The following is a 72,089-nucleotide window of genomic DNA, read 5'->3' as shown; positions in this document are numbered from 1 at the left end:
CCATACCTGGACAGGTCCTCATTAAATATCAGAACACTGGGGACAAGGAGTAGCTCGTTGTCGGGAACAGGTAGGGTGGACAATAGCCAGAAACCCAGTGAAGATGTTTAAAATAAAGCAACAATTAAGCCAAGTTATACAGGAAAGTGGGGGGGGGGGGGGCGGGAGGGAGGAGACTGGGAGAAAATGCAGATGGGAGAGAAAAGGAACAAGCAGAGACCTGGGGGTCCCTGGAAAGGCGGGGGCGGGGAGTGTGTGCCTGGGGGGCACCCCACAAGACAGGGAGAAGGGGACTGAGGAGAGACACCAGCGATAACGGCAGATATGGCGGAAGTTCATGGGTGATGCCCCAAGAGAAGGAAGGGTGTTGCTCAGGGTGAAGACGGCTGGGCAGGCCGAGGGCTGGAACCTGGCACGTGCCCCAGGAGCTTGCACATGGTCTACCCCAGCAGCGCCCTTGGTCTGCTGTGTGCCGGCTGGGCAGGAGGAGGAGGGAGGAATGGCATTGCCAGTGAGCAGGGCAGAGCCAGCTCTAGTCCTGGGACCATGATCCCCTCCCCCCGGGGCCTGCCAGCGACCAGGGTGTCAGGGGACCCTACGGATGCAGGCACTGAGGACCCATAGTCCAGTACTCATTACTAGTGATCACGAAGATGCTTGAGCCCACTGCGTTCCGGTCCCCGAATGATCAGAGTCCATGCAGGGGACTGTGACCGGGCTTCTGGTCCTCGGGACCACAGAAGACAACGACTCTGCACAAGCTGTTCCTCTTTCGTCTTTGCAAAATAGGGTCCCGTCCTACTAGACAAGGGGGCGAGGGCCGCCTCGAGTAGTCACACGAGAATGCTGTGCCTCCCTTACCGGGCTGTGCAAACCTGGGGAGGTCCACAGCATTACAACGGGTGATTGGGGCGGGGATGGCGCCCACCAGATTAGACCTTGACCCACAGACGTTACCAAGGTTGCACCATCAACCTCCACTCCCCCAGTGTCTGCTTGGACAGGCCTCTCAAAGCTTGGGAAAAGACTAGAAGATAGTCTGTCACCCGAGCACCCAGAGCCCCCCAGGGTGTCCCCAGGCCCTGCAGAATTTCCCTGGTCTGCACGGTGAGCCTCGGGGTCAGGCTGTGCCAGAGCCCACAGGTGGTGCAGCCACAGAACCCAGGTCCTCAAGGAAGACATGCTGTCTTCAGAGGGAAGCCTAGGGAGCCTGCCGTGAGGTCTCCCTTCCAGAAATCCCACAGGTCTTGGGAGCCCCCATGTGCGTCTTCTCTCTCTGGGCATCACATGTGGTGAAAAGCTGGTCTGTGGACAGCGAAGGGGGCTGCCAGCACCGGCAGCCAACCAGCACCCGTGCCTGCACGCCCGGACATCCCCCACCCTTGTCACTTTTTCAGCACGACTGCTGTTCCCACCGAATGGCCCTCCAACCTCCACGCTCGGTGTTGCTCCCACAACACGGGCAGATGAAGAGGCCCAGAAAGTAAGAGGCCTGAGGTTTGGAAGCTAGTGGTGATGTGCCTGAGTTCTGACCCCAGGTTCCTGGGCTCCCGGGCCTGTGCCCTGGGGAGCACCCCTTCTGCCAAGAAACCCCTCACAAGGAAAACCAACCAGGGGTTGGGGGGGGAGGTGCACTACTGACCAGTTACCTCCTCCACAGCTGAATCCTTCCCCTCACCCGGCTGCGCCTGCAGCTTTGCCTCCCCACACCACGCAGGCGGGTGCACATGCGGACACATCCATGGAGGAACACGTTTTCCACTGGGTCCTGAGAGTGGATGTGATGTTTTCCTGGTCTCTATCGCCTGACACAGAATGTCAGCTGTGCATGTTTCCATGCATTTTGCAAAGTGTCAGGATCACACTTGTCAGAATTTGAGCTCCCCGGGGGGCTGCGGGTGATCTCATAACCCATCCTGTGCTAGTCCAGTAAAGAAAAAATCAGCTGTGTCCGTCAACGTCTCTCTGATGCAAAGACCAGTGAGGGGCCCCAGCCAATGACAACCAAGCTCATGGTCACAGTCCCTGGGTGGAAAGGATCCACCTGCTTTAGGTCAAACCTTTGTGCCCTCAACAGAGACACCTGTGGCCAGCAAATTAGCTCTCCACAGTGCCCCATGGTCTATGCAGTTATGTTCACAGTTGTGTTCTGTACGTTGACTCTGATGAGCCATCAGTTAAAATACGAAACAAGCATGTGCGTAATGCACACACGCGCACAGACACAACACATCCCTGGGTGGTAACCACTGTTCTAACTACCTGATCATAGACATAAGATGAGTTACCAGTGCTGGTAAGAAAATGCAACTAACCTTTCCGGCCTGTGAAGTGCAGGTTTTCAAAATTAATCAAGAGTTGTGTTGGTTTCTTCTCCCCGGCCTCTACTGTCTCACACCCTTGCACACAGGCACACCCATGCACGTGCTCTCGCACAAGAAAGGAGCAACCGTGTTTCTAACCCGACCCAGGGCGGCTCCCGGTGTCAGGCTCGAACACGTGGCTGCCTTGCTCACTGGTAACCTCCACGTGGACCGCACTTCACAGCCTCCAGAATTCCCCTCCTCCAACAGCCTCTGGTCGGACACCTGTGCGGGCCTAGTGTGGATTCGCTTCCTATTCACAGGGGATGAGTTGGTGTTTAAAAACAAACAAAAACAAACAAACAAACGAACAAAAAACAGCACGAGCGGAACAATTCCAGGTCCAGATCCCAGCTCTACTCCCACAAGCTGTGAGACTTCACACGAACTATGCGACATCTTCGGGCCATAATTTCCTCTAATAAGTGGGAGGATATAGGACACCCCAGAGGACTGTGGCAAAGGCTTTACCGAAAGCATCCAGCAGAAACAGAGGCAAATATTTTTACCAAGAAAGAAAAGGGCCAAAGAAGGTGACCCAAAGCCGTGCCTCTGACACAGGGACGCACCTGTGGCTGGCAGGTGAGCTCCCAGAGCCCCTCCCCCAGCTTTCAAGCCTGGGAACTCCAGACCTCCCTTCCTGGACCACCTGGGGCAGTCTCTTTCTCTCTCTCTCTCTCTCTCTCTCCCTCCCTCTCTTTCGGCAAGCCCCCTGGGGCACCTCACCTGGCTAGACTCCCAGGGCCCGTGCTGTGCCCGTAACTCTGGATTCACAGCCCCTGGGTCACAGCGAGTGGTCAAGGCTGGAAGGAAGGAAGAGCAGGAACAACACAACCAAGATGTGTCAGCCACAGAGAGGGGCCTGGTTTCCTGGCAAGTGAGACTCAAGCAAACAAAGACAGTGACCTCTTCGTTTGAGATCCACAGGCACAGAGACTTCTCTTAGCTGGCTGTCTCACTATTCTCTCTGTTAGTGCCAAGAAATGACTCACCTCATCTATAATGTTCCCTATACAACTGAACTAACTTCCTTGTTATCAAACCTGCGGCAAAAGGGAGTGAATTGTCTGCGTCTACTCAGATAATTCCTGCTTCCTTGTCCTGACCTAGAGTCAGCATCCTTCCCATCTGGAAGGGGTCTCCGGCAGCAAACGACCGCCCACTTCGCATTTTGCAGGTGATAAAAGAAAGGTCCAGGAGGTTCACAACCTTTTTTTATTCTCATGGGCCCTAATTTGTCTTTAAATTTTTTTTTCTTTCTGTTTTCTCTCATCACCAGTTTTACCACTTTTTTAAGATTTTTTTTATTTCTTCTCAGCGTAACAGTATTCATTGTTTTTTCACCACACCCAGTGCTCCATGCAATCCGTGCCCTCCATAATACCCACCACCTGGTTCCCCCAACCTCCCACCCCCCGCCCTTTCAAAACCCTCAGGTTGTTTTTGAGAGATTATGGACTCTGAAAAACAAAAGATTTTATTTTATTATGTAATCTCTACTTCCAATGTGAGGCTCAAAGTCATGACCCTGAGATCAAGCGTTGCGCAATCTTCCCACTGACCATCCAGGTGCCGCTACCACGTGCTTTTAAAACATAGGGAGAAAATCTTGGCATAATATATCTGAAATACTCATAATATTTTTTAAATGTCAAGCCAACTCCACTTAAGTAATGCTAGAATTTGCCACAAGTCTAGCTGGGACCCCTCTCTCTCTCATCACCAAAGATGCCCAGCACACTTACTGTGTGCCAGCCACTGTGTTGGGCACAATGGGACATGGTCCGCATTATCAAGCCCTGCCCAAGTTAGAAGGGGAACAACCATGGATACAAATAATCACCAGACAGATGTGTAAATGAAATACAGCTAAAATATTTCTTAAGCATTTATTTCAACTCATGCAATAATGAAAAGAATGTGCCAGGTACACTGGTAACGCATGGGAAGGAGTGAAAGCCTTGGCTTGAGGAAATTAAGAAACTCGTCCTAAAGGAGAAGCTGTTTCCGTGGCCACTAATGGGACAAGTTCTCCAGGCAGATGAAGAGACGGATGGAACCGAGAGCTGGTGCCGGAGTCCAGAGGACTGAAACACGGTGAGTGAAAAACGTGGTTGGTGAGAAGCAGGGAGGTGGTGAGCAGTGAGGCAAGGAGAGGCAAATGAAGGACCTTTCTGCCAAACGTGAGCCTGGACACCAGCCACCGCAGGGTTCGACAAGGGCATAACAGGGACGTGTTTTATGTTAGAACACTCTGTCCAACAGTTCAAGGAGCATGGGAGAAGCATGAGAACACAAGCTGGGACCCGAGTCTTCCAACGGAGAGACGATGAGGGACAGGATTGGGACAGCAGCAGCGGGGAAGGTGTAAGTGCCTTGAAGACGGAGGGGCTAAGGAGGTAGAACTTATACAACGGTCATGAAGGACCCAAGGTTTCTGGGTTGGGGACCTGGTGAGCGATCTGGTGAATGGTGCGGGCGTGTGCTGGCAGTGTTCAGCAGGAGAAGCTGATCTGAGCAGACGCAAGATAAACTGTGCTTTTGTGAGTCCGGGGTGGAAATGCAGGTGCAGATACACAGGCTTGAACGTGGGAGCGTGGCACTGAATAGAGCTCCGGAGGCAGAGCCCGCAGGTCTATAAAAATGGAGATGGGAGACCTTTCTGGGCTGGGTCCTAACCTTCCTCTAGGGTTGGACACCCTGTGGCATGGCAGAGAGGTGAGGGGCAGAAGAAAGAGATGTCAGGGGTGTTTTCCCAGATAAAAGATGCCTCTATTTTAATTACTGGTCCCGGGCTCTAGCTTTGGCTGGGAGGCAGCCCAACGATCACTCAGGTGTTAGTCTCCTAGTATCTAACCAGCTTGCACACATTTGTGCACAGGTGAAATGATTCCCAGGTTACATTAAATGTGTAAGTAGGTGGGTGGCTGTTTTCCCCACAAACTCTGTCTCCTGCTCGGTTTCACAATAGCCTTCCCCCTAATTATACTCAGCTAACCTTCCCCAAACACACGAGATGTACGTGAATACTAAGCGCACGTACGGGAATCCCGGCGTGGACAGTTAGAGGTTGGAGCCTGTGACAGAGAAATCCCAGAGTAGAAGACCATATGGGCTCAGAGAATAATAATCATCCAAAACCTATAGGAAAGTGGCATGAAAAGGTTGACACCAAGTGGGCTGATCTGTGACAACGTCCCTAATCCCTAATCCTGTAGGAACGACGCAGAGCAGACGTAGCTGGGACATAGCTGGGAAGAAGGGATCAGAGAAACACACAAGGCAACGATGACTCACCACGAGGCGTGAAAGTCGTGGGGGTACGTACAGGGTGTACAGGCATGAAAATCAGGTTTAATTAAAACAAATTCATCCTCGTACTTTACAAAACATCCAGATCAGACCTATCAGGCTATGTGGGATGGCGCGGCTCACGCCGATGGAGCGCGCAGAACGTCTTCTGAACATGCCCAAATGAGTCAGTCGGGTCTGTCAGAATAACCCTCTGTCACAGCGGCCGTGTGGAAACCAAAGGCATTTCTAGAAAATCCACCAAAGATACTGATCATTTTTTGGCCAAGAAGGAGCAGAATCGGACATGCCCCGCGTAGGGGTTCACCATGGTGAGGAGCCAGACAGGGAGAGCAGGACCGAGAGGCAGCGCAGGGAAGCGAGAAGTACAATCCATTCATGGGATTCCCTGAGTCACTCAGCCTGACCAAGTGGCGGGGAAAATCTCAGTTGTACTTAATCGGGAGCTTCCTAGTGAATGGGGAGCTTTAAAATGTTTTCAAGCAATTAACAGATCAAAAGTGAAAAATCACATGAATCCATCTATAGGAGGTAGAAAGTCATTTGACAACAATTCTATATCCAATGTCCACTCCTGATGCCACTGTTCCCAAAAGCCCTGAGGCAAGGCCGGGGAAGGAGGTGAAGCCAGAGCACACAGGACCTCACAGACGGGGCGGGGAGTCTTACAGTTGGTGGGAATCCCGCCCACGGCTGGGGACAGGTGACGACGGAGCCAGGCTTTTACTGAGGAGCAATCATGCTGGTGAGGTCTCGTGTCTCTTCCCAAACGTCAGCATTTAGAGAAAGTAACCCTGCAACATCTCCGTCACTGTTACGGTTTCATGGCATTCCGGTGCGTCGGGCAACGGCGCTGATGAAGATAAGAGGTAGCACGTTTGGAGAGGGAAGGTCAACTCACCGTTATTTGTAACTGGTTACCGGAGGCGCTTGAAGAAATCATCGGGAGAGCAAGTATAAATGACCCAAGAAGTCAGCAGGGGGACATCCTCTGCCCCCGATTTCTCTTCTTCCCCTTCCCCTTCCTGAACAATTCTGTCCTCCGGCCATGAGACGGGACCAGACAGGAACTCAGCCAAGGCCAAGGGCAGCATTGTGCTGGACCGGATCTTCGTGTCACACCCGGACGTGCGAGGAGAGTGTCCACACAAGGGAATCGTGAAGGCAATGAGGGGGGAAAGTTCCTCAGATGGTGGAGAGGTATGCACAGCCGGCCGGGTTTCTCAGATCAGAGAAGAGAGTGAGAAAGGAAACATCTAGAATGAACCCTGGAACAGTGGATTAGAACAGTAGTGTTGGTATGACCTCCTGGTTTTGAATAGATAAATACCCAAAAAATCACAGATGTGAACGCATTCCTATGCACAGGTATGTCTCGGTCTTTCTACATAGGGAGACACAGAGAGAGACATCCAGACTGAGATATTTGTCCAAAGATACAGAAGCGACCTCAAAGGAGCTCACGGTTGCCCAATCTGGGACGATCTAAGCTTCAAAATACACAGTGGCTGTCATGTGTCACAGCCTGTGAAGAAGAGGACAGCCAGAGCCCAGGTTCATAGAGCTGAACAAGCGAATCAGGGCACTTTTGCAGAGGAAAAGAATAGACCCAAGTCCCTTGCTGCTCAGAAGGGGTGAAAGTGAAGCTTCACAGTGGAGAAATTGGAAGACACTGCCTGATAGAGCGACTGAGCGGTCAAGGTGGCCACGGTCGGAAACAGGACAAATCCCGCTCTCGGCCCATCCGTTGAGATGCATTAAGGAAAACTCAGCCCCACGTCCAGGAGGTTCCTCCCGAGGGGCCAGAGCCTGGGTCTGTCTAACCATGAGGACACATCAGAACAACTTCGAATCAAGAGAGCTTCTACAGAATAACTTGGCCATAATCTGTAAAAACAACCAAGATGGTGCCAGTCTTTCAGAGACTGACGAGCTGCTTCAGACCGAAGGGCGCCGAGGACAGGGGTCACGGGCGGCTCCGGACCGGATCCTTTGTTACTAAGGACGCTGTTAGAACTCCTGGCAAAGCGCGGTGGGGTTTGGGGGCTGGGTGGTAGCAAGGGACCCGTGACCGGTCTGATTTGGATGCTTGTGCAGCGTTCGTGGAGGAGCCTGTCCTGCTTGTAGGAAGTGCACGTTGAAGCACTCACTCAGGGTCACGGCTCCTGAAGAGAACAAGGCCGCTCTGCTGTACCTGCGACTTTTCTGTAAGTCTGAGATCATGTCAAGATTTAAAGAGCAGTTTATAAAAATACAAATATCCATAGGGTTCACCATAGACAAGAAACTAGTCTAAAAAAATTAATGGGAAAAAAATTCCACTTATAAAGTTAGAGGAAACGGGCAGGATCTATAATGAAGAGGAGTGAGAACTACTCCTTAAAAGAAAACATATATCTATTGTGTCTTTTCAATGTTTACAAATTACATTTTCTTTTTATTCAAGAATAAATTTTAAAAATTGCAGCTGCAAAGAAAGCCCACTGAAGGAAACAGGATCCGAACAAGAGTGTTCCGTGGGCCTTAGGAAAGCTGCCCTAAAGAAATCTCTTCTCAACAAAGGGGAAAGGCTGAGGCATGGACCCCGGTGTTAAACCTGAAGGCTCCTGCACGAGGAAGGAGGGACGGCTCCTCGCTGCCTCATGGACATGTCAAGATGATTCAGCTCAACCCAGCCCACGAGAAATGGCTCACTCCCTTCCAGAAGCCTCTATGACCCTTTGGATGGCTTCCATGAAGCCACTTGCTTAATGGCTCGTGTAACGCATTCTTATCTCCTGCAAAGACTGTAAATTCCTTAGGGGCTAGAAAAACTCACTCTTGCCTACCAGCCATCGAAGGGGGGTTGCTTTGCGCACAGTGGACACGAGACTGTGTGATGGGAAACTCCTTATTTCCTCTTCTCTTTCTCTCTCTCTCTCTCTCTCTCTCTTTCTCCAGCCATACTCAGACCAGATTGTTAACAGCGACTCATCCGTTAAGAACCAAGCTGAGTGGCAAGGGCGTAAAACACTAGTAATTGACTGCCTCTAGTTTTAAGAAGAGGACTGGGAAGTTTAAATCATCGGACCTGCGTTCTGAACACCATGGCTGTACCAAGCATTTCCAAAGATGATTTGGCATTAATTATTGGCGTGCAGGCAGCCCCAACATTATTTCTTGATTCATTTCATTATTTTACGTCTTTCCCTATCCGATCTAGACCGGTGCGATTTCACAGTGGAAGGGGAGAGGTGAACTGAACGCACCCACTGCACTTAACATTAAACACGGTTAAGTATACAATAGCAGGTGGTGCCTGCCAGTGCGCCGATCGAGGCAGAGATGGACAGGGGGACTAAGTCCAGCCTCCTGGGCTCTGAGGGGATGAAAAGCTATGCTCCGTGTCAGTGGAGACCTTAAAGAATGGCTTAAAAAGAAACAAACAAACAAACAATCAAGTAAGTACCGGCCAAGCACATACAGATTGAGAATGAGACGTGAAAACTTTCAAGCACACAGACGTGGTCTTTGAAAGCAGAGCGAGCTTTCCATTCCGCGTGGCAGGCGGAGCACACGCTGCTCCTCTCACTGATGGAGCCGCGGGGAAACAAGGACCCTCCCTGCCCCTGAGGACCGACCGCGTGCCAGGAGGGACAGGGGCTCCCGCTGAGTCCTCCCAGCTCCTCGCAGCCAGCAGCCGCCCTGCCGGGGGCAACCCAAGCACGGACCTTCCTTCCCATCTGTCCTCCCGGTGCCTCTCCTCCCGCCTCGCCCTGCGGGATCCACCGCGCAGGTGTGTTCCGGCCTCAGCCACGAACGAACGTCAAGTCGTCTGTTGACAACCCACTCTGAGCTCCTTCCTGGAGGGAAAACAGGAATGAAGACTTGATCGTTCTCTTGAAATGTTCTGCAATCTAGCTGGGGAACCAAGGTTCAGAGGCACAACCCAGGAGCTGGCCTGGAAGGGGCTGGGAGCAGGGCTGCTCCGTCAGAGCTGTGACGGGACAAACCGGACAAACCACCGTGGTGACGCATTCCAGAGCACAGAGCCGGAGGGAGACGCTCCTTGATCCAAAGGGATTTGCTTCAATGTATCATTTTTCACCAAGAGCCCACCATAATTCTGGCATCACAGGACCGCTGTCACCAAGACAGCTGTCAAATACGGTCCAGACCCCCAATTTTGCTACCTTTTCAACTCACAGTAGGAAATGAATTTTACAACAGACCAAATACACACATGTCACTAAATAACACTTCCCCAGTCTGCTGAACTTGCTCTGAGCCTCTTGCCTTCCCCTCTGCTCCTCCTCCCCACTGTCCTCCCCTCTCCTCCCCACCACCCCCCCCACGCCGGCTCCCCTCCTCCCCTCCTACCCACTCATCCTCTCCTCGCCTTCTCCCCCATTCCATTCAGTTTTTAGAAATCTGGTTGGGACTCACTAAAAATAGATGTCATGACTCACAAATAGGTTACTACCCACCATCTGAGAAACTGTTGAGACCATTCCAAAATATTACAGCTCTTTTGCACATGTTTTATGAGCAAAAGATAAAAAGCAGGTTTACTGCACTTAGTTAAGGTTGACTCAGGAATGTACTACATTAACAAAGCTTACTATCTTAAAAAAAAGGAAAGAAGCATGCAACGTTCTGAAGAAACAGCCAAGTTCCTGGCATCCAAAGGTTCGTGCGGTGCACGGGAAGGTGGGACAGAGCGGCAGAGTCCCTGACCCAGCGACAGCCGGCCGGGTGGGGACGGAACTTCCCCCAGAATATCCAGATACGTGTGGAATGACTTGGCATGGCTTGTAAATACAACAATGCGATCGTTCATGCAAGGGGGCTGTTCTTCATCACAACCCATAAGCTCTTGGATGTCGCATCAATGTCCTTCTTCAACAAGACAGAGTTTCCTGGCGAACTGAAGCATTTTTGCTTATCGATTCTCCACCTTGTAAAGATGTTGTTGAAGCAAAACAAGCCTTATCCTTACATTTTCTATCGCCTCCAAAGCACCCTGTGATTCAGTCTATTAATTACAAAATTATTCTTAAATAACGCCATCAACGTTGCTGGCAACTTTTTAATTGATTCCCACACAAGGCAGAGACCGTCCCTGGTAACCAGGACAGAGCTTCTCATCAACGCACACGCGGGAGGCTCTGTTTCTCCACGTTGTCTGCCCTCCCCTGCCCCCCGTGTACACTCTAGACCAGTGATAACTTAGTGGTCTATTGACTACACCGTGCGTCTGTAACACGCCCCTTTTCTCTAGACTTTTCAGGCCAATGGGGCAAAGAGGGTCCAGGAACCACTGAACGGGTCCTCATGCGCCCTGAACCCGTGGCAAACGGAGGACACCGCTCAGAGCTCCAAGACCCGGGTCTCCCTGGTGGAGGTGGCCCCGGCTTCACGGAGGAGGCAGAGACGCAGCCGGGACTCCCCGGATGCTTACAGTTTCCATAACGAGACACCAAATGGAGAAAGGAGCTCTCGGAAGAGGAAGCTCCATAAACCCTCACAGAAAGTTCTTGTCCATGTAGCTGAAAAGGGGGAACCTGGAAGGAAGGAAGGGTGAACCCAGATATCAAGGCTTACCTATATGTCTCAATTTTCAGTTGACACCCCACTGACGCTTCTATTAGCTCCCAGGGTATCCCTTGGAGCCCCAGGGTGGCAGACCTTCATGCCAAAGCAGAGCGTTTGTGCTTAATTTTACTAAAGAATAAAAGGAGTGCTGGCGATTTCCTGCTGGGAGATGGGGAGGAGCGGGGCTGTCGGTCTCAGTGGGGGGCATATCTTGTTTGATGCCCTGCTTATAAGAGACCATGCCCCACTGCATTCTGCAAGAACGAGAAATTCTGTCTTTGGGATATTTCGGCTGGGCTAGCCGGTGTCCCTGCTCTGGGTTGTAAGGGTCTGACCTGGAGGTGGCCTTGTTATCTGGGGGAATGGATGAGGCAGGAGAAAGAGTTAAGTCCCAGGCTGTGGGTCCCCCACTCTACCTGTGACTGTCCCTCGAGTCCATGGGCTGCTCCAGAACCTTCCTGAAAAACCCTTCCTCTGCACGTCCTGCTCTTTGGATTTCACTACTTGTCACTGAGAGGGGCCTCACAACACAGACGTACCAAAGCAGGGACAGCGGGGGGCATGGAGTCCATCTAGGGGCTCCCCTTAAAGTCTGCTCAGCCGTTTTCTGTAATACCTTCTGTGCATCCTACGTCTACAGGAAAGTTCCCTTAAAGGGGAGTGCAATCATTCATTCACACATTGACTCTGCAAGTATTTACAGAGGACTTGATATTGCCAGGTTTTACTCTAACTTCTAACTTCTAGAAGTACATGGTAAAAAAAAAAGGGAAGGAAGGAAAGAAGGAAGGAAGGGAGGGAGGGAGGGAGGGAGGGAGGGAGGGAGGAAGAAAAAGAGAAAGGGAGAGATAGAGAGAGGGAGGAAGGAAGGAAGGAAGGGAAAAAATGTTTCTGCCTTTATCAAAAATATATTCTAGGGATAGGCAGACCATAAACAACAGTCAGCAAAATAAAAAATCTCAGATAGTGTTTTATCCTATGAGTGAGACATCCCATCCCCACAGTGACCCCCAGGCTGCGCCTGTTCCCAAGGCCCCCGTGTGGCCAGCACTTCGAAGCTGCAGCGCTTACCCCAAAGATGGTCTCCATAGAATCGGATGGCACAGAATCTGTAGTAGTGGGGACACTGGATCCTCCTTCCGCCGAGAGTCTCACTCATTTCCAGCGGCTTCGCACAGGAGTGGCCCTGTTCCCAGCATCACTCTCAGGGACTTCATGAAATCCTGTCATTGGCAACACTTCAGTTCCTCTTTGAAATTTTTCTGCATTGCATTTCAGACAATTAAATAACAGCGACTTCAGAAACCTGACAATCAGACACCGACTGGATAACGAAGCCTGGAGGAAACGGGCAAGAAAAGAGCTTCATAGCAAGCAGGGAGCGGGACAGATTGCATTAACATATTATTAGTGGATCCTGGATTTTCCTTGTATGTTACGACAAATCATTCTTCCCCGTATACTCGAGACTCGTAATGAAGCCACAGTGAACTGCGAACACAGTGAGTGTCGCTTACGGGTGGGACGTGGCACCTCCGCCATCGCAGACACACACCCACCCCCAGCGAGTTACCACGGGGTCTGCGGTCCAGTGTGATCTGTCCACTTCTTCACACCAACACAACTGAGTCCTAGACGTTCGACCTTCTAAAGTTATGGGCCAACCAGGAGACACAACAGGGCGCCTTTTGTTTTCCATTCACGTGTAATTTCCTTTCTGGTCCGACTGTGAGAACTCTCGGACTCCCGGTCTCCATCCTTGTGTGTTTCTTTCCCTAAACTCCCCTCTCTCCTGCAGCATCTCCGGCGCCCCACACAGCCATGGCCCTTCTGGTGGGAGCCAGAGAAGCCAACAGAATGACAAAAACCCCTGAGCTGTAGCTCTTTGCTCTCAAACTCCCGTAAGAATGTTCTTCAAAACCAGGTGTTCCTCCGGAGGTCATGCCCACTCTTTCATGTTAACGATTATAAATCATCCTTAAAAGACGTTTCTCATAATAACAAAACAATGTAGTCAATTATTTTAAAAAATTTATCTGTTCGGAAAAAATCATTCTGACTGGTGTCGGGGGTGTCAGGGAGATGTAAGTCGGTTAACAATCTAGATATTTACCTGAAATGAGTTTTAGAGGCATAGAATGTTCTCCAAACCAAGTAGCCATTAATAACACAGGGAAGCCACGAACCCCAGAAGCCACCGTGATGTCAAAGAGATGCACAGCTGTAGGAAACCACATGCTTGCTCCGGGCACTCACTCATCGGAGGAAGGAACGGCTACCCACAGCCAGTGTCCCGGCAGCTCGGGATGTCTGGGGAATGTGAACCATGAGCAGGTCGTAGTTCCTACCCAGACCTGCCCCAGCAACCCTCCAAACAGAGGCTCCCCTTCAGGGCACTCGGTCGAAGCAGGAATCTGGAACACTGCATTAGATGGGATCTTAGCCAATTCCCTCAAAAATAGAAACTACTTATTTTTAAAACACTCATTAAATGTATGGAATGTCATAATGAACAACAGACATCATCTTCATTCAAAAGTCATCCCAAAAGAAATAAGAGTGAAACAATACACAAGAACCAGGGAATGGGCGGGAAGATGGACAGGCCGGGAGAGCAGGCTTCGCACCAGAGTGAGGCTGTGGGGAAACCGGGCTTTTCACCACGTTTCAGTGCATGGCGCTAATGACGTGTCTTGTGGTCAAACCAGTGTCCAAGTCAATAATGATTCCTCCAAAAGGGACTAAAATGAGGAGAAAGTGAAGAGAGTAGGAAACATCGGAGTATTTTCCCAGGGAATAAGATCCATCAATAAAATTCTCCAGTGTTTTCCTCAGAGACTCTCCCTACGCGGCCTTCAACGTAGCCACCATCTTCACAGCTAACTGATTACTGGGACACGCTCTTGTGTCCAAGTTCAAAACAACAAAGAAAAGGAGAAGCAGAGAGAAACTGGGGCCGGCATTGTCCGTTGGCAACCAAACCCCTCTTAGTGGTAAAGACAAAATCTTTCTAATCTGAACATGTTATGCAACTACCTTTCATCAGTATAATCTGAACACGTGTTGGACTCAGCTGGGATCCATGAGGGGACGATATGCCGGCCGTGACTTTAAACACACACACACACACACACACACACACAAGCATGCACACGTGTCAGATCATTTCAATGGACATCCAAAGAAATGTTGAGCCAAAGCTAGGACAATGCACTTCCTCTTCCTCTTTACTCAGCTAAACGAAATAAGATGGAACGATCACAGTCAGGGAGAAAACCAAAACCATCCGTGTGTGCTCACAGTGACCCAGGTATGACCTTACCTTGATCCCCATACGGCATCTCCTGAACAGAAACTATAAAGGGGACAGCGGCCGTTACGACGCCATAGCCAGGAGATATCCACGTGGAGTGAATGCCCACCAGCCATGACTGGGCACTGCGTGCACCCCGGCGTAGACTGGAGGAGGGTGACGACATGAAAAGGCATGATGGATCTTTGTTCCGAGGTTCCAAGCTCCCACCATACTCCCTCCAGGTAGCCTGTACGCTGATCAGCTATTTAAAACTTTGGATCGAGCCAACCTGCTGACAGATGGTCTTATAATCAATGACTACCGCTGAAATTTAATTTCCAATTGCCTTAATTTAATACACACTATAATATACTTTCAATGGTTAAAATGAATAAACACATTGGCCTTCCAAGTTGCTGGAACTTAAAAGAAGCCCCTTCTGACAGTCAAGGCCAGCAAGACCAATGTGAACACCTCGTCCGTTCTTCAGCACACATACCGCCAAGTCCGGCTGAGGGACCCAAAGGAAAGACAAGAGCAGCACTGACGTGGGGAGGTGGAGGAGACTCAGGTCCCCGGTCACGTGTGGGGCAGCGTGAGCAGAACCACCAGGCTCTCACACACCAGGTCTCACCCGGCCTCCCCGTCTCCCCCCTGGTGGCAGTCTGCGCCACCATCCACCGGGCCACGTGCACAGAGATGTTCTGCTGCCCCCGCGGGCATGTGCCCTGGCTACCATTTCCCAAAGAAATGCATTCGTCATCATACAGTGGTTAAGTGTTTACAGTCTTAATGGTTTCTACAGTTACATCCTTACAGGCGATTACCAAGTGGCATTTTTATTTGCCAGATACAAAGGATACAGTGAAATCATTAGATATTTGCAAGCTCTAGAACAAAACCAATGTGTACAACAAGCCATTTCAAAATTATTAGAATTTCTGAATAATACAGATAGAGGGACTTACTGCCACCTATCCTGACTTGCACAATATCCTCGGCCTGGCCCTGCTGCATGGGGGAATGTGCAAATTAGTTGCTACTATTAGTACAGGACCTCCAGAGCATCCCTTTTTAAGTTCTAATACCATGCATTCCCACAAAAAAAAAGAGGAGATAGGTCTGTTAAAATATAATTCTTTTTTCTTTTATAACCGGAAGTCATGTATTCATTAATTATTAAAAGGCCCTAATACGGCCCCTTGTTGTTATTAACCATGATGATGACGTCAGTTCCCAAAGACTTCACCAGTTGCTTGAGCAGAAGAACACCGTACGCATCTTTGAGAGTAACCCTCAGGTCAAAACCAAAGGCTGGAGATAGAGCTGACAAATGTGTCCCATACTTATGGTGATACCACATTGTTCTTCCCAGAGATGGAAAAATACCAATCAGATAAAGCCACTTGCAATATTTGAATGTCTTGCCAAATGCCATTTTCCCAGTGAAATTAATATAAGAAATGAACTGACTTTTGTTCTAGGATCCTACCTGAGCAAATAAAGTCAAAACATGGGCAGTCACTAAAATACAACCTATTTCTAGGTAAGCGGACAGCATTGCCCTCATCTATCTCTATCAAATCCAAAACGCACTGTCCAAGGAGAGCCAACACCTAACCTTTGCTTTGACGTGCACACGAGCCATGCAAAAGGTTCTCAGGAGACACAAAGATTCATGTCTCGTGTGCAGGAAGGACTTGGTGACTTTGGGTTTCTTATGACGTCAAGGCAGAAGAGCCAGGACTCCATTTTGGAGACGCAGGCCCATGTCTCCCGGTGCTCTGCTCAGACCTGTACTGTCACCAACCAAGACCCCAAGGCTGGGGTCTGGAAAGACCAGCAATCGCTCGGAACAACTCTTCCACCGGCCTGGATCCGGGTCCCCACCTCTCCCCCACGAGCCCTCCCACCTCCTTTTCCACAGCTTAACCGACAGCACAACATTTGCATCCGGGTCATTTTTCCTTTGTCTTTTAATGACAGCCCAGGAAAAGCTTGACTGGTTCCTTTAGGCCTACCTTTAACTAAATCCACAGTGCTTTCAGTGAAATAAAAGGTGTCTGTTTGGGTTTCTTTGATGTGGAAATCAGATACTCAGGTATCACTTTTGTTTCCATAGGAAATTTCCCACCTTCACTTTTTCCTTGGTATCTTTCTGGGGAAAGGAGCACCTCACTGCTCTCATCACAACAGCTCTCCTTGGAATCACAGCACATCCCCAAATTTGCTTCCAACCTCCCCTCCAACTTCAGGAGAACGCAAAGAGCCTGGCTGTGCAGAGGATTCAACATGACGCAACCCTTAGCATCCCTGGATTGGAGAAGCAAGGGAGAAGGCAGCATCCTCCCTGCCGTCCCTCACCGACCACAGGCACTAGGGGGACAGCGCGGGCATCCCACCCTCTAGACACAGGTGTCCGGCACACAGACAGCAGTGCTGCCCATACTTCCCTAGGCCAGTCTGTCACACCAGTGCCCAGGACAACAAGGCAGGCAGAGGACCGGGAAATGGTCAGCAGCCCCCACTCCACACCTCCCTGGCTTCTTCCTGGCTCGTCTCCCATCCCACCCCACCTTCCCTTTCTCCCCACACAGCTTCAGGTTCTCCCAGATTTGGGTCTCCAGCACCGGCTGGATCAGCTCGTCCCCCCCTACCCCCAATTTCCTGAAGACAGCAGTAAAATGCCATTTGTGGGGTGGGGGGAAGTCTCCTCAAGTTGCCTCGATGAGGGGAGCTGCGAGGAAGACCGGCTAGAGCATTCCTGCAGAGCATCTCAACTCCAAAAGGCTTCCCGGCCGCTCCTTTCCCCTCTCCTCCTCCCCCTCCCCCTACCTTGCTCCTGGCGGCCGCGGCCCCCAGACCAGGCAGTGCGCTCCTCCTCTGGGCTCGGGGACTCTCCACCTCCTCCACCCTCGAGGGCTTTGCGTTTCTTCGACATCTCTCTGCCCGGGGCTGGGGCTTTGGGGGTTTCTTTCCCCACCCCCGGCCCTCCCCCCTCGGAGAGGAGCGTGAAGGTGGGGTTAGGTGGAAGGGAGTGAGCGGGGACGGAAGGGGTGGGGAGTCGAGAGCAGGGAGGGAGATGGAGGGCAGGCCCTTCGGAGAGGCAGGGAAGGCAGGAGGCTGGGCCGGGCGCAGAGATCCCGCGCCCTGCTCCCCAGAGCTGCCCTACGTCTAGGGGCTGTCCGCGCCGGCGAGCGCGCTGCCTCCTTCCTCCTTCCTCTTCTCTCCACGGGAAGGGTAAGCTGGGTGGGGGGGGGGGCGCTCAGAACCCAGGGACGAGAGGCTCCTTGGGCCCCTCCGTTGATTGCTTCCTCATCTGGGAGGGGGTGAGGTGGGATGCTCCGTATCGGGACCCCTGGCCCTGTCTGTCCATGCAGGAGTGGGATTCTGGGGAGCACTGCTTGTGATGTGTGGTGGAGGATGTTTTCAATGGATCGCAAGGACAACTGGGTGGAAGGAAGAAAATAAAATGCTGCAGAATGCAGCCCAGTGATGCCTTCAGGTGCTGGACACTCGGAACCCTCCTCCCCATGACATCATGTAGGCTTTTGCGAAAGGAGTTGGGAGAGGTGGGGGTGGGGGCCAGAGAAGAGTGGCAGAAGGGGTGAAGGGTGGGAAGAGGAGGAGGGGGATCTTGCCCCCAACCAGAACTCGGGAGGGAAGCCAGGAAGTGAGCAAGGAAGGGGCCGGGGGCACCAGCAGCTTCTCTTGGCCTCTTCACCACGTACCTGCCGGGCCAGCCGCCTCGCGGATGCGGTTTGCAGCCGGAGGGCAGCCTTCACCAGGAACTTGGATCGGCAAAGTGGGGTCCAGCAGCAGCACCGAGGCAAGCGCTCAGCGCTGGGGTTGGCTGCAGTCTCCCTCCCCTCCAGTGCAGCCCTTTGAGCCTTACAGACTCAGGTTTATTCTTCCCCAATCCCACTAGCCAGCCCTCCTCCAAAGCAGTCTTGTCCCTAAACCACACGCACACACACACACACACACAGCCCTTCCTAATGCCAGAAAGGAAGGACGGAAATGATGGGGGAAAGTTGGGAAAAAGATTGGAATTAAGTTTTTCTGGACTCTCAATGGTTAAATAATAGGTAAAAGCAACTATCAACTTACCCGCCAAAGTGTGCTGAACCATGGGTCGGCTCTCGGCTTCATTTCAGATTCGTACGTTTAAAAAAGAGAGAGGCGAAAAGAGGAAGAAAGAAGCCAACCGGCCAGGAACACGGCGGGTCCAGGGCTCCATTGAGCACTGCGCAAAGCAAGTTGCCAAGCGAGGCCGGTGGCCCAAGTTCGGGACCTCTCCAAGAACGCTCGCCTCCGCTCCGCTCTGCAGGCATATTCCAAAGCCTCGGGGCGCCCTGGAATTCGCGCTGATCTTCTCAGACAAGGGGAGACAACTCGGACCCGAGTGTGACCCTCTTCCTTCCCCCCCCCCGGGGGTCTCCAGGGAAGCCGCGTTGAGCGCTCTGGGCGCCCATGAAGACCGGTCCGTTTCAGCTCATCCTCCCCGCGGCCGCAAGTTTGGACCCACACATCCATGGAGAACAGGAGTGCGAGTGTGCACGCGCGTGTGCGCGTGTGCGCGCGCGTGTGCCAGCCCGTGTGCCGCGCACCCTGGGCATTTGGGGGTGCATGGGCTCTCGGCAACGACTCTCCCTGGCTGCCTGGAACTTGGAGAGTTTTCCTTTAAGCCGGAGCTGCTGCTCGGACACCCCCCGCGTCCAACAGGAGGCGATGACGTCTGCAGCCTCGTTGCCAGACGAGTCCCCAGGCTGCCGCTGCCGTTCATTGACAGGAGCGGGCGCTCCGACGTCAGCAGCCGGACCTTTGGCTCCGCGGCTCCCGCGGAGACGGCTCCCACCCCCGCACCTGCCAGCCAGCCCCGGGGAGGGGGGCGGTAATGAAATCAAAGCCGCCGGGGAGGGGCCAGGGAGGCTCAGGGGTGGGGGGGGGCGGGGGACTCCGCTCTGCCCTCTTTGTCCTGGAGCCCCGGAGTGTATAAATAGTGCTGTCTCCAGCCAGACTCGCATCCCCCCCCCCGCACGCCCCCGCAGTGTCCCCCGCCCCGGCCCCTTGTCACTTAGTATCCGGTTGCTCGGGCTGGAGGGAGGCGGAGGAGGGGGCGGGGAGGCGGGGAGTGGAAGCAGACGTCGCTTCGCCTGCCTCTCCCCATTCATAGATTCCGTCCGCGCCTCAGGGCCGCGCTGGGCTCCGAGTCGCAGTGAACGGAGGGACGCCCGCGCGCGGGGACCGCCGCTCTGCGAGGATGTCACGCCTGCGGGGGCGCTCCTCCCAGGGGGGACAAGCAGCCTCGCCTTGGGGCGGGGGCGGGGGGACCCCCAGCGACCACCCCAAAAAGACCAGGCGCCTGCCCTCTCCCGCCCCTCCAAGCCCAGGGGTCTTTCCCCCCGTGTAACGCAAGCCGGGAAACAGGAGAGCGGAGCGGCGCGCAGCCCCCGCGCGGCGAGAGGCGGAGAGCGGGGCTGGGGAACCGGCCAGGGCCTGTCTGCCTCCCAGACCCATGGCAACACGCGAGCGGGGCGGAGGGAGGGGCCACGTGGCTCAGGGCAGTGGCTGCGGCCCGCGGTGCGCACCGCTGGCAACTCAAACCCGCTCGCCCGCCTCTCCGAGCCCCGAGGGGCGCGCGGCGCCTGGGTGGGGGTGCGGGGTGCGGGTGCGGGGCCCCCGGCGGGCTGCTCCCTAGCTGAGCCGGGCTCCCGGGAATCCGTGGGCTCGCGCCCCCCAGGCGCTGTGGCGAGGAGCCGCTTGCGGGCTGGGCCCTTCCGACCGGGGAGGGGACGCCGTGCCCCCTCCCTTCGCTGGGCACTACACCCTGGACGCGAAGGACTGAGTTCTGAGGTGCCCTGCCCCCCCAGCAGGGGCTTCGCGTAAGACTCAGGACACACACGCGGCTGAAGTGAACCTGAACCCTTTGGCTACCCTGAAACCTGCAAGCTGGGGGTGGGGGACAGCAGGCGCCCCAAAGTACGGTGCCAGAGCTCACGGCCCTCCAGAGGCAGCTTCCGCCCAGCGGGACAGAGAAGATTTTAAGAAGCTGCCCGCCACCCAGCCTTCTCCCAGGGGCTCCTGCTCCGTAGAAGGCCTCCCTTCCACTCGGACACTGGACCCCAGTCCCTCAGGCTAGTAGAGGAAACGCCTTCACCATCCTCCTCCCTGTTCCCTAAGTCACCCTATCTGCGGGTGAATCCCGAACACACACTGGCCCTGGGTTCTCCTGGGAGAAAACCATCCGTAAGCCCCTCTTGTCCCTCCGCCACCCAGTCGCTCTCCTCTTCACAACCAACAACACAAGCCCTTGCTGGAGAGCCTGTGGGGTCTCTCCTCCCACTAGCTGGGGAGCCAACCCCAGTAAGACTGTCCTAAGAGTTCTGCTGCAGCCGCTCAGCTGAACTGCCCTCTCACCCAGGGCCCGGGCCCCCCCGGGCTGCTGTGCCAGACATGGGTGAATCTGTGTCCTCGTCTTACTGTGAGAGGCAGCCACACTGGGCAGGGTTCATGTGTCCCTCCTATAAACACATCCTGATCTTAGCCCTCCAGCTCTCACACTCCCAGAAACATCCTCCCACCTTTCTGGCCCATTCCCTGGAGTCCCATGTATTGAATCTGGGAGCTCCCCAGCTTCCTCCCGTTGGACGACAGGACTGACTCCCAGCCACTCACCGTCGCTCACCACCTGTCCCCTCCCCCCCACCACCACCCAGGCTCTCACTCAGCCTCCTGGTTAAGTCTTATCTGAAAACAGAAGCTGCTGTCACTAATGTATGTGGCTCGGGCCTCTCCCCGAAAGTCTGGACCCCAGTCTGAACCACACCTCCACCTGGGTGCCTAGAAGGCATCAGAAACTTAACAGGGCTGTAACTGGGTTCCTGAGGTCACCTGCGCCCCAAACCTGCTCTCCCTGCTGCCTTTCCCACCTCAGGGAATGGGCGTTTCAACCTTCCTGTTGCCCGACCACCAAATATGTTGGAGTAACACGGACTCCCGTTTCGCCTTTCCTCACCTTCCCTCTGTCAGTAGAGTCTGTGCCCTCGGCCCCTAAACAAGTCTCTCTTACCAACCCCCTGACACCTCCTGGGGGGGTTGTTGCCGTCTCCTCCTCACCCAGCTCCCCGCTCTGCTGGGGCGACACAGCAGCCAGGGCGCTCCTGCTAAAATGTGAAATCATGTCGCTTCTCTCCTAAAAGCTGTCAAGGCTCCTTGGCTATCTGAGAAGCCAAACTCCTGAGAGGAATCTGTAAACCCCACCGCCTGGCCGGGCGGCCTCGTCTTCCTTCCCACTCCTTGTCCGCGACCCCACAGGCCTTCTCTGGAACCCACCGGCAGCTGTGCACCTGCTGACCCTGTTCTGGACCCTTCCACGGCCGGACACTTGTTTATTCTATCTTGTTTATTCTATCTCCCCACAAAATGCTGGCCTCACGGTGATGGGGATATTGGGGGGAGGGGCTTTGCTTACAATCACATAAGAACTAGAGGAGTTAGCCTCCCAGAAGTTCTTCTCATCCCCACGCATTCAGGAGGTGTCTGACCTGTTTGTTAGCAAGTAGAAGACGGGGAGCTTAGGGGATCAGGGGGCCTCTGTTCTGCCACGCTGTCCCCCAAATAAAATATCTGTATGAGAGTCTGCGAGCCCCTGCCCAAAACCACCTGTTAGGTCTCTGGGTGGTCCCTGAGGACCTCTCCCTCCTACAAACTGTCCTCTTCAACCACGTCTTCCTCTCTCCCTGGTGGTCTTTCCTTTCGTGCCCCAAGGGGACTTGCGGCCTCAGAGACCCTGCTCACAGCCCTTCTCGTCCGGCAGGCGACCAGTCCAGTTCCTGAAACCCTAGAATGCCCAATCTATGAGTCAAACATTTGGTTCCTTCAGTAATCACTGGGCTCCCAACCTGGGAGTCCTGGGCTCTTCCATCCAGGTTCAAGATCCAGTGGAGAGGAAGTAGGTGCACCCCTAAAAGGGCCTCTGGGCTGAGCTGTCACCCCAGACAGGAGCACTGGACAGAGATGACCCCTGGAGCTGCTCACACCCAGCAGGTCTCACAGGCTGAGAGGAGCTCCACAGTGGAGAGGGGAAGGTCTGCAACAGCCCGCTGCATTCCTGTGGGGTGGGAGGGTGAACAATTAATAAGGGGCCTTGTGGCCTCACCAAGGAGCTGGAAATGTATCCTGCAGGCAGGCCTTGATGGGTTTTCAGAAAGAGATGAATTGGTGTTTTGGAAAGGAAATTGGAGAGTGGGTCAGAGGTAGAGAGATGGGGACCTGGTCAGCACCTGTGCAAGACGGTCCCCGGACAGGAATCAAGCAGGGAGGTTGGTCTGGTGCTGGCAGGATGCGCGAGGGACCCTGGGAGCATGAAAGCGGTTCGAGAAGGCAGGCGTGACTGTCTGCGCGGGCAGTTGGTGCGGCTTTGCGGAGGATGGCCCAGTAATTGGCTTCAAGGAAGCAGACGGGCTGACTCCACGTTGGTGGACCGGGCAAGCCCCCGTGGAGATCTGTTGCTCACCTCGGACACCTGGAAGCTCTATGTTCCTGACCTAACCTGAGCAGTTGAGGCCAGAGAAGCTTCCATGAAGACGTATACGAAACAAGCCCGGGCACCTTGTTCCCTTCCTGTGGGGGATGCATCTTTGTGGGGATTTTCCTCTTTATTCTGGCCGCCTGCCAAAGCAGGGAAATGAACGGCTCGGAGCATGTGGGCCCCGTATGGGCTTCAAAGCCGTTGTGTCTAACGATGGAAGGGGTCAGGGACTGGGGGTGTGGGAGAAGCAAAGGCACCGTGGTCGGTGACGCCTCTGCCGCCAGGACGTCCCCTGCGAAAGGGAGATGCCAGGCCTGGCCCAGGCTTCACGTCCCACTTTCCCGCCTCGCTCAGTGCCACGGTGACTCCCGAGATCCTGGAAATGCTTTAAGAACGACAAGCTCCATGGGGACTTGGGGATTCTCCTGACACCTGGAGGGACCATCCTGAGTGCAGGACCTGCTTCACCCAGCCAGAGACTGGCCCATTTTTCTTTTTCCCGTAAGATTTTCCAGCTTCTTCTCACTCAGAGAAGAAGTGAGATCTTGGGATAATGGGGTGTTAATTTGGACCACTTCCAAGAACAGGTGGGAATTGCTTGTTTTTCCCAAGTGTGTTTAACTGAACAGCCCAAAAGTTGTTGTGTCCTTATTTGGTAGTAATAAGTGTCCTTATTTGGTAAATGAGGGATGTTCAATTTAGAAGGTCTCTGGATCCCTATTGGCTCTAGAATACTATAAACCTGTACGTGTAACCAGTCCTGGGAAATCCTTGCCCTTTTGCATGGTGAATGCATCAGCAGGATGCTCCCATTCCGCAGTCACAGTCCGGTTTCCCTAGACGTTTAGGGTCGACACTCTCTACCTCCACCAAATCCCATTCTTGGCCCTCGTGTCCCTCCCCTCCCCCCTGCACTGTTACTTTCTCCCCTAAATACAGGCTTGTTGCTATCAGGTGATGAAATAATCGTACGAATTTCAAAATACGATGCCTGGGTGGCTCAGTCGGTAAAGCGTCTGCCTTCGGTTCAGGTCATGACCCCAAGGTCCTGGGATCGAGTCCTGATGGGGGGGGGTGTCTCTGCTTAGCAGGGAGTCTGCTTCTCTCTCTGCCTGCTGCCCCCCCTGCTTGCGCTTTCTCTCTCTCTCTCTGATAAATAAATAAATAAAATCTTTAAATCTTAAAAAAAAAAATAAATAAAAAACAACTCAGTCCGCTTAGCAAATACCTTGTTAGAAAAACCGGGGTTCCCATTGGCCCACTGAGCACAGTCATTTCTATGCCTAAAAGAATTTCCAAGTTGTGGGAAATGATTTTCAAATGGGCATTGGAGAAATAAGCCGAAAGTAGCTTATTTAACAGTGAATAGCTTAAATCGGAAAATCGGCATTTAGTCTAATCACTGATTTGTAAAGCCAGAGGGAACGTTCAATTATCTAAAGAGACTAATCCCTTTGCCCCCAAACCCGTGTTATGAGTGAAGGAAATGAGGGTGAAGAATGTAACGGAGCCGGAGAGCAGCGGGGCTAGCAGGAGAGGAAGGGCGCGGTGGCCGGTGGCTGGGCCCTCTGTCCCCACACTTGAACCCATCTTGGAAATGCGGAAATGTCGGTCCGTCAGATCTGCCGCTCCTCTTCCATTACCGGCGGAGCTCATTATCCTAAGTATTTCATCTATTTATAGTTCATCGCTCACTGTTTTAAGGTTTTTACTTGGAAATAATTTCAGATTTACAGAAAAGCGGCAAGCATAAAAATTACACAGTGAGCACCTAGACGTACCTCTGGCGAACCTTTTATCCCCGAGTGTGTGTCACTTGTGTGTTCTCATTGTTTAAACCAGTTATGAGGAGGCGCCTGGGTGGCCCAGTGGGTTGAGAGTCCGACTCTGGATTTCAGCTCCGGTCACGATCTCAGGGTCGTGAGATTGAGCCCAGAATCGGGGTCTGCCCTGAGCGCGGAGCCTGTGTGAGATTCTCTCTCTCTCTCTCCCCTGTCTCTCCCCTGCTCCTCCCCTTTCCCTCCCCCTGCTCACACGCAGGCTATAAATAAATAAATTAACTCAGTTATGAGGGAGTTATATACCTCAGCTCTTTATCCCCCAAACGTTTCATGGTGTATTTCCTAAGAATAAAGCGTTTACTTACACGAACCCAACACAGTGGTCAGCTTCAGTGCATTACCTGCTGGCGCAGTCCGTTGACCTGACTGCCGTCTGTGCTCCGGTTCTGTCCACCGAGCCAGGCTTTCTAGGGGACCCTGCCCCCACTCCACAGAGCAGAATCCAGTCAAGGGTCGAGGATTGCCTTTAATGGGCCTTTTTCTTACACTCCTTCAATCTGGAACATTTTCCACAACCTGTCTTTGTCTTTTATGACACAGACATTTTGGAACGATATAGACACGTCACCCCCTATTTTCCATAACCCATTTCTCCACGTGAATTTGATGTTTCCTCCCAGTTAGATCCAGGTTATGCCTTCCCAGCTGGAATACTCTGAAGGGGAGGCTGCGTCCTTGTCAGGGTGTCGCGTCCAGGGTGCCTGCGGGCTCGGCCGGTGAAGTGTCTGCCTTCAGCTCGGGTCATGATCCCGGAGTCCTGGGATCGAGCCCCGCATCAGGGTCTCTGCTCTGCGGAAAGCCTGCTTCTCCCTCCCCTGCTCCCCCTGCTTGTGTTCCCTTTCTCGTTGTGTCTCTCGCCGTCAATTAAATAAATAAAATCTTAAAAAAAAAAAAAAAAAGAATATCGCATCCAAAGGCTCTGGTGTCCATGGGGCTGGACTGGCTGGACTACTGGTCTGAATCCTGACCGGGGTCTCGTCTGATTTCTCCACCGTGTAATTACTCTTTTTTGTTTCACTTGTAACCACTAAGCAGTCTCGGGGGAGATGCCGCAAGATCCGGCAAATACCCCGCCGTGTGTCACTGTCTGCCCAGAACTGGCGTCCCCTGACGGTTCTGGCAGGTCTGCTCCCACGGGACGGCCTCCGACCTCAGCACTCTCCCCACACAGTTACTCACCAGTCCTGGGATGGGCAAGCACCCTTGCTTCTCTCTCATTTACCATTTCATGCATCTACTGTGTAGTAATATTATGAGTATTAAAGTAGTAAGGACTCATAATTTCCCATTTTAATGGTTTCTAAATCATCCCTGTATGGAATTTTTCTTATCATGTCTGGTCCATTAAAGGACCAGTGAGAGCCCCTTGAGGCTGGCCCTGTGTCCGAAGGGTGTGCCCCGTCACTTCCCGAGGCTGTCTTCCCTGTACCACATCTTGTACTTACTGCGCCCAGCCTGGAATCAAGCCGCTTCTCCAAGGAACCTGGTCCTTGGTGTGGAGTTAGAGACCAAGATCTGGGAGCAGGGGGTGCTCACTCACACACACACACACACACACACACACACACGCACATACATACATATATAGACAAACACACCTGTGCACACATGTGTACATTCACATATTTTAGAAGTCGGGAGTCTTTCTTGCCTTTCCCCATGGTGTCTATGTCGGGCTCTTCTATCACAGTGAAGTCCTGCTCCCAACAGCATCAATCGATTTGCTCACCTGCTCGGCCCTAGAATGCATCTACCAGTTTCCTAAATCCTTTGCCCCCAGCACTACAGCAAAGCCAGCCCCAGGAGGTCAGGATTGGTCTGCGACTCTCCCCGACACCTCTTACCATCCTGGCTACAGCCCAGCCACTCCATCGTCAGAGGCTGTGTTCAGAAGTTATTTGCATTTGTTCTTTCTTATTTCCCGTCCACTGTCTTTTATTGGAAAAATGACTGGATTCGTTTGTTTCTGTTTCCTTTCAGCTTTAGGGTTTTCTCCCTTCCCATTCTTATTGACTTAATTTTATCGTTTGTCTATATTGTTGACAATGCTTCGGAAAGTCCGAGCTATCTTTTGAGATGGGCAGAGAGAAGGCCGTGCCCTTCTGTGTTCCTTCCATTCCGCCTCCCTCCAGACGCCTCGTAGGAAGCAGTTTCATCGTCTTTCGGTTCATCTTGCCTCTATTTCCTTCTGGAAAGCTGAGCAGGTGTGTCTGTGTTCTTGTCTTCTCCACAGAACGTACACGACATACACTCCTTTGCAACTGGCCATTTTTCGCTTAATCTCATCCGGAAACCACTTCCTATCGGGTCCTCAGCATTTCCCTCGCTTTTCCAGCAGCTGCACGGCCCTCTACTGAGCATGTGCACCACGGCTCGGTCAGCCAACGTCCTGTGCTTGGGTACCGAGCTTGCTTCCAATCGTGCTGCAATAATTGTTCTGTACATCTACAGTTTCACGCAATCAGACGTGTAACGTCGGGGCAACTCCCCGCAGGTGGGATTGCCGAACCTCACAGCTTTGCCGGGCGCGCTTCCTCAGGTCTGCACCAGTTTACAAGTCACTAGTCATTTTCTCTCTAAAGTAAAAATAAATATAGTTCCCAAGCGTAACTAGATCCATGGTTTTAAGGAAGTAATTTAAGGAAGGAATGAACGGAAAGGGTTCATGTCTAGGAGCTGCTTTATCCTGAAGCAGCTTGAGCGGTAAAGAACCTAATAGGATACGATGTAAACGTGCGCTTCCATAACTCTTGTCTACTCCGGGGACATATAAATGTGGAGCCTGGAATTCCTCTGTATTATGTAATAACTATGCTGGAAAGGAATCAGTTGGAACCAGGAATACTTTCTGCTCTCAATTCTATCATGTTCTTGCTCTGTGAATTTGGGAAAGTCATTTGATGCTACGAAGACTGTTTCCTCAGCTATAAAGTGGGGATAAAAATATTTCCTCTGGGGCTCCTGGGGCCTCAGTCTGTTCAGCGTCCGACTCTGGGTTTCGGCTCAGGTCGTGATCACGGGGTCCTGACATGGAGCCCGGCCTCGGCAAACAGTCTGGTTGAGATTCTCTCTCTTGCTCTGCCCCTCCTGCCACTCACAATACTCTCTATGTAAATAAATAAACAAAATCTTTAAATATGTAAATATTAAATATATCTTGATATATTTAAATATAAATACAATTTTGTATTATATATATGTGTGTGTGTGTGTGTGTGTGTGTATATATCTCAATCATACATGTATTTTTCCCTGACTACACAGCAGTTTGGTTTAAGGATCAAATGTGTGCATCACTTACAGACATAAATGACAAAGGGCTACCCATCCATCTATCTATTTATGTATCATCTATCCTTTGTCTCTGCATGTCCACAGGCTTTGAAACATCTTCCTTCCGAGATAGTGAGGGGGAACAAATATTCAACTGAAATTTAGGAAACCTGCACTTTTGTCCATTTTCATCCTCACCACCGATAACTGTAGAGATAAACACTGTTTATCTCTAGACATGTCATTTCCTCTTTCTGGATCCTATCTTCCATCTTTATACAAGGAAGGGGTTCAGCTCCTTCCCTTGTAAGTTTCTTGATGGTCCGAAAACATTCAGATGCTCCAAGTAACCTACATTAGGCGGGTGGTGAGGGCACGGAGGTGTTAGGATTGCCATGCCGCCTCTTTAAAGAGCATCACTGAGAAATGAGGTATTTGAGAGCGGAACTTTCAACAGAGAAGCCCGCTGTAGTTCCTGAAAGTCTAAGATCATTTTTTCACCCAGGAGTGCAGAATCAGCCCCCTCTGATCTAGTGGGAAGTACTTGGGATTTTTTTCCCCTTGTTTTTCCGTAAGATCTAGGATGATTACTTTGAGCTTAGCTAGCTAACAAGGGAAGACAGTAAAATAAAAGAGAGGAAAGGATATTCTGTGCGTCACTCTAAGTGACCAAGAAATAAAGGAAATTCATCACCTGACAGAGGGAAGTAAAGAAAGGATCTACCAACACTGCTGAGTACAATTCTAAGGCCCGTCTTCCTCAAAGACTTCGAAGCCCTGAGTCCAAAACACCAACCTTGTCTGGAGCACGGCTCACCAGGCGCCGAGTGGCCCAGGTCAGTGGGGCCTGCCTTTCTCTCTGAGACAGCACAGGCCGGCTCTCACCTTGAGATTCCTACCCTAGGCCACTCCCAGCCCGTGTGCATTCAGACCAGTTAACAGGCTCTGCCACAGCTAGACCCAGTGCAATCTTCCGTGCCTCTCTCAGAGCCTCTGCATCCTCCCAGTTGCTCTTATGAAAAACTCATTGTTCTTCGCATTCTGGGATCCATCCCCGTGGTCAAAGCTCCCCTCCTCTTGTCACCTGCCTCCACGTCTGTCCCCGAGCATCACACAGGTGTCTCCTCCTCACTGTCCTCTTGGTTCAGTGGAGGTCCTCACGGTTCTCAGCTAAGACTGTACGGAGGTCACCTAACCCACCCCTCACCCGATGCAGCTGTAGGAAACGATGTCTGACCACATCACACACTGGCTTAACATCATGGAACACTCCAGAAAGGCAAAGCCGACAGTGTCCTGGCCACAGACAGCCCTGAGAGCTGGCTCTTGCTCCCCTTTCCACCTGCCCTGGGTCCCTTGCTGTCCAGCCATCTCCAACCCCTGATGCTCCCCAGATATGTCAGCCTCTCCAGCCTCCCCACCTTCCCCAGCACCCTCCTTCTGCCACCACGTCCTGCCTGGATGCTTGCCCCAAGCCAGAATCTGCCAGGTGCCTGATTCCTTCTTCAATGCTCAGCTCAAGGGCTACCCGCCCATCTCTCCCTCCCTGTTCTCCTCCCTGGGATGAGACGATGTTCCATCCTCTGGACAGGCCGATGCATCTGTGTCTGAGCATCCTTTCCCCAGGAGCATTACTGCAATCAGACTTGGTGTATCAGTGGAAACACGTTCTGCTAAAAGCAACAGAAGCCCAACTCCTCGTCCTCATAGAACACTAAGTGTGGAGGTGGGCTGCCGCTGGCACAGTCAGTAGCTCAGGGATGCCGGGGCTGCCCCCGGCCTCTTAGCCTTTCCTCCTGCTGGTCCCTTCCTGGGCAGGGTGGCTGCCCACATCCAGGTGCCATTTTGTGTTCAAGGCATGAAGACGAGAAAAGAGTGACATCTGCTCTTATTCCAGAAAAAATAAAACCATTTCTGGAAACCCACAGCATTTGCTTCCATTTCGTTGGCCAGGACTGTGTCAGAGACCACCCCTGCCTCAAGGGCAGAGAGGAAAGGACGGCTTCACCTGGGGCTGAGCATCTCCTAGTTTGGAAGGGAGAAGGGTGGCTGGAACCTGGAAATGCAACAACCACTGTCGCTGGCTAATGCATCCTGCCCGACCTACCGTAGCCCCTCGGGCTCCAGCCTTCCCGGACCACTCGTGGGGCCATAATCAGGACGGGTCAGTTGGAGGCTGGGAAGATTCTGGTTTTACCCCTCCAGCGTTCTCCTATCGTATCATGAAATCTTTCTCGAGGAGGAGTTAACTACAGAGGCATTACTCTCCTCCTACTGAACGTGTTTTACTTTGATATAAAGCAGGTGGCTTTTATCTTTCAACAATTTCAACGTCCTCGTGAGATTTCGTTCCTATTCCCCATTAGTGACTGCAGACACAGACCAATTTGTGAAGAGAAAAGCTACCAGGCTATCAGATCTCAAAACATCTCAGTTTCAGAACGGTGACTGAGAAGCTGTAACCGAAACAGGATGGACAGGCCAGAGGCTAAAACTCTCGAGGAGACAGATATAAGAGTTGTCAAGAAGGTAGAAGGAATGCTAAGCCACGCCACCTCACAATGCCTCCCTTTCCTGACCATAACAAAAGCCAGGATTCAGCTCCAGTCCTAAATTAAACTGGACTCTTAGTATTCATCCATGTAGCCTCTGGGAGCAAATGAGTTTTTTTGTAACACAGAAGCAGGGCACACAAGTCCAATTGTATTGGAAATCAGGGCTGTGTGGGAAGGTGCTTCAGCCCCATCCCTGATGCAGTGTCTTTGCTCCTCCAGCCCCGTGCGATCTGCAACAGCTCAGCACAAGGGTTTCCTTCTGGGGGGAATGCATAAATAGATCACTGAAAGTTGTGAAATCATTTCTTTCTGATTGGAGATAGTTCTCAACACACTAGAGTTTGAACTGCTAGAGATTCTCCTGCAAGTCTGGAATTTTCCATGAGAAATGCAAAGATTTTGACCAAAGTACAAATAAAAGTACATACTGTTCCAGCATGTAACTCATTTATAATTTGATCTTTGATCAACATTTTTTTCAATTACTTATTTGGGTCACCATGGCAATGTTAAAACACAAATGTACACAATGAGTGTTGTAAAAGGGTTATTACGGTACATATAAGCATATGTTCAACTTGAACAAAGATCAAAGATGGGAAACTGCACCTCCAAGGAAATTCTACACAAAGCAAGTAAGGATGGCAATAAACATCTTTAATTTATTGCCAATGTACCAAGGTCCCTTCAAAAAAAAAAAAAAAGTCACTGTGTCTGCCAATTGTGCAGACATCAGACATTGTGTCTTTTCTATCTTGTGATACATTTAGCTGAAGTACATGCTGAAAAGAGCTAACAAAATATTTCCACCGCAAGTTATTGTGAAGGGAAACGCTCCACTTAGAAGAGATCATAGGGGACAGAATTGGGACCCCCAGTGCAGGTGGGAAGAAAAGAGGAAGCAAGTGGAAATGCGGAAGGTCACCTGGAGATGGCGTGGGCCTGGAGGCCCCAGGCTGGGGCGACCTTGCTCACATCCCTCAGGCTGGCGAGGGCCATCCCTGGGAAGGAGCTTGAAGCTGAGCCCCAGCCGCCACACAAGTCCCCCCCACTGCCCGGGTCCCGGCTTGCCAGCAGCCCCCATCCCTTGCGTTTAGTCCTATGCTCAGAGAAAACACAGTTCCAAGGGCCGGTACGGAGCAGCACATGCCGGGGACGCGGCCGCCGACCCACAGGGTGGTCCGCGCCCGGAGGAGCACAGCCCCGGCCGGTGAGAGGGGACGCTGTGAGGGGGGCGAGGTGCGGAAGGTTGGCTGTGCCGGGAGCTACGAAAGAAAACCACAGTGGAGCTGTGTGTTCAGGGATGGGATGGAGGACAGTAAGAGCAGGTATTTCGGAAGTGGTATTTCTAGTAGGACCTCAAAACAGAGTGGGCCCCAGCCGGGAGAGAGGAGGGTGGGTGCTGGCTGTAGGTGAGGGTTCTCAAGAGAGGAAGAGCTTCTAGAGGTGGAGAGAAGGGGGGCAGCGGGCGGGCCAGCGAGGCCGGGGATCCCACAGGGCCTGGGGTTGGTACTCAGTCAGCTCGGCCGGAAAGCAGCAGGAGGAAGGAGTCTGAGTGAGGAGGGGACAGCGTCTGGCGTGGCCCTCCCCACTCCCTGGAATCCGCTAAAGACGACAAGTGTTTAGAGCAAACTGAGATTGTGTCCTGGTCTCCCGGTCTTGTACCAACACCTAGAATCATGGCTTTTACGAGACTCTGCACTCAGAGGCAGCATCCATGAGGACCCCTGAGACACCAACCTGACAGAGCTGGACTGGGGTGAGGGGTGGGGATGAGTGTGGGGACGAGCCCAGGGCCGGCCCAGGACCGGCCCAGGACCAGGAGGCCCAGCCATGAGTGGAGGCGGAGGGCGCAGCCGAGATGGACACACAACCCAGCCGCCCCTTCTGCCCCCAGAGAAGAATTACAGCCCGACACCGAGCTCCCCATTTGCCAGACTCTCAACCTCCTCAGTGGCCCCCATGGGAAGCACCATCTGGGGCAGCAGGAGCAGAACCCCTGTGCCACCAGCCCAGGTCCCTGAGAGACTGGGTGTGCCTGTCCCAGGCTGTCCTCTCCTCTCCTGCCACCAATGCCTGAGCCCCAGTCCCTTTACTGTCAGTGCTTTACCGCAGGGCCTTTGGTGCTGGCTGGGGAGGGCAGAGGCCCGGCCAGGCTGGCATCACCCTCCCCGACGTGGCGCCCGCGACAGGAAGCTTGAACGGCCCGTGTCCCCCTGCAGGTGTACCATCGAAGCCCCGCGGCACAGACCCCCCAGCCCCACAGCGCCTGCCAGCCTCTGCCCCCGGCTGTATCATGTGTGGGGGCCCCGGGGTCTCAGTGGCACAGAGGAACTCCCAGGCGAGACTCACCACCCTTCCGAGGCGTGCTACCACCGTGGCAGGAGGCAAAGGGAGACGCCAGAGCCGGCATCCCTGACTCTGAAACAGGTGTGAAGCCGCTGAGAATCAAGCAACTGTACGGGAGAACCTTAGTGAACCTCCCCCAAATATTTATAAGTGGAGAGCAAGCTCGTTTGGTGCCTCCCAGCTGACCCAGAGCAATATCTTCTTCTATCAAGTCAGGAACTCCAACAGGTGCCTTAGTATGCTGTGCAGAACATGGCCCCAAGGATGTCCTCCCCGTCATCCCCAGAACATGGGAGTGTGGCCCCTGACATGGCCAAGGGGACTTGGCAGTGTGCTTGTGGACTCAGAGATGGACCTTGAGATGGGGAGCATAGCTGAATGTTCTGGGTAGCCAGGCCAGGCTATTCACGTGACTCCTTTAAAGAAGACTTCTCCCAGCGGGGGTGAGATGGAGACGGAGAAGGGACCGGGAGTCGGCAGACACAGGCACCTCTGGAAGCCGGGAAAAGCAGGGATGAGTCTCTGACAGCCCCCAGGAGGACACAGGCAGCCTGCTGACACCGCGACTGTAGCCAATGAGACTGTGTCGGACTTCTGAGCTCCAGAATGCTAGGATGGTAAATCTCTGTCGCTTCGAGCCACAAAATTTGTGGTCAGCACCAATAAGAAGCTAATACACTTGGGATAGGAATAACCAAAGATGTTGAAATCATTTTTCTTCCAGAAAATCCATTATATTAATGTGTGTCTGTGGTACTAGTGGGAGTGGGGTGTATCTTGGGGTGCCTATAGTAAGGCCCTAGCAAAGAAAGATCCAGAAGGTATAAAAATTTAGTCCACTCCTAAACATTCTCAAACAGATGTTACAATCGTTTTGGCAGAATATGAAAGGGCAGGAGAGGCCTTCGTGACTTTCAATATCTCCTCTCACTAAGGTTTTAAGGCAGCAACAGGTGCATTTACTGGGAGTTGGTGGCCGTGGATGCCACGCCCAAGGGGTGCTGTTGTCACAGGATGGGTTTGAAGAGGACTTCTGGAAGAGACATCCTTTCCAAGAGGTGCTTAATGTTTGTATGTTTGTTTTTATTGTGACAAATGCGTATAACACAAGATGTACCATGTAAGCCATCTTTAAGGGTACAATTCAGTGCCATCTCCTACCTTCACGATGCTGTGACTTCGTCACCACTGTCTACTCCCAGAACTCTTCCATTGTCCCAAACATAAACTCTGTGCTCATCAAACACTAACTCCCCCTCCCCCACCCCTCGCTCCCACCACCTACTTCCTGTCTCTGTGGATTTGGTGACTCCGGGGACCTCCCTTTGTCTTTTTCTGTCTGGCTTATTTCATTTAGCATAATGTCCTCCAGGTCATCCATGCCACAGCTCATGTCAGAGCGCCATTCCTTTTCACGGTTGAATAGTACTCCCTTGAGTGATCTCCATGTGCTCATCCACTCGTCAGCTGATGGACATCTGGGCTGTATCCAGCTTTGGGCAGCTGTGAGTTGTGTTGCTGTGAACACCGGCATACAAGCATCAGACATTCCTGTTTCTAATTCTAGGCAGGATTCCAGTTTATCCACCAGGAGAAGAAAGTTCTAAGAAGGGGTTTTCTCAGAATCTCCCTCTACCAGGGAGGGTCCTGCCTATGGCAGCGGGATGGAAAGTTCTATGCCGCAAGAGCATTATGGGTAAATATATCCACCACATCAAGTGGGTATGAGAGCAGAAGGGTCGGCATTTACAGCTGGGGCTGAATTGAGGCTACCAAGTTCAAGCCTATCCTACAGGATGGACTTTGTAGCACATGTAGAAAGGAGTGACATAGCCAAAGTTCTCTCTGCTCTGAAGAGTGTCAAAAACCCCAAGGGTTGGAAATGCAGATGTTTATGCAGTCAGACTTTTGCTTGTTTCCTTCTGATAGAGAAGTAGCATTTATGTTAGGTCACAAAACTCTGTCTGCCCAACCCCGCTCTTCCGAGCTGTCCCATGCCCAGAGCCCCACACAGGCCTGGCAGTGGGCTGCGCCGCCCCCGGCTTCTCCCACGGCCCGGGGCGCTGAGGCCCAGAGCCTTCCATGAGGAAACACACGTGGACACGGGCACAGGGCCCTGGCTCAGGCATGCACACTCAGAGCACAGCACCACTAATGGTTTTTCCTGTCCTGATGACTTTTTTAACGGAAAAATAACCCCGACTCTAGTAGATTCTCAGGCCATGAACAATGGGCACTTGCTGGAGCGGAGGCTGGGCACTAGGAGTCTGGGGGCGTTGTGGACCTGCAGGGGGTTTCACGGATGGCTTCTCTGGGGGGCTTGGGCATCAGGATGTGTGACCTGGGGGTCCCTCTCCACCCCCAGCTATAGCCCTTCCCTCTGGGGAATGCGGGGATCCACCCCCTCCCTCGAAGGCACCCCTCCCCTTTCATCCTGCTTCTGCCCCTCCTCCGCTCTCCCGGGCAAGGGGGGGGGCAGGGGACTAGGGATGCTGGGGGTTCGTCAGGGTCCTGCAAGGGTGACACAAGGGACTGCAGACTGGTGCCAAGGTAGGGGGTGCGGCAGGGGAAGGTGGGGAGGCTGTGGGGATACAGAAGGGGCGGGTCAGGGGTGCAGTGGCGCGGAGGGGCACGGGGCGGGGGGACTGCAGGGGGGCGGCAGCAGCGGGGGCTGCGGGTTCGGGGCGGGAAAGGCCGGCCCTCGCGCGCCCCTCGCGGGGGCCCCCGCGCCCCACTCCCCCACCCCCCGCGCCCCCACCCGGGCTGCTGGCGTCAGAGCCGCCTGCGTCAATGCCGCGCGGTGACACACGCAGGTTTTTTTCTCTTGCTCCTTTTTCTCAATGAGAGGAGCCTAATGGGATTTTTATTATCAGACCCATAAAACAAGCCGCCGGGCCGTCACGCCTGGCTCGTGCCCAACACCTCCTCCTCCCTCCCCGCGCCTTGGGGGCTACCGGGCGGCCCTCCCTCCCCCGCCCGCAGGCCTCGGAACCTCTCCGAGCCCGCTCGCCGGCGCTGCGGCCGCAGGGGGACCCCAAGAAGCCGGCCCTCGCGCTCGGTGCCGGTGCAGGACAGCGCCTCGCACCCAAGGACGCAGGAGACTCACAGGCAAACGGGGTGCTCAGGGGCACCGCCAGAGAGTTCAAGCCCTGCAACACGGTCCACCAGAGGTCACGATGGTGGGGGGTGTGGGCGCAGAGCTGTAGCTTCTGCTCCCCCGGGGTTTTGGGGGGGTGTTATTGACACAAACCAGGGCACCCGCTAAGAATGCACATCAAGGAGCACATGCGTCAGCGTTAGAAGCGGTCTGGGTGGCAGAATTCTGCAGGCGGCTGCGTTCTGGTGCTGCGCGCACGCAGGTTTCTAATGCGGTAAATAGGTACTGGCATACCTAATTACTGCCGCCCTGGAACAATCCGGTCGGTTAGCACTTCTTAGTGCTGGGAGGCGGGAGGCGCAAGCTGACTCCCAGGGCGAATGTCCCAGGATCCCCCTCCTTCTTTTCTTTTTCTTTCTTTCTTTTTTTTTTTAAGATTTTATTTATTTATTAGAGAGAGCGCATGCACATGCAGAGGGGGAGGGAGAAGCAGACTCCCCGCTGAGCGGGGAGTTGGATGTGGGACTCCTCCCGTGACCCTGGGATCATGACCTGAGCCAAAGGCAGAAGCTTAGGGCCTGAGCCACCCAGGCGCCCCTCCTTTCCTTAATTTCATTGGTGGTTCAACCACTGGTGATGACTCAGAAACTTCACAGGGAAGCCCAGGGATCAAGCTGTAAGGTAGGACTCTCAAGGAGGGAGTCCCAGCCTCGGAGATGGACACACACAGACATAGCCCAGGTCTCTGAGCTGGCCACATAAATTTAGGCTGGTCATCCGCACAGAGGCGGCAAGGCTCTGCAAGCTGGTAAGCGCGGCCTCCGAAACCTGGTCTCAGGAGCTTCCCTGATAGACCCGCCCTGTCTCACGGAACTTCTGTAGGCTCCCATGGAAATTTCTCAGAGCACAACTCCTTCAAGTGTAAGTGGGTGCCCAGAGTACAGCGCCCTCAGAGTAAAGCAGCTGCAAAGACTGTGGCCTAATATTTTTGTAAATTCATAGTAATTTTAAACCCCTTTTCCCCCGGTGGCCTCCATTTCTCCAAACTTCTTCCACGGACATAAATAACACCCAGGAGCAAAGTGGTTGCGTCCATTCTTTCCAATTCCAGAACTTTCTATCTCCAGCTCTGTCTGGAGCCGAGGCCAGGCTGCACACTGCAACAGGGGCGCTGGCTGTCTGCTTGCCTGGGCCATGAGCACCACCACTGTGTTCAGGCGGATGGCTGCATGTTCCCAGCGTTCCCAGCGGGGCAAGCTCTCTGCCTGCAGGTGACCTTCGTGGACAGGAATTAATAAGTCGACTGTTGCCCCCTAAGGTAGGCAGGTGATGTACTTCATGGAGTGATCTTATCAACTCCTGAATTCCCCCACGTTCTTCCCTCCAGCCAGGACAGAGAGATGAAAACCGTGGAGAAGCTCGGCATGAAGAGAGGGCTCGGGTGGGCGCGGGGAGGGCGACATGGAAGAGGACTGAACACTCAGTTTTGTTATTTGCATCATCAAGATTGTGACCCATCCACGTGCAGGATGACGTCTTTTATAGTAAATGTGGCATCCAGCAATTTTTGGGTGCGCGACAACAACAAAAGAAATGGCATGAGGACACTGTAGCCTTAGGACACCGTTTCAAATATAACCTCCATCTGTCATTTCAGGTCTAAGCCCATATTCTGGTATGAATGGTCACTGTGCTTTGCAAATGTAGATCGGGGCAATAAATAAAACCTGTATTAACATGCTGATTGATAGACATCCGTGGAAGATCCCAATTTAGGTAGCCTGCATATTGCATAAAACAAGTCAAAATTGGTCCTATTGCAAAACGTTATTTTATACAAAATTGGGCAGACATACTGAATGCTACCAGATAATTCTTAGCCCACATTTTGCATCCAAAAGAGAGAAATAATACATTCTGCAAACATGTAAAGATACACATGTCAATGGATATCAGTGGGGAGAAAAAGGAGTAGGACCCCTATGGAGAGGAGGAAATGGCCGGGGTAAGGACGCTGGGGCGGTAGGGCCCTGACATTCACCGAGGGCGGGAGGCGGTGGGAGGCGCTGGCCAGCGGCTGGCTCCGCCCCTGCGGCTCCCGAGTGCCGCTCAGGGCGCAGCCTGGATCCCAGCCGTGCAGGCGCGGACACACCCCGATGCAGGCATCAGTCCCGCACGTCCACCTGCTGGGGCGACGCACGGAGTCCACGCAGAGGGGCACTGCCCTCTCCCGCCTAGCAGACACCAAGGACTGGAGAGCTCGCAGGCAGGGGCGCAGGAAACCATAGACTTCGTTTGTCGCACTGCCTGCAGGGGAGGGAAACCCCGAAATGAAGACGGCCCCGGCCCCGTGTACCTCCTAGAGTGAGAAATTGACTGTGTCATCTCGCGCCCTTTCCCTTGGGGCGACCGTACTGTGTGTGTGTGTGTGTGTGTGTGTGTGTGTGTGTGTGTGTGTGTGTACACCCTCTGCGCATACACGATCACAAAAACAGACCTTAATCTTGAGTCTGGAAAACACGCGCTGCCTGTAATTTCTTCTTAAACGCATATGCACCTTACAGATACTTCAACACCCAGCATACGTCTTCGTTTTTGCCGCACTCCTCCGTGGGCGGAGGGGGGGAACGCGGGAGGAAAGATGTAATTTGTGCGTGAGGAAGTCTGTCGTGGCCCCTCTGACGTCGGTGCCTCGTGCTTTGTTCCGCGGGGATCGGTCAAAGCCACTGCGGCGCCCCAAAGGCTGCAACTGCGCCTGCGCCGCTGGGAAACCCGCCCCTCCCCCAACCTTCCCAGGGCTCGCGCTGCACAGTCCTCGTACAGTGCCATTTTACTAATTGAAAGGAAAGGCCAGGGGGAGGGGGAAAAAAGCAATGGAAACCTTCAAGGATTTGTTTTTGTTTTTGTTTTTTAAATGCTTCCTCCCCCCGCCCCCCATGAAAGGTTGACACAGTAAAACCAGAGGGACTTCAGGGCCGAAGATGTTTTTCCTAAATGGAGAGTCGCATGGAGCTCTGGGGAGTTGTGTCAGTTTCTTTACTGGAGGAAATAAATCTGGATGGCACTACTTCTCTTCTCTTGATCATTGCTTAAAATTTTAGGAAGAAAATGATTTTAAATGCGATCTCACCCCTTGCCTGTCTTCCCCTCTCAATTCGCTGTCACAGGGCTTCAGTCCGGAAGTTCGAGTGCGGTGACACGTGCTGTGGACTGCGTGAGGGCGGTGGGGGAGATGGCCTGAGCGCAGCAGTCCACGTCTGAGTCCACGTCTGAGTCCAGCATGAGCCGGGGCTCGTCTGCATGTAGCTGGGGCGGGTTGTAAGGGAACAGAGCGGGACCGCTCCGAGCCCGGGCAGGCTGCTGGGAGTCTCTCTGTAGGGGCTCGCAGTGGGGTTCTGGAAGCAATCATACCTTCCCCTCTGAGACCTGGTCATTGGGCTCAGGTACCGCAGGATTCCTGCCCTCGAATGACAAGGGCAGTAGATGTTTTTAGGAACCTCAGGGAAGTTTCCAGAGGTGGAGACAAGAAAGTCGGGGATCACTCTATGGCAAGGCCGCCAAGGTGTTTGGGTTCCGTCTTGGAGCTGTTACCAGGTGGCAGGGAACGAGCACTGTGAGGGCTGCTGTAATGAAGTCGCACAAACGGGGGGGGGGGGGTGGAATAACATTTACCCTCTCACGTTCTGGAGGCTGGAAGTCAGCAATGAGGATGAGTGCAGGGCCGCACGCCCTCTGAGACTGGGTAGACTCCTTCCCTGCCTCATCCAGCCTCCGGGCCGGCTGTGGACACCTGCTGGTCCCAGGCTTGCTGCCTCGTCACTTCGATCTTTGCCTCTGCTGTCACAGGGCCTTCTCCCTGTGTATCTTTTGCTTTTCTTATAAGGGCACCAGTGGATTGAGACCCACCCAAATGACCTCATCTTAACTTGATACATCTGCAAAGATCCTATTTCCAAATAAGATCATGTTTACAGATGCCCAGGCTTAGGGCTGCAGCAGAGGACACAATCTGAGCCGTGACAGATGCTTTAGGATTGTAACATTTCGATGAGCTCTGCCTCCATCCATGAGGAGCCAGTCCTGAGCATCTCAAAAGATACAGCTAAGAGTAGCAGAGGGAAGAAATCCCGAGTTTTCCCACTGCTTAGCACTGCAGTGTTGCATGCTGGATGGCATTAGCAGTGTCCAGAAAAAGCCATGTTACCGTTAGCAGCTACGGGACACACAGATCTTGGGGCGGGTGCTTTCGAGATGAGGAAGGGGCAGACCTGCCGGCAGAGGTTGGCTTCTCAGACCACCCAGGAGGACAACAGAACCAGCACCAGAGGAAGAGAGAGAGAGAAGGGTCCTGGGGGTCTTTAGGTCCTACTGACTCCAGGTGGGGGCTTAGTCCCAACAGCTTTCACTGTCTCCACCCTTGCTTTCCTGCCCTTTCCAGCTGGCGAGGTCTGTGGAAGCGAGTGCACACATCCCTGTGTGGAGCCCCAAGTTAACTGGACAGAGGACTTGTTGGATCTTCTATGTCATCCTGGGGCATGCCACTGGGTGTGAGGGCTTCACGGGTGGCTGCAATGTGTGTCAGCTGATCCAAATAGCCCTCAGTTCAAGTACAGGCAGGCCAGAGATTTCCAGCCTTATTTCCCAGAGCCCTGGAGTTGGGAAGAGACCTCGGAAAAGCAGTGTGAGGATGAAGGGGAGGCCGCTGGGCCTCCAGCTTGGGGCCAAACTTTCCTGTCGCTTTGCTGTTATTAGTCCTTCACACTGATCACATATATGGATTTTGTAAAATTCCATTTGGGGAGGGAGTCAAATGAATTAAATAAGTAATTAGTGCCTGTATTCATCGAACGAGTGTGTGAGGTACTTATATTCTAGGCACGGTTCTAGTGCATGAGATACAGCCATGAATAGATACAGTCATGAACAAATGAACAATAATTCCTACATTTGCACAACTACCATTCTATTGGCAGAGGGACATATCATCAAGGATAATATATGAGAAAAATAGATTATGAGAGAAGGTAATCTGTGCTTTGGGGAAAAACAAATACAGGAGGCTAGAAGGAGAGTAAGAGAGTAGAGGTGGGCTTTACCAAGGAGATGGCATTAGAGCAAGATTGGGGTTGTTGAAGGAGCTAGTAATTTGGGGTATGTGTGCAAAGAATGTTCTGGGTAGAAGGAAGAGCAGAGACTAGGACACAAGGTAATTAGGAAACCCTGCAGGTCATCATAAGGATTTCAGGTTTTACTCTGACATGGAGGGCTAGCTATTCCTTTTTTGCACAGAGGCGTGTCTGAGTCTGACATGTACTATGAAAGGATCTCTCTGCTACAGGGTGGAAAATGGACGGGTAAGGGGTAAGAGTAGGCAGCAGGGACACCAGTGAGGAAACATTGCAGAAACCCAACTGGGAAACGATGCTACTCAGAGCAAGGTGGCAATGACAGGAATGATAAGATGCTGCCATATTCTGTGTGTATTTTGAAGATAGAGTTAACAGGATTTCTGTGAGCTTCAATGTGGGATGTCAGGTAAAAGGAGTAGAGGACAATTCTAAAGAAATAAAATCAAGCTTGAACACTTTATCGGGAAAACAAAAAAAATTTGGAAAGTAACACACCAAATTTGGAAAGAACCAAAAATAAATTCTGGAATTTAAAAATACAGTAATCAAAAATTGGAAGTCAGTCGGTGAGTTTAAAGTTTAAAGTCAGTGGACATACATGGCTGGAGAGAAATTATTAAAAAAAAAAAAAAAGATGTATCAGGAGAAAGTACCAAAAATATGATGCAGAGTGACAAAATATGGGAGGAAATCAAAAAAAGTAAGATGCATTAAAGAGGTATCAACTTTTTTTGTTTAAATCCCAGAAAAGTAGAAATGATTCAATGGGGGTAGAAGCAGTAATTGAAGAGATAATGATTGATAATTTCCCAGAATGGATGAAAGAGATCAATCCACAGATTTAGGAAGCCCAGGGAGTCTCAAGCAGAGTAAATAAAAGATATCCTCACCTGAACAAAACAGAGAAAGAGAAAGTAGCCAAAGAAGGAAAAATGGACTCTCTTCAAAGAGGGCCAAAGACTGACCACTGAGTTTCCAAAGAGTTAAGAAAAGAAGCCTGAAGACAGAGCAGTGTCCTCAGTGAAGGTGTGGAAAAGAGACAGTGGGCAACCTCAACAGTGACAAAAAAAGGGACATGTCATTCAAGCAGTGGCTGAAACACTTTGTCCCCACAGACCCACATGGAAAGAAATTCTAAAGAATGTGCTTTAAGCAGTAGGAAAATGACCTTAGAGAGAAGGGCAGAGGTGTCTGAGAAATAAAGAGAAAAGAAAGAGACAAATATATGAGTAAATCTCATTGAACTTTGACTCGATAATATGAAAATAATAGTGTATTTTGGGGTTAAAATACAGAATTAAAAATGTGTGAAGATAATACCATGCACGGTATGAGCGCAGGATAAATGGAATTAAAATACTCCAAGCTCCATTTTATTTTCTGGGGAAGGATCAAATTACTCCCGTTAGACTGTGATTGGATACAGATGTATTCTGTCTTGTCAGAGGAAAAATTTCCGTTCCCTCTGAAGTTTCCATTTAAGAGGAAATGTGGGGAATTTTACACTTGGTCCATAAGGCATACACCCAGAAGTATTATATAAGTATTACTCCATGCATCCATAACTAATCTCAGACTAACATTATCTAAAAAGCCCACAGAGTCGCCTGGGTGGCTCATCAGTTGAATGTCCAACCATTAATCTTGGCTCAGGTCATGATCTTGGGGTCCTGGGATTGAGCCCTGTGTGGGGCCCCATGCTCAGCATGGAATCTACTTGAGGATTTTCAGTCTTGCTCTCCCACTGTCCCTCCTGCAGCTTGCACACACACACACACACTTTTTCCCTCTAAAATAAATAAATCTAAAAAAATATGTAAAAAAAATAAAGAGCCCACAAATTCGTTCTTCATTAGCCATCACATATGCATAAGGACTTGTGAGTTTGGGAGAGAACTTTTAATCTCAAACACTGAAATGTATATTGGAGGAAGTCTTGGAGGGGCACAAAACAATGAAAACTCAGCTTTGGGCAATGATCAAGTTAAAGGTAGGGCTTATTTTAACAAACTCTGAATGGATTAAGGTGTCTCAGTAAATCTCTTTATGGACAAAATGGTGAAAAGACATGAAACTAAGGGCGTGACTTTCCCACCAAAGTGTGATTGGACCAAACCACCTACAAGTAAGTTAGAAGAGACAGACAGACGTGACAAGAGAAAACAAAGGACTATAGCAAGTAGGAATCGTGGAGCCTGTCAGCTTTGCAAGGGCTTTGGCTTAGCCTTTATCCCTTCAGAGACATGCAGAGCCAGCCAACCGAGTGTGTGGGTCAGAGGAGCGACATGATCTTATTCACATTTTTAGAGGCTTGCTCTGGCCACGGTATGGAAAAGATCCCATAGGGGAAGCAGCCTGTGTCAACAGCCAGTCACATAGTGCCGACTGGAGCCATAGGCAAGACGCTGACCATCTCACACATGTAAACTACAGCCCACATTGTTGGTGAGTTAGTCCCTTGCAGTGTTGTACAGGTGAGAGCTAGTTGTGTTTGCTGGAAAGGAAACGAAGAGGAAAATTCTTTGACATCACCCTCTTGTTCAGTGTACAATGTATCTAGGAGTGGCTGTGTTGGAGCTCTAAGCACAGTGGTCAAGTGGCAATGAAAAAATAATTTTGTTCAGGATTGGGGGTTTTTTGTAGCTGGATTTCCATATCATGAGTGGTTCCTGAGTGTGCGCACTGTCCTGTCAAAGGAGAGTGGGATACGAGCTGCTTTGCTCCCCACAGGTTCGCCCAACATTTGCAAGTAAATGTCCTAGGCGTGGTTTTCCCCCAGATCTCAGCCCTGGTATGTGCTGGGTCAGTCCTGTCTCCTCCCCGAGGCGCTCCTTTATAAGAAGCTCAGAGCGGGCCCATGTTTATTTGTAAAATATTGAACATATCCTTCTGTGGTTTCCTATTTCGATAATCTTTTCTTCAAAAAATTCTATTGGGGCTTTCTAAGATTTCTTTTCCTTTATGTTTTGCATATAAATGTCACTTAGATTTTAATGGGTCTGTTGCTTTATTAGCCAGTATATCTCTGCAAATAATACTCTCTAGTTTTAACATTTTACCGCTGATTATGGCTACCAAACCAATGGTGATATATGAAAGATCACATTTCTGAATAAAACCAGTGAAAGTTTTGTCCTTTATTTCTTTGGGATAGCATTTATCATCATTGTCACTGCGTTTACCACTACTAATGCAACCAGGAAAGATTCCCTACACTTGACAGAAAAGCCCAGGGAAGCCTGTTACACCACCTATAATTTAGGAATAAAAATAAGTAACGGGAACTCTATCTATTTTAGATAATAATGTTAAATGGGAAATTTAAAAAGTTAGGTTTGGTGAAGAATTGGAGATGTTGTACAAATAAAAGTTGTAAGAGGAAGTAAATGCTTACATAGTTTTAGATTTCCACAACATTTTCTGTTGTAGCTGACAGACTGACCTCATCACATGGAATAAGTGTTCCTATTGCCAGGCTGAAAACCTCCCTGGGAGATCGGGGGCTGTGCAATGCAGGGCTGATATATTTCAGTTCGAGTCCAGGTAAGTTCATCACTGTGAGAAAACAAACAAGAGCCCTCGTATGATCCACACTGGATGGAACCTATTCTGTCGGCTTAGTTCTTAGGGTGCATTTAGCAGAGATAAACTTCAAAGGAGATTTTATGAATATGTCTGCAGAATTTAAAGAAAACATGGACTCAGTGAAACAACAGAAAATCTCAACACAGGAATGGAAATTTGGGGCACCTGGTTGGCACATTTGGTGAGCTTGTGACTCTTAATCTCAGGGTTGTGAGTTCAAGCCCCACATGGGGTGTGGAGCCAACATTAAAAAAAAAAAAAAAAAGAAAGAAAAGGAAAAAATGGAAACTCAAAAAATGGAAACTCTAGGGCTGAAAAGGACAATAACTGAAATAAAAATGGAAACAATATAGGGGGAATGACTAGAGAAAAAAATCTGTAAACTTAAAGAAAAATAGAATTTATTTTGAAGCAAGTGACTAAAGATGGAAGATCAGTGAACAGTCTCAGGGACATGTGGAAAATATTAAGCAAACTTTTATAGGTATGATTTTATTTCTGGGAAGAGGGCAGACAGAAAGGGGTAAAATAATTATTAGATAAAATAATGGTAAAATCTTATTAGATTTGAGACAAAAAACAAAAAACAAATGTAAGATTCAAGAAGAGCATCAAAACCCAAGTAGGAAAAACACAATGACACTTAGACAAGTTGTAGTCAAATTGCTGAAAGACAAAGACAAAAGAGAAAATACTGAACTCAGCAAGGGAAAATGACACCCACACACCATAGGGAAATGATAGAGGAATGGCTGACTTCTCATCAGGAATAATGGAGACCAGAATGCATTGGAAGAACCCATTCCAAATGTTGAAATGAAATACATATAATTAAATATAGTTAAGAATTCCACATCTAACGAAACTATCCTTCAAACATGAAGGCCAAACAAAGGCATTTCTAAGTAAATGAAGACAGATAATTTGTTGATAAAATACCTGTATTACAATCAATTCTAGATGAAATTTTTTGGGCTGAAGGGAAATAACACCAGATGGTAACTATTTGGTAAATATAAAAGATAAGAATTTGTGTGTATGTGTGTGAAAGTGTATTCTCTTAATTTCTTTAAAAGGCATCTTGCTATTGGTGCACCTGGGTGGCGTAGTTGGTTTAGCAACCGGTTCTTGCTTTTGACTCAGGTCCTGATCTCAGCGTCATGAGATTGAGCCCCAAGTCTGGCTCTGTGCTCAGGGTGGGTTCTGCTTAAGACACTCCTTTCCTTCTCCTTCTGTGCCTCCCCACCAAGCTCTTTCTCTCTTTCTCTCTATGTCTCTCAAATAAATAAATCTTTTAAAAAAGACATATTACTATTAAATAGCAAGCATTTAAGCATTATGTTGTTAATTTAGAAAGCTTATAGAGATGTTATATATGACCATACTAGCACAAAGGGAGTGTGGTAGGAACACTGCTACACTGGTGTGTAAACGTTCTATATTTTACTGGAACCAAGTCAGTATTAATCATAGGCTATTTTTGATAAGTGTAAAATATTTTAAATTTATTCCCTGGACCAAATATTTAAATAATAAAACAAAATATAGCAAAAATATAGAGATATTAAGATGATGTATTATAAATTCTGTTTACCACAAAAGAGAAGAGGAAATAAGAAAAGAAAGGAGGAGACAAATAAAAAACAAATAGTAAAAAGACAGATCTTAATCCAATCATATTATTATGTACATGTAAATGGACTAAACAATCCAGTCAAATAGCAGGGGTGATCAGATTGGATATAAAAGTAAGATCCAATTACATTTAGACTTTAGGAAATGAACTTTAAATTCAAAGATATGTATATTATACATTTAATACATATATTAAAAGAATGGAAAAAGATACACTGTGCAAACAGTAAGCGTAAGAGCTGGAATGGCTACATTAATGCTGGGTGAAAGAGAGTACACAGCAGGGATGTTATTAGACATAAAATACAAACTGGTCAACCAAGAGTGGAAATCAACTAACCCAAACTGGTTCTTTAAGAAGATCATATAACATTGGTAAACCTTTGAGTAGACTAAGAAAGGGAAAGGAAGAGAATGAAGATATTACCAATATCGAGAATGGAAGGGGGTACAGTAGACTTCCAAAACAGAAAGCTCCAGGCCCATGTGGATTCACTGGAGACTTCTATAAAGCATTTAAAGAAGAAATTATACCAATTCTCTATAATCTCTTCCAGAGGAGAAAACCAGAGGAACTACTTCATAACTCACTGTGTGAAGCCTGCATTGCCCCAGTACCAAAACCAGACAAAAGACAGGCAGTACAAGAAAGAAAAAAGAAAAAACTACAAGCAATCTACCACCAAGGAGAATTTATCCCAGGTATGCACAGCTGGTGGAACATTCAAAAATAAATTAATGCGATCCATCATATCAACAGGATAAAGAAGACAAATCACATGATCATATTGATAGAGACAGAAAAAATATTTGACGAAATCCAGCACCCATTCCTAATAAAAACTCCCAACAAACTAGGACAAGAGGGAACTTTCTCAACTTGATAAAGAACAGTTACAAAAAACGTACAGCTAAAATCATACTTCATGGCGAGAAACTCCAAGCTTTCCCACTAAGATCAGAAATTAGGCAAAGATGTCCCCTCATAGCATATCCTTTCAACATCTTGCTGAAGTTGGGTTTTGTCCACTTACTTTTTCCAGTTTTACTGACATGTAATTGACATACAATACCACAGAAGTTTAAGATGTACAGCATAACAATTGACTTACATAAATTGTAATTGATGGCCACTACTAATTTGGTTAATATCCATCATTTTATGTAGATAGAAAAAAAATTTTCTTTTCTTGTGATGAGAACTCTAGGATTTACTCTCTTAACCACTTTTAAATAAAACATACAGCGGTGACCATGCTCATCCCGTTTTCCTTTACCTCTCAGTACTTTTTATCTTACACCTGGGGACATTTGTCCATTTATCTGCGATTTTAGAGAGCAGAAGTCGGACTTCTGAAAACAGATCAGTGCTGGCCTGAAAGCCAAGGGTTGATTGAGTGCAGAGAGACATTTTTGAAATCATGGAAGGATTCTCTAGCTGGATTATGGTGGTAGTTACACAGCTGTATACATGTGTCAACCCAACCAAAGCATACACTTAAACAGGGTGTGTTTCAGTTTATGCAAATTATACTTTAACAAAGTTAAAATCAACTTTAATAAACTGATTTTCCAAAAGTGAACACTGTGACCCTAATGCCGGGGACACGAAGTCAGGCTCTAGTTAACATGCCGAGTGAGGAGTAGTTGCCCTTGGCCATAAAGGTCCTGTTCCCCAGGGGTGTGCTGGGGAGCCCAGAGGCAGCAGGGAGGGAGCCGCCTCCATCAGTTGGTCAAGAGAGAGCTTAGTCAGCTCACCCACCCCTCCAAAGCAAACTGGCCCCATGGTTCCTTTTCCAGAACCGGTTTCATTTTTTATAGCTTTGGGCCTTCTTGCTTGTAGGGGCCCCAAGCCACTACAGAGCAAACATTAAAAATTCACCGCATCCCACATTAAATATATATGGGTTTAGTCAAATTGCAGGAAACCGGTTGACATAATGTTATATTTTGTGGGCATTTTGTTAAATATTTATTTATTTCAAGTTGTCTCTGTTTTTCCCACAAATTGCAGCCCATCTTTTTTCCCTTTTGTTGTTCTTAAAAATCCCAAGAACTAGTACAGTGGGCTCTCTGTACCTGCCAGGCCTACTGAGACTTTGTTTTTTAAAGTTTCTATTTCATTTAAAGAGAGTGTGCCCGCAGAGAACAGGGTGGGGTGGGCGGGGTAGGGTGCTTGCTTTGTCCTAGCTCTGGCCACACACCCAGGGGTGATATTCTGAACCCCACTTCTCTGACAGCTCTAGGGCAATGATCACCTGGGCTCCTGTCCCGTTCACATGCAGAGTGTCAGTGGCAGGATCCTCATCTCCTCAGGATTCTTGTCTGACCGATTCAGTCCAAAGGAGGGAAGCAGGAGAGGCCCAAGAGGATGGAACTCCTTAAAGTGGTATCTGTGGGAAGCCGGCTCTGACCTGACCCCAGAGGGGCTCTGGAGCGAGCATCCCCCCAGGAGCTCCTGCCCTAGCAGGTTCCCCACCCTCTGGGGCAAGTTTCCCAAAGAGGAAGCTTTGAGCCACCGCTCACAGTAGCCGGGGCGCAGGAGAGGGGACCTGGCCTCCCACAGCTCCTGCCCCACAGGCCGGCTCTGGTTCCCAAACACCCTCCTTGGATGGTGGCCTCTGCAAATGGGTATCCTAACCAAGACAGAGTTCCAGGAACCACCCCCAAGACAAAAAACTTACTTCCAGAAGTTTCCAAGGGATTTCGATCGCAGCCAAGTTTGGGAGGCACTGAATTTTAACTCGAGATTCGTTGGCGTTAACTCTTGCCCAGGAAAGAGTGTCTGCAGAGCGTTTCTTTCCATCCTCTGGGCTCAGAATATTTCAGGCAGCTGCAAAGGGAGCTACCAGCTTGCACGCCCTCAAGTTTGCACACCCACACTGGGACTTCAGCCGGCAGGAGGCCCAGTGTGCCCCTCGCTCCCGCTGCCATACACATCAAAGTAGAGCTTGTTGGCCACCCTACACTGCAGAGTTTTTGATGAAACTCCTTTTTGGTGTCCACATCCTCTGCAGCCCAGGGGCTGATGAGGTCCTGGTTGGTGTATGTGGTGGTCGTGGTCGTGGGTGGGGGAATGGGGTGTATTTATCCAAGTGATAATGTTCTCAGAATCTCCCCGGTTCCTCCTGCTGTTGGTAAGGTCTCTGGGAAGACCTCTCAGCCTTTAATGCAGATAAGCCCTCAGCTTCTGGGCCCCTTCCTTGGACAGACGCAGATACTCAAACCAGCAATGAGAGCATCTAGGGGATTCTATTCCTAGCTCTGGCTCAGGAAGTGGCCATGAGTGACCTCCTCATGTTTCTCCATCTTGTGCTCTTCACCAGAAAGAGCAACTTCACCTAACACAACCCGTGCCCTTGGGGAACCCTTGACTCTTTGGGCAGGAAGATTTTGTGTATGTCCCCCCCCCCCCACTTTATGCTATTCTGTACTCTTCAGATTTCTTACAAAGAAAGAGAGAGCTTCTGTCTATGCAGACAGCACACATAGAGATGGTCTCTGATCACCAGCACTGGGAAACAAAGAGCGATGTTAGGCATTTATTGAGTTTATACTGAGATGTAAGTGAATCAAGTTTCATGAATGACCTCACTGTAAAATCTTTCCAGGTGTGAATGGAAAAGTGACAGCCTGGGGAATAGGAGGTCTTATAACAAACAGCAGACAAAAACCTCAGAGTTTCTGATGAGCTGTTAAAACATTCTAATTTGCAATTATCACCCTAAAATGAAATGTCTTGTGTGTTAAGAATTTGTATATCATACTGCCAAATATCCTATAGGCTGTATGTGATTTCTCCAGACACTCTCAGAAAGACCAAGAAAGGCAAAGAGGATATTGGTTTCATGCATTTTCCAAATTACTATAAAATGCTAGGTCTGTGTTTGATGCTGATAATTTCATACACAGGGACTCAAAATGCAGATCTGTTGATCCACGGATAGATACTATAAGCATATCGGACAACATGATGAAAAGAGGAGATTGAACATTTATCATGTTAATCTCATCAAAGGAGATATCAAGCTGGATGTTTAAGCTTAGAAAATTGTAGAATGAGTAGTGTAGCATCTTCACTGATACAGTATCTGACAGTGACTAACACTCTACCACTCCTTGGTCAAGATAAACCCAGGGAGAGCTGCTCCCAGAGAGCAACACATTGTTATTTACTTACTTACTTAATTTACTTATATTAACATATAATGGATTATTTGCTGCAGGGGTACAGGTCTGTGAACCATCAGGCTTACACACTTCACAGCACTCACCATAGCACACACCCTCCCCAATGTCCATTACCCAGCCACCCTATCCCCCCCCCACCAACCCTCAGTTTATTTCCTGAGATTAAGAGTCTCTTATGGTTTGTCTCCCTCCCCAGTTCCATCTTGCTTCATTTTTTCCCTCCTTACCCCCCACGCCCCCCCACCCTGCCTCTCAAATTCCTCATATCAGAGAGATCATATGATAATTATCTTTCTCTGATTGACCTATTTCGCTTAACATAATACCCTCTAGTTCCATCCATGTCATTGCAAATGGCAAGATTTCAGGTTTTGATGGCTGCACAGTATTCCATTGTATATATATACCACATCTTCTTTATCCATTCATCTGTCGATGGACATCTAGGGTCTTTCCATAGTTTGACTATAACACATTGTCTTCTGTTAACACTTGCGGGAGAGGCAGGGGAGTACAAGGGCAGGAGGCTGGGCTGACTTGAGTGAACTGGGACCTCATCTCACTCATCACTTTCCAGTTGTGTGCATGCCATCACACTGTCGTCAAAGTGCGGGTCCAGGTAAACTGTGGGCCCATGTTCTGTTTCTAAAAGCCCATGGCACTGTCATCTTGAGAATGTGGATTATTGAAGGCTGATCCAAAAATAAATTTCAACTAAAAAGGACAGTTTTAGAGAAGCACACAACTGTAACAAATCTAGGAATAAAACCTAATAACCAACTCATCTGGATCCCTTCCTGAACTACTCTTAACCCCTCAGATGGATGTCCACAACAACCCCACATTTACATGCAGACAATGGCCCTGAGTCTAGGATAGTAAAAACATTTCAGGCCCAGAGATCCCTTCAGTTTTGTAAGAGCTGGGTGTTGGGAGACAAATTTCTGTGAGTCTTCTGTGTCCCTGATGTCTTGTACATGAAGTAGTGACTGCTTTTGTTCTGGACGTCGTTTCAAGGATGTTGTCTGTGAGCAGCCTTGGGAGATAAAGCTGGACTCTTCCTCCACAGCAAAACGCAGGTAGGCCTCCCGTCCAGTGGGACAAAGATGACGTCCCCTTCCATGGCCAACAGAACACCTGCCCACTGTGGAACTTTACACCCTCAAGCCAGGCTCTTCTCCAGCACTGCAAATTAACATGTCCTCTTAGGACTGCCTTACAGGCAGTGGGTTTAAGGGACTGTGCTACCAGCTACTGCCACTGCAGTGAGTGACCAACTGGCCTCCATCTCAGCCAACACCCGCGGGCTGGGTGGATTGATTCATTAGCTTGCGAGTAGGAAAATCCCAGGCACCTTGACACTTCTCAACCGGAGGCTGATTTTTCACAGCACTCCTCCAGGAATCACTAAAATTGACAGTGATCATGATTAACAGGCTTTTCTTTATGGCAACTTTTCAAATGCCAGCAGCCTTTTGGGATTAAAACAAAAAGTTACATAAGATGACCTTCCATGTCCTCACTTGCAAATTATGAATAGTGGCATAACCCTGATAGGAGGATTGAAGGAAACGCCCAAAAGGGGCTGAATCTGACTTGGAGGGAGACTTGACAAATTTAAGATATGTAGTAGACTTCTGGGCAACTATACATGACACAAAAGAAATATAGCTAATGAGCCAATTATGGCAATAAAACGGATTACTGAAGAAGAGTCACTGCAGAAGAAAACAGGAGAAGAGAGAAATAGACAAAGAACAAGTGGAACAAACCAAAAACAATTACAAGATAATAGATTAAAGCACAAACATATCGATAACCACTGTACACAAATGGTCTGAACCAGGAATTTCTGCCAGCCCCCAGACAATAAGCATCTTATGCTCTGCATGCAACAAGATCTTTGCTACCAGTACACAACTCTGCTGTTGCAACAAGAAATCAGTCACAGACATTCTGCAAATGAGTGGACGTGCCTGTGGCCCAGAAAAATTTATTTCCAAAACCAGGTGGCAGGTTTTGGCCAAGAACCCATAGATGGCTGACCTCTGACTAAGGAGTCCAATTAACAGGCAAAGATATATTATAAAGACACTGAGATACTAATAGTAAAACATGGGGAAAACATGTATTGTTAGAACACGAATCAAAAAATGCTGAGGTCCTGGAGAGGCTGGGTGGCTCAGTCTGTTAAGCAGCTGACGCTTGGTTTTAGGTCTGGTTGTGACCCCAGGGTACTGGGATTGAGCCCCATGTTGGGCTCCATGCTCAGTGGGGAGCGCCTGTTTGAGGATCCTCTCTCCCTCTCCCTCTGCCCCTCCCTTCCTTGCATGTTCTCTTTCTCAATTTCTAAAATAAATAAATAAGTAAATCTTTTTTAAAAATGCTGAAATGGCAAGAATATTATTAGACAAAGTAGATTTCAGAGCAAAGAATGTTGTCAAGGATAGGAGGAGCATTTTATAATGCTAAGGGGGTCAGTTCATCCTGAGAACATCCAATGCTAACTTGGTATGCACTTTATAGCAGATCTTCAAAATACTTGAAGCAAAAACTGATAAAAATGAGAAGAAAAATTAACAAATCCATAATTATAAGTGGAGCTTGCAACCTACCTCTTTCACAAGTGATAAAATAAGGAGACAGAAGATTAATAAAGATATAGAAGTTTTGACAAACACTAAATCAACTTGTCTTAACTGACATCTGTAGGAAACTACCCCCAAGTATGAAATACACATTCGTTTCAGGTGCACGTGAAACATTTACCAAGATAGACCACATTCAGGACCAAAAAACAGCTGTCCATAATTTTAAAAGCTTGAACTCATACAAAGACCATACTCTACACAAAATGAAATTAAATTAGAAGTCAATAACAGAAATATGTGTGGCAAATCCCCAAATGTTTGGCTATTGAAAAAATATGTCATGTTTCAAAGAAGAAATCAAAAGGGAAATTAGAAAATGTTTTCATTTGGATAAAAATGAAAACAGTCTGTCATAATTTGTGGGATGCAGCCAAAGCAGTGCCTAAAGGAAAATTTATAGCATCAAATGCTTATATTAGAAAGGAAGAAATCTTTCAAATTGATGATCTAAGCTCTCATCTTGAGAAAACTAGTAAGTGCTAAGACTTCTATTACAGCAGAATGAGAAACTTGGCAAATTCTCTCCCCAAGAAGAAAAAAATAATGCTGGGTACAGTAATTTAAAAAAATGATATCAGGGATGCCCAGGTGGCTCAGTCAGTTACACATACATTTGCATGGGAGAGACCCGAGAGAGGCCACACTCTGTGCTAGCTGGCCGTGAGCTTGCACACACACAGGGAGGAGAAAGTTAGAGCCAGGGCAGACCTGAATGCACTCCCAAAGGCACACACTGATCTGCTGGCAGTGGTGGAGGCTGGAGATGTCCAAGCATAGCCTCTGAGCAGCCGCCAACTAACTGCAGAGCCGCACAGACATGCAGATGAGACCGAGAGTGCCATACTAAAAAACCAAACCAAGAATGAAATAAAAACAGAGTAAGCAAAGACAGCAGTGGCCACATACCACGGGGGAAACATATTTCCCAGATTTAGTGTTGGGAAGTTACCAAACAAACGAAACACCAGTGACAATATCCTCAAGCGGGAAATATCAGAGTCTGCAGTTGCTGAGTATAAGGCAAACATAATACGTCATCCAAATATTAGGTAAGATCTAACATATGATCCACCCGCCCAGAAATAGCAAAGTGTGATTCTCAGTGGCGGGGGGCACTCGACAGTTATATTATTCAACACCAAGATTTCTATCTGGTACTTTTAAATACTTTCTCTTTATTTACTGTGTTGAACCATTGTCATCTCACTTTAATTCATCAAATTTATTTTAATCGTTTCAATTTCTTCTTTAGTATTTTGAGCATATTTATTTATAATGTTCAGTTATAATTGAAATCCTGCCTACTGAGTTTAATATCTGGCCGAATTTGATTCCACAAGTTAGCAGCAAGTTCCCTGTTCCAGGTGAGGTTCCGATTCTCACTTGTGAGGTGTCTCTCGCATGTCTCTCTGCCTTAAGGCCATCTCAGTACTGAGAAACACCATTCAAAGAAACACCAACCATATAGCCATAATGATGAAAAGTGCTTCAAATTATTTTTAACATCTCTCAAATGATGACAAAGAAGGGCTGGTTAAAAGGTAAACTGAGGCACATTTAAATTTTTCAAACTGTTCATTTGGTCATACATCCATTTGAATTGGGCACCACCAAGCAGAAGGTGGTCAGCAGCCCCCACTAAGAGGAGCTAGGGCAGAGACTTTTATGGAGAAGACTCAGACAGAAGGCAAGGAAGGAGTCATTTGATTGGCTGTAGCTGAAGTGGTTGCTTTATCTGGGGAAGACTATTTGGCTGTTTGTTGATTGCTCTCAAGTTTCATTTCCCAGTACACCAATTCATTGACTGGATTAGGTGGTTGGCTTATGTAGGCTACCCTTACATAGGCTACCAGGGACGTAGCACCCCAGAGTCTAATGGCATCCTTGTATCTTTATACAACAGATCCCTTTCATATTGTGTGGGCGAATTTCTTGAGATACACTTTTCACATTTCTCTACTCATATCTAAAAAGCTCTGTCTTCCTTCTCTTGAAGCCCCCAAAGTGATGTTGTCAAAAAGGATTTTAGGATCATCCCAGAAATATTGAAATTTCTCACCAAAATTCCCAAAGCACAAAAACTTACGGCACTCCAGAAACTCATAACGATGATAATAATTGAAGTCATACTAATAGGACCTTGTGATAGGAGTTTGTTTTCTTCAAGTAAGACTGCACACAATTTTTGATCTTCAGGTTTGTCAGTATCATTATTTTGAATTTTCCACAGCAAATCAGACATTTGAAGGCCCAGAGGGTATACATTTTCTAAATTATATCAAACAAGGCAGAGATTTAAATTTCAGAAAGTTCTGTGTGAATATAACAAAATTATCCCCAGGGAAAAATGAAAACAAGAAATTCCTGGCAACTTAATCTGGGTACAATTGCTGGGGTATGCAAATTATTTTCCAGATGTGTACACTCACAAGCAAGTTATCAGAGAGTCAGTCCACTTGTGAATTTGATAGATTCTGTCAGTCCAATTGATATAAAGTATCTCTTACTGAGGTCTTGATATGCACTTCACTGATTACTATTGACACTGAACATCTCTGCACATATCTGTTAGCTTTTGTGAAATGCTTTTGGAAATGCCTGTTTGTGAATTTTTGCCCATTTAGTTATTGGTGTTTTTGCATTTTTCTCATTGATTAGTGTGAGTTATTAAATACAAATATCAATTATTTGTTGGTTACACTTTACAAGTATGTTCCCCCAGTGTTTAACTCATTTTCCTTCTCTTTAGGTTCTTATTTGATGAACAGGGGTCCTTAATTTTATCATAAGAGAATAAAGATACTCTCTTATTTTTTTCTTTTTACAGTTTGTGTTAGTCAGGTGGAGTGAGCAAGAAGAAGTTGCCCGAGAGATCATTCAGACAGAAGGAATGTTGAATGGGGAGCCCCTCACAAAGGTGTAGAAAGAGCTGAGAAGATACTGAGGATGCTAAGGCACCCTGAGATCAAGTCCACCGGAAATCTGAACGCACCCCAGCCCTGAAGGAATAAAGGAGGAGACTGTGGAAAGACCTGAGAAAAAGCAGGCAAATGACAGGGACAGAATTTTAAAATTTTCCCTTTAACGTTTAAGTTCTTAATCCAATGGAATGGAATGCTTTATTTATGGTGTGAGGTAGGGATCATATTGTACTTGTTTTCCACATCAGTAACTTATATTCCCAGTTAAATCCTTTGAAAGACAATGTGTTGATACATACTCTTCTTGGCTTTTAATTAAATAATTCATTAAATATGAAACAATGTTTTCATAAAATAAATTTTAAATTAATAATGAAATATGCTTCCAAATGCTTTACATTTTGGTTGAAAACAGAATTGTAAGAATTAAACCTTATGATATTTACTAACTCTTGATTTCCAAAATCTCTCCATTTTTCTACTAGACATAGGGAAAATATTTGGAGCAGGTAGTCATGTATATATTTGAAAACAAAAAAATCATAATCCTGTTGTCCTTCCAGAATTGTGCAAATACACACATTCATTTTTGTAAGAAGAGATGAGAAGAAAAACTTCTTGCCATCAGATAAATTTTGCCCAATAGGAAGGTCTGTTCAGTCAGAGTTTCTTACCCCCATGACGTTGTTTCTCCTTGGAATATTTTATTGTTCTTAGAGACTTTGGAGTCCTAAGGATTTGCTCTGGTTGAGACAAGCTTCCTTGACTTCTTCAGATTAGTGGGTCCTTTTGTACTCACAGTTTAGACCTGTTTTTAAAAACCAACTATTGAGAGAAACAGGGGCCAGTGACAGTATTTCGGGGGTGGGGGAAGGTGTGGACACCTGCTGCAGGGGGTCTGCTTGGCTGGTGGGGTCCCGGCTTCACTGCTGGATCCAGGACCTGTGGAGGGTCTGCTCTTGGTATTTCAAAGTCCTTTTCCAGAGAACTCTTGAGTGACCCAAGCTCATTATGTGAGCCAATCAATTACTTTAGCAAAACTGTCGCTGCTTTTCTTTCTATCTGTGAGTGAAATACATGTTAAACCCATTTGTGTCAGTTCTTTATAGTCTGAGAAAAAGGAACATGCTCACGAACAATTAGTTCAGAAACGAATGCTTGAAACCTGAAGAATACTGTAGTATCCCCGGGAGACAGAAGCCTCTCGCTCCTACAGTCCTGAGGTACTGCCAGCGCCAAGCCCAAGTTCTGTATCAGAGACTTCCTGTGGCCTTGGCTTCAGAAGTCACCTTTGGCTGTGAGGGAACGCCCAGCTATTTATCTAATAATCATTACTGAGTACCTATTCTGTGCCTGGTATTTTGCCAAGGGCATTAGTTCCTAGAGCCGCCAAAGCAAATGATCACAAATTGGGAGGCTTAAGACAACAGAAATGTATTCTATTACCGTCATGGTGGCCACAAGTCTGCAGTCAAGATGTTGGCAGGGCCATGCTGCCTCTGAAAGCTGTAGGGAAGACTCCTCCCTTGTTCTTCCAGCTGCTGGTGTATGCAGTACCCTTGGCTTTCCTGGGCTTGTGGATGTCTCCTTCCAATCTCTCTCCCCATCTTCATATGGCCTTATTCTCTGGGTATCTTTGTGTCGTCACACGGCCCCCCACCTCTCATCAGGACACCAGGCATGTTGCATTAAGGGCCCATCCCAAGCCAGCATGACTTCACCTCAAGTACTCACCTCTGCAATGACTCTTGACTTGGGTGAAGCCTATGCATTGAGGCTGGGTGGTGAGGGTCCTGTGGCACCCCTGCCTCCCCTCTCGGAGTCAGCAAAGCTCTGCCCCTGGTGGGCTCCATGGAAGATCTCGGGACAGATGGATCCCTTCTTGATACAGTGTGGGTGGGATCCTGGCCCAAGAAGGTCTCCTGCCTCTTATCTTGGGTTAGAAATTTTTTCTTCTCCCATCTCCAGGTGTCATGGATGTTTGCTTGTATCCTGGAGGTGACAGTTCATAGTGTCTCTTCTAGGCATCTAAGACTTGCTTCTTAGCCCGGGACCATGAGGTAACCACCTCTCTCACATGCTCTGCTGAAGCGAAACACTTGCTGTGTCCATCTGTCCTTAGTAATGAGATCACCGGGGACATGAGGATCTATAGCCCCAGCCAATGGCGCTTCCAGTGATATTCGCTATGTTTCCATTGGCACTCAGGAAAATGGAGAAATTTTAACTGGAAGAATTTTAACTGACAATCTTAACTATAAAAGAACCTTATTTTTCTCAGGAGAGAAAACAACCTAAAAAAATTCTCCTTCATCCTCAATTTCCTAAAAGAAAAGGCTTTAAGTAGGACTTTTTATTTAATAAGATCCACCATAAAATGGCAAAGTATGTTTTTGTCCATTGAATTTTGTTTAAAGAAGCATTACTCAGAAATCAGGAATGAGTAATTTGAGGCCAGGACAAAAATGTCCAATTTTGTATCATAAATATAATCACTGTTTCTAATATTAGTAACAAAGATATCTGGCTTAGAAAAACTCTCATTTGAGACCTTTCAAGCAATTACCTATCGATGACCTAATTCATGAATCCGCGGATGCTTGGATGTTTCCTGTGGCTCTGAAATCACGGGCATCTGCTGTGTAGGGAGGTGTCCCGGTCCTGTCATGTTGCCCCATCTGTACAATTAAAAAGGAGACAATATGTACAATATTATCATACCTGGTTATTTGGTGTCTGGAAAGGGCTTTGCAGGCAGAACAACGTGACGGTAGCAAGAAGGCACCATCCCCCCAGCATTTGTCAAGGACTGAGAAGTCATCCCCTTCTCAGTGTGGTTCTCACATTCGACGCTCACAAATCCGTGATAAGGTCAGGGTGCCTGAGGGCTACTCACAGAAGTCCAGCCTGTTGCACAGAAAGGGACTATTTTTTATGTAAATCACATATCTTACAAAATCCATGAGAAGACTGGAGAAAAGGCTCCATGAGCAGAAACCAAGGGAGATTAGGGAGCAGGGCAGAGGTCACCTCCAAGAGCAGCCCAGTTAGGACCCCTTCGGCCGCCTCTCCCAACTTTATGACCTTCAGTACTCAGCATCCTGGGTAGGAGTGGCTGATCCAAGAGTTTAGCTCACACACTCTTGTCTTAGTTGCCAGGGTTGGGGGGAGGTGGGTAATTTTTTCCCTTGGGCTTTTCTACTGGGAACTGGGTCACCTTCCACCAAACAGTCATAATATAAGCCATTACAATTCGGTAGGATGTACATTCACATCCGAGTCAGGGGAAAAAAGAAGACAAAGGAGTCAACTACAGGTATTACTGACTATTCACACCTTACAAAAGAGGAAGCCTCATCTCAGAGGGGTTCTATCACTTGTTTGAAGCCATGTAGCTGCGAAGCCATATCGTAAAGCTGGGAGGTACGAGAGAAGAGCACGTCCCATCTTTTCATTCATCAGTTAAATTTTTTAACGAAATACAGGTCGAGTAATTACTTTGTGCCAGGATGAGTTCTAGGTGATGATCTCATCTCTACTAAGATGAATTCTTCTCTGCTAATGTGGTCCCTATCCTCCAGGTCTCTATCATCTAAGTGAGGATACAGATATTAAACATGGAGCCATGAAATGAAAGAAGCAATGACTGATTTGTCAAGATTACAAAGAAAAATTACAAAATGCCATAGGAGTTCCATGGATTGGGGGATTATTTAAATTGTCTGAGGCAGGAGGTTTTATCTGAACAGGGGTTAGCCAGAGGAAGGATGGAGGAAATAGAATCACAGAGAGTTCGGGATATATCAAACCCCAGGGCTGGAAAGAGCATGATCATACGCTCACCTATTTGCTTCAGAGATTATCTGAGCTAGTCATTTAGACATGTCATTCTTACAAAGTCTAAGTAAACATGTATAATTATTAAATACACCTAAAGACTTGGATTGGCTATTGATCACTGTATGACATGACGCATTCCTGAATGTTGAATTTTTTAAATAAAAATTGAAAAATCAAACCAAAAAGCTAACCGGATCTCTTTAGGTGGTCGGAAAAACCACATCTGCATTGTGCCATTAAAAGGTGTCACCTCTGGTCTCAAGGAAATCCATCACCTTCCAGAAGTTACCATTGACCGTGCCATTTCTTCTGGTGCCTGTGTGGAGGCCAACAAGGTAAAGAAGAAAGGGACAAACCTACAAAAAGTAAAAATGTCATCTCTTCACTCCTGATTATCTCACCAAACAACCCCGAGGTAATCACACAAGCCACCCTTGGAGATGGTCACTCGGTCTTCTACTTGCCGGCAGCTCTGCATATCTTTCAGAATTATGAACACCGTGCTTGTAACATCTGGAAAACATCTACATGGGGGAGCCAAGGCAGAAGGGCAGGAATAAATAACATTTATAGGAGAAAGCAATTTCCGCAGCCCAATCCAAGCTTACTACTGCTCTGGGCAGGAGCAATCCTCCAGAATTTCACGTGTGTTCTCAGGGTGAGCACAGTTCACCTTATACCACAGTAATAGTAAATAGCTTCCGTATCTAAGTGAATGAAAACAATATTTACTTGTTGCTCACGCTTCAGTACCGTGTGTAGATAGTGTGTCTTTATTTACTGTGGTCCCTTAGGAACCAGTCTGATGGGGGACCCACCTTGTCATGTGTTTCCACCATAGCAAAGACAGGAAGAGGGCTAGGGTGCAGAGGCACTACTCAAGGCTCCTTCCTGCAAGTGGCACACCTTTTTTTAAAATACTTTTTATTAATTTATTTGACAGAAAGAGATCACAAGTAGGCAGAGAGTCAGGCAGAGAGAGAGAGGAAGAAGCAGGCTCCCTGCTGAGCAGACAGCCCAATGCGGGGCTCGATCCCAGGACCCCGGGATCATGACCTGAGCCGAAGGCAGAGGCTTTAACCCACTGAGCCACCCAGGCACCCCAGTGGCACACCTTTTGTCAAAGAAAGTCACGTGGTGATCGCTAACTTCAAGATGGGTGGCAAAGGGCAGTCCCGCCTAATGCACCTGCAGGGGAGGAGAGCTGAGACCTCCACGGACACACCGGATGACAACCACAGAGTCAAATGGAAATGTTTGTATGGCCCTCGACTTTGTAGGGTTGCATGCATATCACCACAATTTGCAACAAAACCTTTGCCCTTTTCTCTGTAAAGTCTATGTGTCAGCCAGAATCCACTGGAGAAAACAGAAATTATAGTAGGTATTTCAAGCCTAGAGGCAATCGGTTAATAGCGGGAGATGCAAAGAGGAGATACAGGGAGATCAAACACAAAGTGGTTCCTGAGGTCTAGGGCACTAATGGCGTGCGCGAGCGTCACTGAGCCTGTACAGGTGCATTGCTGGATCTGCCACTAGCCGGCCACCTCTGAGGTCTGCAGAAAGACAGCAGTTTCTCCATTTTAATGACTGTGTTGTGAGCATGCAGGGAAATTCGCACTAAAGCGTTAGTGGGTGATAGGGCCGTGAGTTTGGCAAACTACTTTCAAAAGATTCAGATGAAAAGCATTCTTTGTATCTTCTGAATTGTAACATTTTTGTAAGTTTGAGATTTTTTTTTTTAATTTAAAAACTGAGCATAGGAGCACTGTGGATCATCTGAACAACAAACATATTCTTTCCTTCCCCCATGGGAAGTGACAGCCCTAGCTCTTCCTGAAGAGCAGTCGATTCCCACGCCAACATGATTCCTCCTTCCTCGCCTGCTGCTGTCTTGGCACGAGGATCCTGAAATGCCTGGGTGACAGCCACAGCTTGAATTTGAATAGGACTGTCATTGTGTCCCCAGATGGAAATGTGGAAATATTTGCCCTCTGGGAACCAGGGCTCTACAACAGCAACCCTGAGGTTGCAAGTGCACATTTCATTGGGAGATTGGGATCATTCCCTGGGATCCCTGGCAGCCGGGGGGTCGGCGGAGGTGGGGGGCAGCAGGACTTTCCTCCACCCCTTGAGTCCCAGACCCATATATCACACCTGCCGGGGATACAGCACCACATACTGGCCACTGATTAAGGTAGCCTCTCAGTAACAATGGCATCCCTTCTACCTGGGAATTTTTTGTTCTTTAAATCAACTCCATTCAGGTATAATTTACATACAACAAAATACAACTGTTTCAAGTGCTGCATTCATTGAATTTTACCATGATTAAAATTTTTACTCTTTCAAAGTTCCCTTTGTACTCCTTTGCCTTCTATCCACTCCCCCTAAACCTGGGCCTTGGCAACCACGAGGGTGATCTTTGTCACTACAGGCTGGCTTGTTCTAAAATGTCATAGACATGCACTCAAACAGCACGTGGTCTTTCAGGTTTGGCTTCTGTGATTTGACGTCATGCCCTTGAGGTTCAGCCATGTGATGTGTATGAGTGAGGGGTCCCTCTTCGCTGTCTGATTGTAGTCTATTACATGCATCTATGCCACAATTTGTTTAGAATAACCTTGAAATCAGGTAGTGTAGTCTTCCTACTTTGTCATAATTTTTCAAAACTGTCTTGGGTAGTCTACGCTCTTTGCATTTGCAAATAAAGCCTATAATCACCTTCTCAGTTTCTATAAAAATGCCTGCTGGGGTTTTGATCCGGACTGCACTGAGCACAAAGGTCAGTTTTGGGGAAAGAAACATGATCATAATACTGACTTCTTTACTCCACGAGGAAGAAAGCTGTCTACACCTGTTAGATCTTCCATAATGTTTTTCAACAGTTTACTTTTTCTTTGTCTTTTAGTTTACAGCGTAGAGGTTTTGCACTTATTTTGTTAAGTTTATCCCTAATTATTTCATCTTTCTGATGCTCGTGTGAATGCTTTTACTTAAATTTTAATTTCCAATCAGTCGTTGCTAGTATATAGATGTGTAATTGATTTCTGTGTATTGATGATATAACCTGCAACCTTGCTCCAGCATTTATTATTCCAGTAGCTTTTTTCGTAGGATCTTGGAGATTTTTCTATGTAGACAATTATGTGGTCTGTAAAGAAAGGCAGCTTTGTTTTTCCTTTTCAATCTGCATATTTCCCCCCTGCCCTTGCTTTATGGCATTGTGTAGGGTCTCCAAACCAAGCTGAATAGAAGTGCCTTATTTCAGATCGGGCTCTCACCCTTACACACGATGCTGGCTATAGGTTTTTATTGCGCTGTTTTATTATGTTGATAAATTAATCTATCTGCCAGAACGCCTGGGTGGCTCAGTCGGTTAAGTGTCTGCCTTTGGCTCAGGTCATGATCCCAGGGTCCTGGGATTGAGTCCTGCATCAGGTTCCCTGCTCAGCGGGGAAACTGCTTCTCCTGCTGGCCACTCCCCCTTCTTGTATGCATGCTCTCTCTCTCTCTAACAAATAAATAAATAAAATCTTTAAAAAAATTAATTTGTAGGGTGCCTGAGTGGCTTGGTGGGTTAAAGCCTCTGCCTTCGGCTCAGGTCATGATCCCGGGGTCCTGGGATCCAGTCCCACATCGGGCTCTCCGCTCAGCGGGGAGCCTGCTTCCCTTCCTCTCTCTCTGCCCGCCTCTCTGCCTACTTGTGATCTCTGCCTGTCAAATAAAAATAAATAAAAATCTTTTTTAAAAATTAATTTATATGCCTATTTTTCCAAGAATTTTATTTATCAAAAATGAATTTTGAATTTTGTGTCTTTTCTGCATCTATTGAGGTGATTGTATGGTGTTTCCTTTTTGGTCTGTTGATATGATAAATTATACTAATTCATTTTCGAATGCTCATTCAACCTTACGTTCACTAGACTGTACTCACTTATGATGTATTATGTTTCTTATAGTAGGCAGGATGTGATGTGTTAATATTTTCTTAAGGGTATCTGCAGCTCTGATCATGAGATATATTTATCCACTTTTGGTATCCATGCCATGTTGGCCTCCTGAATTGAGCGGGGAGGTAATCTACCCCCTACTGTGTTCTGGAAGGGTTTGTACTGTTCTTCCTGAAGCTCTCTGGGCCTGGATAATGTTGTTTGTTTGCGGTTTTTTGATGAGATCATTTTAAACTACCATTTAATTATTTTGAAGATACAGAGCTGTTCTGATTCTAGTTTCATCTTGAGTGAATTTGGTAGTTTGTACCTTTAAGGAATGTTTCCACTGCACCTGAGTTAACATAGTAGTTCCTATGAAACTCGTTCCTAAAAGTCACTAGTTTCTATAAAGTACAGCTGAGCCTTCAACAACACCAGTTTGAACTGCATGGATCCACTTATACATGCCTTTTTTTTTTTTTTTTTGAGATAAATATACTACATGGGGCACCTGGGTGGCTCAGTGGGTTAAGCCTCTGCCTTCGGCTCAGGTCATGATCTCAGGGTCCTGGGATCGAGCCCTGCATCGGGCTCTCTGCTCAGTGGGGAGTCTGCTTCTCCTCCCGCCTCTGCCTGCCTCTCTGCCTACTTGTGATCTCTGTCAAATAAATAAATAAAATCTAAAAAAAAAAAAAAAAGATAAAAATACTACAGCACTGTAAAAGCATTTTCTTATTTATTTACTTATTTTAGTGAGAGAGAGAGAGAGGCAAAGGTAGGGGAGGGACAGAGGGAGAGGGAGAATCTCAAGCAGACTCCACGCTGAGCGCTGAGCCCAACTTGGGGCTCGATCTCATGACACTGAGGTTGTGACCTGTACCAAAACCAAGAATTGGGTGCCCGACTGACTGAGACATCCAAGCGTCCCTTGGTGAGTCTCTTTCCCCAGTGTACTTTTTGGTGAGAATACAGTATGTGATACATGTAGCAGAGAGAACGTGTGTTGGCTGTTGTGTTTTTGTTAGGCTTCCAGTCACCCGGGGGCTGTCCGTAGCTACGATTTGGGAATCACAGGTGTATGTGGATTTTCCACTGTGCTGGGTTGAGGGGGTGAGCACTTCTAACCCCCACATTGTTGGAGGGTTGGCCGTAATTCATACCCCTCACCGTGGATAGGTCTGTACTGATGACCCATTCTCATATCCGATTTTGGAACTTTTGTTATCCCTATTTTATTCTTATTAGTCTGACCATACTTCATTAATTACTGACCTTTTCAAATATAGTTTCAGGGACTTTCTTCACCTGTTGTCTGTTTTCTCTTTCACTGATCTATTTCCTCATCCTTAATGTTTTTTCCTTCTTGCTTAGGTTTGGTTTGCTCGTCTTTCCTGATTTCTCAGAGCTGAAGCTCGGGCAATTGCTTGGAGACCTTTCTTCTCTCCTCACATAAGCTTTCAATGCTAAACATGGCTCACGAAGCACTGCTGGGTGTGTGTGTGTCACCGACATCAGTGTGCTGGGCTTTCATCTTTACGCAATTCACGACAGTTTCAGTTTCTGTGTGTGTGAGTTCTTCTTTCTCCCGGTGGTTATTTACAATGTATTTTTCTGTATCCAAATACTTGGAAATTTCCCATGTGTCTATTTCTATTATTGATTTCTAATTTTAGCTCTCGTGGGAAGAGAATATACTTGCATGCTCTCTGTCCTCCTAAATCTATTTGGACTTGCATTATGGCCCAGAATATAGTTTATCTTGATACATGCTTATTTCTATTTGGAAAGAAAGTGTATTCTGTTGGTGGGCAAAGGGAGCTGCGAATGTTGATTCTATCAAGTTGAATGATGGCTATGATAAACTGAAAAAGGGTCCCGAAAGAGAACCAGGTTCTAGTCCTTGGGACCCGTGAATATTACTTTTATGGTCATAAGATACTTGCCTGTGTGATGAAGTTGAGGATTTTGAGAGAAGAAATTATGCTGGATTATCTGGGTGGGTCCAGCCTCTAATCAGGAGAGTCCTGATGTGAGGGAGGCAGAGGAAAAGTGAAGACAGAAGCAGATAAATACACTGCTGGTCTTGAAGGTGGCGGAAGGGGCAATGAGTCAAGAAATGCAGAGAATGTAGCTTTAACAGGCAAAAAAGGAAAAGAATGGATTTTTCCTAGAGCCTCTGGAGGGAACATGGCCCTCTGTTCACTTTGGTCTCAACCCAGTGAAACCCATTCCTGACTTCTGACCCCCGGATGGCAACATAATAAATGTGTTTTGTTTTAAACCATCAGTCTGTGGTAATTTGTTACAGCAGCCATGGGAAACCAATACTGTTGTGCAGGACTTCTTTATCCTTTTTTTTTTTTTTAATCTACTTATTCTTTTTTTTTTTTCCTAAAGATTTTATGTATTTATTTGACACAGAAAGAGACAGTGATAGAGGGAACACAAGCAGGGGGAATGGGAGAGGGAGAAGCAGGCTTCCCGCCAAGCAAGGAGCCCCATGCCGGGCTGGATCCCAGGACCCTGGGATCATGACCTGAGCTGAAGCCAGACACTTAATGACTGAGCCACTCAGGCGCCCTTTATCTACTACTCTATTAATGAGAAAGGTGTGTTCCAGTCCCCAGCCGTAACTACGTGATCTGTTCCTTTGCCCTTCTGCTTCCCTTTTGTTTTGTGTATTTCATACCTCTGTTACTATGTTCTCATGATGAATCGTCTCTTTCCTCATCATGAAGGGTCTCTTTCCATCTCTAGTAATATTCCTTGCCCTGATATGTACTGGGACCACCGTCAACATAGCCATTCCAAGGTTCTCGTGATGGGTGTTTTTATGAACTCTGTTGTCCACCCTTTTCCTTTTTAACTTGTGGCTTTATATTCAATGTGGATTTTTTTGTAGACAATGTGTAACAGTCTCCTGCTCTTATGTCCATTTTGATGAGCTCTAACACCTAAGTACGTGTTTGGACCATATATACTCATCTAATGATCATTTGTTGGATATTTATCACATTGAAAATGATCACTGTGCTACTCATTATCTATTTGTCCCATCTTCTCTGTTCCTTTTGAAATAAATAAGTTTTGCTAATAACTCCATTTCATGTCCACCACTGACTGTGAGGTATACTTTTCTGTTATTTTTAAGTGGTTTTTCTAGTGGTTTACAATATTCATATTTAATTTAACATGATCTACCCTAAGTAGTATTATCCTAACTTATGCACCTTTAAGAACCTAATGAGAATCTATTTACCTTAATCTCTTCTGTTTTTTGGGCTATTGTTTTTGTACATTTTATTTCTAGATTAGTTATAAATCCTTCAACCAGTTATCATAATTTTTGCTTTAAACTCTCAGTTATATTTTAAAGAAATAAAAAGTGAGAAAAAAAAGTGACCTGTTTTCCACAGGTCAGCGATATTGTTGATAATTTCCCAGCCTTATCTTCTCTGTGCTTCATTTCAGATACTTTCTATCACTATGTCCTCAAGGTCACTTATTTTTTAATTTATCTACAGCATCGAATGTGCTATTGATCCTTTCCCGTATAGAGATGCTTTCAGATATTTTACGTATTTTTTTAATCTCTAGAAAGTCATCCTCAGTCTTTGTTGTACCTTCCACTTGTCTTCACCATGCTCGCGTTCACCTCTACCCCCGTGAAGACATGGAACGTAGTGAGTACCTTCGCAATCCCCTCCCTTGCTCATGCCATCATCTTTTCGTTTCTGGTTCTGTTTGTCTTTATTGATTTGTCTCCTGGTAATGAGTCATATTTTCCTGCCTTTTTTGGCTTGTCAGGTAATTTTATATTATATTCAGGACGTCATGAATTTGACATTGTTGGTTTCTGGGTTTTGTTGTATTCTTCTAAAAACTGTTTGGTTTTCTGTCATGTATGCAGTTATAAGTAATTGCACCCTTTGGAGGCTGTCTCTGAAGCTCTGTGAGGGTCAACCTAGGGCAGTTGTTAAGCCTGATAGATCCCCACTACCAAAGCAGACTTCTGATGAGGGTCTACCTGATGCCTCATGTTCTATGAGGTCTTTCACTCTCATTAGACAGCGCAGGAACTCTTGCCAGTCCTGTGGGGGTTGCAAGAATTGCATTACCTGTTCTTTTCCTTGTCTTTTTCTTTGCTTGCCATGACAATTCTCTCCTATACGTGCAGATCAGAACTCACTCAATGACTTGGGGAGACCCTTTGCTCATCGATCTCTTGCTCTGCAGTTCCATTATCTCTTGTATTTTGAACCTGCAAATTCTATCCACCTTGACCCATATAAGGTTCCAAATGTTTCTCCACAAGTTTGTAATACTGCCACGTGCTTTTGGTTTCACACTCTGGCCCTGCAGTCTGGAGGCTGCCCCCAGGCATTATGCCAAGGCAAACATAGAGCTCGCCTTATCTGTTTCCTTGTCCTCAGGGATCTCATTCCTCCATTGCTTGTGGCCCAGTATCTGTAAACTACTGTGTTATACATTCTGTATTGTTTTACAGCTATTTAAGGTAGCAAGTAAATCCAGTCTCTCTTGGTCCATCTGGGCTAGAAGTGGAAGTTACCAGCATGCCCTGTATTAAGACAATGAATGGAGTAACTTCTGGACATCACACCAAACACAGTCCACTTGTGGTTTTCTGGACTTGGGTCATCCCTTTACTTGGGACCACTTTTCTAAGATCCCTCCCTCCACCCTCTACCATGGTAGTTCTGGCATTCCACTTCACTTAATAGAAAAAACCATCACTTTTCCAAAATTCAGGGTAAGCCTAGCTAAACACTTGCACACCTGGGGGTCCCTGCCAGGGTGTTAAATTTTGTGTCATGGAAAGAGCACCTGAGAGACTAGAAGATTAGCAGGGAGACACTCTGGAAAAAGAAAACCATGGCCGGGGTGACTTGGTCTGGTCTCTTTTTGAACATGTTGATAACTGGACCTCCTGACAAGTGATATTTTCTGGGAAAGTCCTTCTCTATTGAATATTTTCATCTAAATGTAAACCCATGTTAGACGAACTTAGAATCTATGCTTTTATGGCATATATTTCCTAGAGAATGTCACGTAGGTCGTACAATCATTAGGGTATGAAATGGAGATATTTCATAACCCACCATGTGCCCTGTCATGGGATGTGACCTGCACTGGGCTAAGAGACCTTTCCTACTACTCTGGGCCAGTACCACGGTCTCCCATGGAAACGGAGGGCCCAAGAGCCGGATCAAGTTTCTAGATCTCTCCCTGCTTTGCATGTGCCTCAGCACCATGCAGAAGGCATTTTCTAGATCTCGTTGTTCCACCTCGTCTGGACACAGCTCCTCTGTTCTCTTGGCAAGCCCGTGCATCCTCGGTTGGACTCCGTAGGGTTTGATGTTGGTCTAGTTTCCAGAAGAGAAGATGGAGGCCTTTCTCACTGCAGCCCCAGCCAGTCCCGTGGGAGACCCTGGAACTCGGGTGACCCTTCTGATGCTTTCCAGGCGGACATCAAGAGTCAGACTTTGGACCCCCATCAGCCGGACGTCGGCCGTGTGCTCCTCCTTAGGCAAGGTGGTTCCTTGTGCTCACAGACGTGCCAGTGAGGACTGCAGCCATCAGCTGACACTGCGGGTGTTCCCAGCACCCCCAGCTGTGTTGGGGGTGGGGCACGGAAGTATCCACAGCATCATTCTGTTGGACTTTTTAAAAAAACATTCTCATCGAGAATCACTGAATTCTAGCATCCAAACTGGTCATGACCTAAAGATGGAAAAATACTGGCCTGGCTCATGCTTCGGGAGTTAGCACCTGGCCCTGGGCTTAACACATAGCAGGTGACAGAATCACACTGTAATCCCATCTCTGTTGATGGAAAGGAAACGCCTTCTCTCCAGTAGCTCAGGCCAAAAACATCAAGTTAAGCCTGACTCATCTTTTTCTCTCGCATCCCACATTTATTGCGCCACCTTGCAGGGTTGGCTCCCCCTTCAAAATGCAGTGTGTCAAAATCTGAACCCTTCCTCTCCCTTTGCTGTCGCTGCCCTGGGATGAGCTTCCAGACTCCCCCCAAAGCAATCCTTTAAAAACGTAAATCAGATAATATGATTCCTACTTCTTGCTCAAAAACCCTCTGGCTGCTTGCCCTTTCACCCAGAACACAAGGCTAAGGTGTTACAATGGCCCATACATGCCTGTAGGTCTTCCCCCACCCTCTCTGAACACATCTCCCACATCACTGCCCTTCTCGCTGTCCCAACAACCTTGTTGTTCACTATTGCTTGGCCAGCACGAGGGGCTCCAACCGCAGGGCCTTTGCCGGGAAGGCTCTTCTCCGGGACACCGTTTCGCTCACGTTTCCTTCTCCAGGTCACCGCCCCAGTAACGGCTTGTCATTCAGGCCCACCCTCTTCCCTTCTGTTCTGTTAGTCCTACACCTCTTCCACATCTCCTTTCTCTGCCCCATTTTTTAGAGCCTTCCCATCTTATAGCACACTAAACAATTGACTAATTTTTTTTTTCACTTTTTCTGCTGCCTTTACTAGGCTTCCAGTCACAGGAGGGCAGGGAGTTCTGCTTGTTTCACTCACGGCCCGTGTCCCGGGTGGGTAGACCCCAGCCTGGCCCCCAGTAGGTGCTCGATAATTTGTAGAAGCCATCAGTGGTGACGGGGAGACTCTGGGGGACTGACATTGACTTGCCTTTTCTCCAGAACTTACCCCCATTTTAAAAAACCTGATTCTCACACACATACTGGAATGTCACATTCTTAAGCCCCAAAATAGGAACATACAACATAGCTTGATTTTCAAAAGGTTTTATTCCATCAATCTTATTACTAAGTTCAAATCTGATTTGAAATTACGAATTTGTCTGATTTATGTAACTGACAAAAATGAATTCAGGAGAATATCCTTTCTCATAGGGATTTTATCTCCAAGGCTTCTGCTAGCAATGAAAACAGTCTGTGATTCTAGGAGTCTGTTCACTCTCCATGACCATATCCAAATATTTTAACACCAATCCACAGCCTGCACAGTTGGGCGGCCCAGCTGGTCTGCGAGATCTGGGGGAGGCTCATGGCGGGCTGACGTCAGTTGGCAGAGCCCGTCTGGAAGGAGCTTGCGTGGAGCCTGCCTCCCACATGTTTCTGTCTTTTCCATTTTGTGTTATCAGCTAACTTTTGCTTCTCAGTATTCAAATTCGTCTTCTACGCTTTTTTCAACAAGGAAATGGGTGGCTTTCCAAGACTCTCTGGTCATGTTATTCTCAGCCTGTGACTATGTCAATAAAAAATATAGGAATTAAGTGTAGATTGGGAGAACCGATGATGCTTTTCATCATCCATTTCTTTCTCAAGACAGTGTTAAGGTTTCTTAATGTCGGAGCCCATTCCTTCAGGGCTTTACATTTTCTCTGGGAAAGCTAGGTGAGAATTCTTGCAGAGAGGAGCTGTCGAACAGGGCCGGGCAGTGGATGAGGGCGTGACAAGTGAGTTCTTGCTTCTCTTTACTGACATGCTAAGGTCTGGGAATTTATCTCTCGTTCTCTGGTGTGTGTGAAGACCAGTAGTTGCCTTGGTTAGGCTTATTAAACAGTTCATCTCTTTGTCACTACGGTGTGCAAAAAAACCAAGCAGGTTCTAAAGGGTTCAGAGCAGCGAACCCACCTCGCTTCCCCTCATCTCGAAACAGGACGAACGTGCCTCCTGCTTACGGCTTCTTCTGCTCACGCGTGGGCCCCAGACACAGGACTTCGACGGTTTCCAGCAGCTCCTCCCTGCTGGAATCTTGTTTGTACATCTTCATGTGGCTTTGTCAGGAAAAGTGGGGGTCCGTGAACACTTACCAGAGTCACATTTTCTCATGAATTCCCATTACAACTTCAGACACACACTTCTATGGAAAACAAAGTCCATTAAGGTAGAACAAAAATTACACGAACAGTCATGAAACTCACCTCTTAGTACAGGTGTTATTTTTAATGTACTGTTCTTGTTCATTAACGGAAACCATTTCTATGCAGGCGGGA

This window comes from Martes martes, assembly GCF_963455335.1.
Source record: "Martes martes genome assembly, chromosome: 6".
NCBI lineage: Eukaryota > Metazoa > Chordata > Mammalia > Carnivora > Mustelidae > Martes > Martes martes.
Note: the sequence above shows the minus strand (reverse complement) of the source record.